Source organism: Pogoniulus pusillus, chromosome Z (genome assembly GCF_015220805.1).
Source record: "Pogoniulus pusillus isolate bPogPus1 chromosome Z, bPogPus1.pri, whole genome shotgun sequence".
Lineage (NCBI taxonomy): Eukaryota > Metazoa > Chordata > Aves > Piciformes > Lybiidae > Pogoniulus > Pogoniulus pusillus.
Window position 1 is genome coordinate 81,654,241 of NC_087309.1, and position 72,089 is coordinate 81,726,329.

At 41.1% G+C, this 72,089-nt stretch overlaps 1 protein-coding gene across 1 annotated transcript; it reads right to left on the reverse strand.

The window, feature by feature from the left end:
• Positions 1-21,913: 21,913 nt before the first annotated feature.
• On the reverse strand, positions 21,914-56,395 carry LOC135173394 (hippocampus abundant transcript-like protein 1). Its single transcript, XM_064140258.1, has 12 exons — positions 56,308-56,395; positions 45,380-45,475; positions 42,041-42,103; positions 41,206-41,333; positions 39,861-39,975; positions 37,666-37,884; positions 34,720-34,833; positions 34,112-34,183; positions 31,593-31,705; positions 30,795-30,892; positions 25,458-25,615; positions 21,914-23,509 (listed from the first exon to the last, which is right to left on the reverse strand). Exons 1-12 carry the CDS (start codon positions 56,389-56,391, stop codon positions 23,306-23,308), a joined length of 1,464 nt encoding a protein of 487 aa, XP_063996328.1. The 5' UTR covers positions 56,392-56,395; the 3' UTR covers positions 21,914-23,305.
• Positions 56,396-72,089: the final 15,694 nt, after the last annotated feature.

A 72,089-nucleotide genomic window follows, 5' to 3' on the forward strand; every position in this document is an offset into this window, starting at 1 on the left:
CAGCTGCCTGCCTGCGGCCCATTCCGACCGATCAGCCTGCCCCAGCATGCTCGCCTGCTTCGGCCTCAGCCCGGCGTAAGACTGCTGACGCCCGATCCTCAGAGGCCGAGGGCCTGCTTGGACCCGATCCTGGCCGGGGAAGAGGGACAATGCCCTAGTGGTGCGCCGAAACCCTGCTAAGCTGCTGACTGTGAGTAGACTGATGAACTCTTAAATTCGAGACTGAACAACTCCAAAGACTCAAAGAACTCCTACAGAAAATCATAGACTCTCTTTTATTTACCATTTTCTGAAATGTTACTCTAGCCTCATCAAAGAATTCATGTGGGTAACTCGGTTTTCGGGAAGGGGATCTTCGCATTTTAGCAATAAATCACTTGGTCTTTGCAAGCCAGCCTCACGTGTTTTCCCCATCAATTTCTTGTGAAACTGCGTTCCACTACAGCAGTCCTTCTCCATCCTTCTTGTAGGATCCCTGCAGGTACGAGAAGGCTGCTATTAGATGTCCCCAGGGCCTCTTCTTCTCCACGCTGAACAAGCCTGGCTTCCTCAGCATGTCTTTGTATCAGAGATACTCCGATCCCCTGACCATTTTCTTGGCCCTCCTCTGGACCCACTCTGTCAGGTCCATGTCCTTCCTGTACCAAGGGCTCCAGGCATGGACACAGTATGCCAAGTGAGATCTCACCAAAGCACAGCAAAGTGGCAGAATCACCTCTCTGGATCTGCTGACAGTGCTTCTTTTGATACATCCCAGGATATGATTAACCTTCTGGGCTGCCAGCTCAGACTCTCTGCTAATGTCCAACTTCTCATCCATCATCGCCCTCAAGGCTTTCTCCATCAGGCTGCTTTCTATCATCTCATCCACCAGTCTGTATTGATAGTGAGGACTGTTCCAGCCCAAGGGCAGGACTCTGCATTTGTTCATGTTCAACCTCATGAGATTCACCTGGGCCCACCTCTCCAGCTTGTCCAAGTTCCTCTGGATGACATCCCATCCCTCTGGTGTACATGACAGTGAATTATTTTTGGCAATTAATGAGACAGGAATTATAAAATATGTAGTTATTTTATTTCCAAAAAGCCCTGTTCACAAACTATATACAAACCAGTAATGCCTTCTCCTGGTAAACTTGAGACACTTAAGTTTCAGAGTAGTTCAAGCCCAAAACATCAGAGCTAAGATGGTCTGAAGCACAAGGCAGAGCACAACATGTTGCCCAAGATGAGCAGTGAGGCAGGGCAGGGCAATGAGGCAAAGGCATCACAACTGCCTGCAACTTAGCTCAATTTATATTATATTATCTCTCTGCTTTGTCCACAGAGATTCACCGATCAGAATGGCATTTGCAAAACTGACCATATTAGGTGAAACCAGGGCTTGTTTACCCTTATTTGCAAGACACTAACAAGTACCTAAACACCTGTGTGTACCATCACTTTGGGAGGGGATGTAATGGCCCAAGTCTTTGTTTTCCTCCTGCCCTTGCTTCTCCCATAAGCAGAAGGGTGGAGCAAACCAGGATATGTTTTAGGCCTATTAGCCTTCATGACAGACAGCAACGCTCAGCTTGGTGTCATTGCAACCTTGTTGATGATGCACTTGATCCCACTGTCTGTATATTGATATAGATCCCAGATATCAGTATGGACCCCTGAGGGACAATGCCTGTCACTGCTCTCCATCTGCACTTCAAGCCATTGAGCACCACACTCTGGATGCAATCATCCAGCCAATTCCTTATCCACTTTACAGTCCACCCATAGAATCCATATCACTTCAGCTTGGCAAAGAGGATGTTGTGGAGAACCATGTCAAAAGCCTTACAGGAGTCCAGATAGATCACATCTGTAGATCGTCCTTTGTCCACTGACATAGCCACTTTATCCTAGAAAGCCACTAGGTTGTTCAGGCAGGATTTGACCCTAGCAAAGCCATCCTGAGTGTCTTGAATCATATTCCTGTCCTCCATGTGCTTTAGCATGGTATCTAGGAGGATCTGTTCCATTATCTTCCCAGGCATGGAGGAGAGGCTAACAGGATGGTTGTTCCAAGGGTCTTCCTTTCAACTCTTTTTAAATAATGGGTATAATATTTCTTTTCTTCCAGGCATGAGGGACTTCACCTGACTGCCAGGACTTTTCAAATATCATGGAGAGTGGCTTGGCAACTACATCAGCTAATTCCTTCAGGATCTGGGATGCATTTCATCAGGTCCTATGGACTTGTACATCTTCGGGTTCCTCAGATGATCAAGCACCTTATTTTCCCGGTCTCCAACTTGTGAGCTATCAACATGAGAGACATGAGGAGAGGGGTTGCCAGTAAAGACCGAGGTAAAAACATTTTTGAGAGTCTCAGCCTTCTCCTTGTCCATTGTTTCTACTTCCCCACTGTTGCTAATCATGGGGGTATCACAGTATCACAGTATCACAGTATCAACAAGGTTGGAAGAGACCTCATAGATCATCAAGTCCAACCCTTTACCACAGAGCTCAAGGCTAGACCATGGCACCAAGTGCCACGTCCAATCTTGGCTTGAACAGCTCCAGGGACGGCGACTCCACCACCTCCCCGGGCAGCCCATTCCAGTGTCCAATGACTCTCTCAGTGAAGAACTTTCTCCTCACCTCCAGCCTAAATTTCCCCTGATATAGCTTGAGGCTGTGTCCTCTTGTTCTGGTGCTGGCCACCTGAGAGAAGAGAGCAATATCCCCCTGGCCACAACCACCCTTCAGGTAGTTGTAGACAGCAATAAGGTCACCCCTGAGCCTCCTCTTCTCCAGGCTGAACAATCCCAGCTCCCTCAACCTCTCCTCGTGGGGCTTGTGCTCAAGGCCTCTCACCAGCCTCGTCGCCCTTCTCTGGACACGCTCAAGCATCTCAATGTCCTTCCTAAACTGGGGGGCCCAGAACTGAACACAGTACTCAAGGTGTGCTCTAACTAGTGCAGAGGTACAGGGGCAGAATGACTTCCCTGCTCCTGCTGACCACACCATTCCTGATGCAGGTCAGGATGCCACTGGCTCTCTTGGCCACCTGGGCACACTGCTGGCTCATGTTCAGGTGGGTATCAATCAGCACCCCCAGATCCCTCTCTGTCTGGCTGCTCTCCAGCCACTCCAACCCCAGCCTGTATCTATGCATGGGGTTGTTGTGGCCAAAGTGCAGCACCCTGCACTTCGAGCTATTGAACCCCATCCCATTGGACTCTGCCCATCTGTCCAGGCGGTCAAGGTCGCACTGCAGAGCCCTTCTGCCCTCCAACCCAGCCACATCTGCCCCCAGCTTAGTGTCATCTGCAAACTTGCTGGTGACTGACTCGATGTCCTCATCCAGATCATCTATGAAGATGTGAAAGAGGATGGGGCCCAGCACTGATCCCTGAGGGACACCACTAGTGACTGGCCACCAGCTGGATGTGGCACCATTCACCACCACTCTCTGGGTCAAGCCCTCCAGCCAGTTCCTAACCCAGCACAGTGTTGCCATCTAAGCCATGGGCTGACAGCTTAGCCAGCACTTTGCTGTGGGGGACAGTGTCAAAGGCCTTGCTGAAGTCCAGATAGACCACATCCACAGGCCTCCCCACATCCACCAAGCGGGTCACCTGATCATAGAAGGAGATCAGGTTGGAGAGGCAGGATCTGCCCTTCCTAAAGCCATGTTGGCCGGACCTGAGCCCTTTGCCATCCCTCAGGTGCACAGTTATTGCCCCCAAGATAACCTGCTCCATCAGTTTCCCTGGCACTGAGGTCAGGCTGACAGGTCTGTAGTTCCCAGGTTCCTCCATCCGACCCTTCTTGTGGATGGGGATCACATTGGCAGTTTCCAGTCTCCTGGGACCTCTCCAGTGAGCCAGGACTGCTGGAAAGTGACGGAGAGTGGCTTGGCCAGCTCAGCTGCCAGCTGTCTCAGCACCCTAGGATGGATCCCATCTGGTCCCACGGACTTGTGGGTGTCCAGGTGGCTCAGCAGGTCCTGAACTAATTCCTCATGAATTTCCAGGGCAACACACCACTCCCTGACTCCATCCCCCAGTTCAAGAGGCCACTTCCCTTGAACTCCTCCCTTCTTGCTGTTGAAAACTGAGGTGAAGAAGGCATTCAGGACCTCAGCTTTTTCCTCATCTTCAGTTTTAATGTTCCCCTCCTGGTCCAGTAAGCAGTGGAGGCTCTTCTTGCCCTTCTTTTTAGCATTGATAAATTTATAAAAGTGCTTTTTATTATCCTTCACAGAGGTGGCAGCCTAAGTTCTAGCTGGACCTTAGCCTCTCTAATTTTTCTCCTGCATAATCTGGCTACCTCCTTAAACACATCAGGAGAAGTCTTCCCCTCCTTCCAAAGGTGATACACTCTCTTTTTTCCCCCCAATTCCTTCAGGAGCTGTTTGCTCATCCACACTTCCTTTAACCTTCCTATTCTGATTTACACACCTGTAGAAGCCTTTCTTATTTTTCTTTACATCCCTTGCCAAGTTCAGTTCCAGCTGCTCCTTGGTCTTCCTGACCTCATCCCTACACAACTGGGCAATGTTCCTATACTCTTCCCAGGATGTCTGTCCTTTCTCCCATTTCCTGTGTAGTCCCAACTTGCCCTTTAGTTTGACCAGCAGGTCTTGACTCTTGTCTTCCTTGCCCGATTTCTTAGACCTGAGGATTGACATCTCTTGTGCTCTGTGGAAGGTATCCTTAGAGATCTGCCAGCTCTGTTCTGCTCCCTTGTCTCTGGGGGCTGTTTCAAATGGGATCCTGTTTACTAACTCCTTGAAGAACTGGAAATTTTCCTTCCTAAAATTCAGAGTACTAACTGTGCTTCACATAGACTTCATACCCCTTAGGACAGTGAACTGCACTAGCTCATGATTGATGCCGCCCAGGTTGACTTTGACATTCCTGATGACTTGACTTGCATTTGTAGAGCTGTTGATTTCTTGTCTTGTGAAGTTGTCATCTAAGCACTCTAGAAGCCTCCTGGATTGCCTACAGCTAGCTGTGATACTTTCCCAACAGATGTTGGAGTAGTTAAAGTTCCCCAGCAGGGTAAGATCCTATGATTGCAATGTCTCCTCAATTTTGAGTAAGAAGCCTTCATCAAAAGGCTCAGCTTGATTGGGCAGCCTGTTGTAGACTCCTGCCACAAGGCTCTCCTTGTCCCAGTCCCTAATACCTACCCACAAGCTTTCACCCTGCTCATTGCTATGGGCATCCTTCTGTGTGAACACAGTTTGAGATCTTTCACCTCAGAAACTAGTCTCACAGCTTGTAAACCTCGAGCAAAATGCATGAGACATGTTTTTTTCTTATCTTGTGTGGGTGTTTGATGACTTCAGACCCCTCACCCTGGTAGCAGTAATATTTCTTTTTTCTTCTAGTTTCTATAAAGTCATATGATTTAAACTACATACTGTATTTTGTATCAATTAACACATGCCATACCCTTGTTTGGCTGTTTCTAAGGCTTTAACACACAGGTTTGCCTAGATCAGGTTGCACAGGAATGTGTCCAGGCACATTCTGAAAGTCTCTACAGAGGTTTAATATTTTTGGTACAAATATCTATACATCTTTTAGATTAATTAGCTTAGTATCTTTCCATCTGTTTCTCAGTAATTTAGCCATCTAACCCCCAGGACACCCAGTTCCTTTTGTGTCTGACTACTTTCATTCACAAATTCATTAACAACAGCTGACTCTTGCCAAAGGTATCCTGCTGTTTGCACATTTAATTACAATAGAAGAACATGTTCTGCTTTTCATCACCTGCTTCTGCAAACACGTTTCTACTGCACGGAAGGTGAGCATTTTTTCAAAATTCATTTTAGTGAAATACAGACTAATATTTACACTGAAGGCATCTATTTAATCATACTAAAATTTTTGCAAGATCTTAACAGACTATGCTGCGTTGTGCATGAGTAAGTGTGGAATTTAGTTCATGCACAGAATGCCTTGATGAAACTGATCTCAGATTTCAGAGCTGGCACTTTCAAAGTGATAGATACAAAGAACCTTTGCACTTTGAGTCTGTCCTTTACTGAGCATTGTTTTATGTAACATTAGAAGCAGTTCATATGAAGTCTGTAAAGTCCTTTATTAAACGTGATGCCAGAAACAATATTTTTAGCTACTTCCATAGCTTTTTGCCATAGTGCACACACTGTGTTTTCTAAAGGAACTGACAGGAAGGTCTCAGACTAACACCTAAGAAATATATGTAATGTTTTACCCAAGAATCTGAAGCTCAGTTTCCTAAGACACCTTTTAACTCAACATGTTGGGTTTTTTTGGATGGATGTGCTGCTTCCTCAACTAAGATTTCCTGATATGACCAACTCAATTTAGGAATAAAGTGGTACAAAGATACTTACACATTAAAGTACTCCTGAGACCCTTATGTGAAGGCTAATACTGTGACAATAAAAGTCAAGTTTTCCTGATGTTTTCATTGCTAACACTAGGTTTTCTAGACAGCTGTTACTACCAGCATCAGGCACTTCCAGTCCATGCTGTCAAAGAGATTAATCATCTGAACCTTGACTAGCAAACAAATTATGCAGTCAAGTCATAAGCGATCAGCACACACAGTCCCTAAATAGCAGTGCTGTGTCATCCTTTCCTTAGACTATTTGTTTGGTTTTATGCAGGACAAAAAAAACACAAGAAAGCATTAAACTAGTTTCCCTCTGACAAGTCTCTGAACACTGATTCAAGCATTTGCTACTAACAACTGACATGTGCTAGAAATCTTCTCAAAAATTGCATGATGAGAAAAGAATTGTCATCTCTGGAAGGAAATGTACTGGAGCATGAACAAATAAGCAATAGATATTTTTACAGCACTGAGGTTAAGGAAGTATATCCTACTGGAATTAGCTGCAAAATGGATGGTCAAGATTGCAGCGGTTGTCATTTCCCAGATTTAAATAACAAGGTACCTGAAGCTGTAAGTGTTCATCCAAGCAGATGGAAAAGCTTGTGGGACCAAGCATATAATGGGAAAATGGCTCTGTAAGATGAGGTTGAAGTCTCTTCTTTGAAAGCCAAATTTTTCACTTTTCAGAGATGAAGTTTGGTATGCAAGTTTCCTACTAGCTTTCGATTCATTGGATTCCTTTTAAGAAATCTAGATATGTTTCATGCATATCTAGATTTTTCGTACATAAGTGTGACCTTATTGCTGTCTACAACTACCTTAGGGGTGGTTGTGGCCAGGAGGATGTTGCTCTCTTCTCTCAGGTGGCCAGTGCCAGAACGAGAGGACACAGCCTCAAGCTATGTCAGGGGAAATTTAGGCTGGAAGTGAGGAGAAAGTTCTTCACTGAGAGAGTCATTGGACACTGGAATGGGCTGCCCGGGGAGGTGGTGGAGTCGCCGTCCCTGGAGCTGTTCAAGCCAAGATTGGACATGGCACTTGGTGCCATGGTCTAGCCTTGAGCTCTGTGGTAAAGGGTTGGACTTGATGATCTATGAGGTCTCTTCCAACCTTGTTGATACTGTGATAATCTTGGCCAAAGACATTGATCAGTGGGATACCAAAAATAATTCATTTCAAACTGTTCCTACAAGCAAGGAACTTCTAAAATAAAAAATTTTAACAAAAGTTTGCAACCAGTACTAATCTTATCAACCTCCAGGTTAAGCCTACTCATATAAATTTTTACTAGCTTTAAAAACTCACTTGGTTAAAGAAGTCAAGCTGCTTTCCATTCTTCTTTTTCTTCAGTAACCCCATGCTATCTCAAATGCACTTTTATTACATTCACTCTAGATTTCTATTAATCACATTAAAAATAGAAGAAATCTAAAATCTCAGGTTGAGTTTGGAGTCTTTGCAACTAATGTGTTTTTTTAATCCATTTTAAAAGAAAATTAAATTTACTTCAAAAATCACAACATGGAATCTTTCTTGTTCTGTCTTTAGTCTCTTTTCCAAATATAACTGCATTCAACTCTGAATAAAAGCACAAATAAAAGCAAATATATTTGCCCTGGACTCCTTCCACAAACTTAGAGATAAGCTTTTACCTTTGTGTATTTCCTAATAAAATAAAAGACCAGGACCTCAACCAGATGCTTGAGGCATCTCTGCAGAACTTTTTTAGTATTACTGCTACATGGTAGCTTGATGTCTCACACACACACCCTGCCCCAAGAGATGAGAGAAATAGGGCAAATGGTTTGTTTTTACTACCTTCAGTTACTGCCTGGAGCCATGAGTTGTTTTTTTTTTTCCTTTTGACAGATGCTGTAATGTGAAGGTACCACCAGCTCACTGTTGGTAAGACTTTACCCTACAAAAGTGTTTTGCTCATAATATGCTGCCTGACAATTTGACCTTTATCTCATTTTTCCTTTCTTTCACTTTCAAGAAGGGCAGCTGGGATGCTGCTGATTCATTTGTCATATGGATTAGTAGTTTCAGAATTATTTTGAAACACTAAAAATTGAACTCTTTGTTTTGATATCGACACATCTTCTGTTTCTATAGAATGTGTTTGTTTTGTTGTTGTTTTGTTTTTTTTTTTTTTTAATCTGGATTTTTAATTATGCAGTCCCATAATCATTAGGAGTTTTCGAGGTCTTTGTCCCAACATGCCTTCATGTTTGAAAAATTAAAGTTAACTCATTGTCAGGGAAAGATTGCTACTTGAGGAAAAATGGAAAGTTATTGTCCAAACACATCAAATCCTTAACCACTCAACTAAGATCAAAACTTATCAGCTCTCAAAAAAAAAAAAAAAAAAAAAAAAAAAAAAAAAAAAAAAAAAAAGCCTGCAGCCTCTTTCTCAGTGGTTAAAATAGGGGCCTGACAAGAACCTGCAGGATACAACTCACTTTAGGTGGCATAGCCCAATGAATACTTTTTTCTCCATTTATTTTTCTTTACTTATTTCTCTCTGAAAACGATCAAAAAACATTAAAATTATAGCTTTTATACACTTTTTAAAATAACATGTTTAAAGCATTCATGTTTAAAACTTTCTGGGATCACCAGCTTCACTGAATTAGAACTTCCAATGCATTTATGCATGAGCATAAAGTGTAAGGGATAGAGGGCTAGCTAGGAAAGCCTGTAGAAGCTTGGTCTTGCAGCTACTTCTAGTTCCAGATGAAGCCAATGATTACAAAATACATTTCAGTTACTATGCAGGTGTAATGAAAATTAAAATATTAAGAAAAAACTCCTTTGGGGCTTCATGCAACATGGAAATATGCTTAGACCTGTATCACTTTTAATTCAAAACTTAACACTTCTATCTGTTGCTAGAACAATTCCACCATGGTTTTTTTTCTTCCAGTATTTTTTACAGCAATCTTTGAATCACTGTTCTGAGAGAAGGCAACTAGTTTTGAAAAGTAGTATCTGCACACCATACAGCAGAGACATATATATATGAGACTAAGTATCTAACGAAATCAAACTCATCACTTTCAGAAAACACTGCAGTCTTTTTCTGCAAAGCATAAAAATACTCTTAAAGATACTCTTTATCAAAACTAGGAGGAGAAGGCAAAGAAAAATACCCACCTGTAAGGCCAAATCTGTCTCTATGACAGATTTTGGGGAGAAAAACAATACCAATCACAGACCAACTTTTAAGAACATCAACACTTTAGATATACATAAAAAAGTCATTTGACCCATTGATGTTGATTGCCTGTTGTTCACTGTCAATCACTAAATAAGGTTTAAAGCGAGACCAGGGTAGATTTAGATTAGACATTTGGAAGAAGTTCTCTACTGTGAGGGTGATGAGATGGGTTTCACGGAGAAGTTGAAGACACCTCATCCCTGGAAGTGTTTTTAAGACTAGGCTGGATGTAGCTTTGTGCAACCTGGTCTAGTGGGAGGTGTCCCTGCTCATGGCAACAGGTTTGGGACTAGATGATCTTCCAACTCAAGCCATTCTACTACTCTAGAATTCCAATGGCATGTTGACTTTGTTCGGATGAAACAGAGTTTGCAGCAGTTTTCTTTAGAGTCTTTATTTTACAGAATTATATTGATATATAAGCATTAAGAGAGACATAAGGTAGCAATTAGTGGACACATCAGACATATTCAACTCTCTGAAATCTGTAAGCCTAAATTCTCACTTAGGTACACAATCAGCAGTGGCCATTGTTTCCTGCCAAGACTATTGTGGGCTGGAAGAAATACTATATCTTCACAATTGTTGGCACCTTATTCAGTCAATTGCATTTACATAACCTAGATGCTCTATACTTCTCAGGAATTCATCAACTGATCCAGCAATTTAAAATTCAGGAAGGATTTTTATACTTTTGCTTTAATGTGCTTAAGCTGAATACACAACACATAAGGCACTTTTCTACCAATACAAAATAGACAAGCTGAGAGGATCAGAGAGTAGGAATGCTAAATCTGGGAGTGTATCTTGAACATTGTCTTCCATCTTCTTCTTATAAAGTGTTCTTTAAGAGAATGAAGCAAGGATGTTTCTCTTTTGATGTCGGGAGAAGACAAAGAGTATCTCCTATATATAACAAGAAAAAAATGTGTAAAAAATAAAATATATTCATATAATTCTTAAATGCATGAGATTCATATCTTTACCTCTTCCTTTGGCTCAAACTCTACACCACGTTCCCAAAACACAAGAAAGAACAGCATGCCAACGGAGGACTATAAATCATGCTTGTTTCCCTCAATCATATAAAAATTTGTGTGTTCTGCTCATCTTCGCATTTTAGCTCCCAAATATATTCAGATTGACTAGGAAGTGTCTGAGTTTAGTGATTTAAGCGTGGATGACCCTGTAAGTATAGGCTTTTGGACCACATCAATAGAAAAGTCTGAGGAGCATATTTTATTTAACACCATTTAAAATCAATTTTCTTCTCATTAAAAGACATTCTGATGCCAGTAATCTGATGCAGATTGGTTAACACACTTCTTCAAATGATCTATATCTTAGTTCAAGCTTTTATTACAATCTCTGGGTAGGCTGAGAGATATACTGGAGAAAAAAAAAAAAAAGTGGCATCATATTCACGTGGTAAGTGCATATATACATCAGCAAAAAAAATCTCTCCACAGGGGAAGAGGAGAAGGAAATAAATAACCTAGGCATATGCTACAGCTTTAAGGCTAAGCCTAGTTTTCCAGAGAAAATTCCAGTCTAGGGATGTGCTGCTTAAGGACAATTGGAATATTTTAATGAGAGAAATTAGAATATAGATTGTGAAAAGGAAACAATGGTGAGGTCTGGTTCACTCATAGGCTTGCTGGGATGTGTAAAAACAAAGACACAAACATAGATAAGAAAATCTCTATCTGTCTGATGGTGCGTGTTTTCTCCCTTGGCCTCTGCTGTTCTGCTTGGATCTGTGTAACCCAACTAATCATTCTGTGTCTAATCCCCCTTGCCGATCCTCACAACTCATCTTGCATGTAAGGTAGACTCTGGGAAAAGGTAGACGGGTGGAAAGAAGATGGAAGGGTGTTTGGGAGCCCCTCCTAGGGACTGATTTCTGGGAGGGGTATTGTGTTTCTGTATTACCTTTAACTTATATATGACTGTATATAGATGTTTTAAATATCTGCATGTATATTGTGCTGAGCTGTGAATATAAAGCTTCATTCCTTAATTTCCAGCCAGCCGAGTCTAGTCTGGGTGATTTCATTGTGTGTAGGAGTGGGTAACTCCCAAACCATCACAACGGGATAAAGAGGTTTAGGGATTGGACACAGAATAATGCAAGGCACATTTATCTTATTCCATTGGATTGCAGAATGTCGTATTTTGCAGCACAGGCCTGTTGCCTGCCTTCTGCTTGTTTCTGGCTTCTCTGCTTTGCCTGTGACCTTGCTTGCTGCCTGACTGATCTTCTCATTTGGGCTTGCAAAGGTGAAAGGTCGGTAAATACATGAGGACTGGCTGTATTATACCCTCTGGGTCCATTGTGTCCAGGGCTATGTGGGTCGTACAGAGAGAACTGAAATATTGTATAATGGTGACTTTGTACTGTTGTTGGACTGTAAATAAATGTAAATCTATTTTGTATACTTTTATTGCCTTTATACTTTTATATTTATTCTACTTTTGTAAACATAACTTCATTGAAAGTCCAAAATTCTAAGTGTGATAACTTTCCTCAATTTGTTGGATTGTAAATGCTCACCTCCACTACTTTAGTGGGGGCAAGTCTGTATCTGATTTCTCCTGAGAAAGAAGAAAGACACATAGTACCACAACAACTAGAACTTTGCTTCTGCAAGTCAGGGAAGCACAGCTCTGCACAAATGAGAACAAAGATACGTCGTAAAACTCCACATTTATTAAGTACCTCCTTGAGGAGGTGAGCTACTGTATCATTGTTATTACACATACTTACACTATGATAAAACATGATTCGGAGCAGTGGTATCCACATCAGGGAGTGAGCACACTGGGAGCATGCAAGGCAACATGCTGGAGTGCAGGCAGAAAAAAAAAAAAACAACTAGAACGTCTGTTTATTTTTTGACTAAAAAAATTAGAAATCAAGCTTTACTAGTATTTTTCTTGACACCAGCACCGTTGTCTGTATGTCAGATGTTCATGTGTCGTGTAAACAGTACAGAAGCTATCCCTGAGGAAGAGTTGGCACGTCACAGTGCAGAGGGAGATTGACAATGCCTGTCTCACTCTCTCATTCACTTAGTGCATTGCAGGGAGAGAACAGTCCTGGAGATTCCTGGAGTATGTGAAAGGTAAGTTCCTGACACAATTAGTGAGAGAGCCACTAGTGGACCTGCCTTCTGTGAACAGGGAAAAAACTTGGGGAAATAAAGGTTGGAGACCATCTAGGGCTCAGTGATCGTGAGATGATGGGTCCTATTCCTGGGGAAACAAGGAGAGGGATTAGTAAAACTGCCACCTTGAACTTCCAGAGGGCAAACTTTGGCCTGTTTAGGAGACTAACAGACAAACTCCCTTGAAAGGCTGCTGTCAAGGTCCAGAAAACAGAGATTAACAGTATGTCTGTCCAGAGGAGCAAGATCTGTTCGTATGGATTTCCGTGTTGTGAAATTAAGGTGCAAACGAGACCAGATATCAACACGAAACTATTTATTGAAGGATAAGGTTGGACTAAACAGAGGGAGAGAGGGGGAAGGGGGAGACAGAGATATAAAGAGAACGACGGAGAGGAGAAGAGGCAAGGAAGGAAAAGAGCTGTGATCAGATTACCCTCAGTCGCAGGTGGAGGGGAGAGAGAGAGAGAGAGAAAGAGAGAGAGAGGTGCGTGGCCCAGGGATGATATTCTGTGGAGTTCGTCGGGGATTCTTCGGGGTGGTGTGCGGCTCCGGTGGTGATCCACCCTTGGTGGTCTGGTAGAGGTGCCAGTGGTTGTCTGCTGGGAGTGCCACACTTTGGCAGGCATCCCTGATGCCTTTTATACAGTTTTCTGCTCAGTGTCCGTCTGCAGCTCCCCAGGAAATCTTCCTGTGTATCCTCATACATTCCCAGGGGTCTGGCGCCACCGGGGAGAGGGCCTCCGCCCCCTCCCTGGCTGTACCTGTCCATACCCTGCATACACATAAGCCTTTTCCCTTGGGGGTAGCTGAGGTAAGATGTAGGCATCCTGAGCATTCCTGCCAGGCTGGGGTCCAGGACTTTCAAAGGCATTATCCGTTGATTTGCATCCCTGAGCTTTGGGCCAAGCCTGAGTCTGACTCCCTGAGGCTGACAAAGGCAATCTTTGTCTTTGTTGATTAGGGAGAGAAGATGCAATCTTTATCGCTGATGAACAAGAGAGAGGATTCAGAACCTCACAGCCACCCTGAAGGATTCAGGAGTCCAGAAAAGCTGGACACACTTCAAGAGACAAGCCTTAACGGCAGAGGAGCAGGCTGTCCCCGTGTGCCAAAAAAACAAGTTGACAGGGAAGGCAACCGGCCTGGCGGAATAGGGACCTTTGGCTGGACCTCAAAAACAAAAGGAGAGCTCACGGCCTTTGGGAAAGGGGATAGGCCTCTCATGGGGACTATAATGATGTACTGAAGCTAGGCAGGGAGAAAATTACGACAGCCAAAGCACAGCTAGAGCTCAAACTAGCTACAACCATTAAGGATAGCAAGAAATGTTTCTATAAATTTATCAACAACAAAAGGAGGACTTGGGAAAATCTCCATCCTTTATTGGATGCAGACAGAAACATAGTGACTAAGAGTGAGGAAAAGGCTGAGGTGCTTAATGCCGACATTGGCTCAGTCCAGCAGTTCACTGAACACCTAGCCTCATGAACTAGGAGTCAGGGAGGAGAACCAGAATGAGGTCATCACAATAAATAAGACAGTGGTCAGTGATCTGCTAAGCCAGTCAAATGCACACAAGTCTATGGGGCAAGATGGGCTACACCCAAGGGTGCTGAAGGAAGTGGCAGATGTGTTTGCCAAGCTGCTCTCCATTATTTACCTGTAGTCCTGGCTAACTGGGGAGGTGCCAATGGACTGGAGGGTAGCAAGTGTGACACCTCTCTACAAGAAAGGAAGAAAGGAGGATTTGGGAAACTATAGACCTGTCAGTCTTATCTTGGTACCAGGGAAGGTCATGGAGCAGGTCATCTCAAGCACCATTTCACAGCATATAGAGAACAACTAGGGTATCAGGCCCAGTCAGCGTGGGTTTCTGAGGGGCAGGTCCTGCCTGACGAGCCTGATCTCCTTCTATGACAAGACAGTCTGGCCACTGGATCAGGAAAAGGCTGTGGATATAGTCTACCTAGCCTTTTGAAAATCCTTTGACACTGCTCCCCACAGAATTTTTTGTGCCAAACTGGCAGCTGATGGCTTGGATGAGCACAGTTCTGCTGGATGAAGCACTGGCTGGACAAAAGGGCCCAACTCAATGGAGTTAAATCCAGCTGACAGCTGGTCATGAGTGTTGTCCCCCAGGGCTCAGTGTTGGGACCACTTTGGTTGACCTCTTGATTACTCTGATGAAGATATAGCGTGTCATCAGTGAGTTTGCAGGTGATGCCAAGTTAGGTGGCAGTGTTGATCTTCATGAGGGTAGGGAGGCTCTACAGAGGGACTTGGATAGATTGGATTGATGGACCAACAATAATGGGATGAGCTTCAACAAGGCCAAATGCCAGGTCCTGCACTTGGGCCACAACAACCCTGAGCAATGCCACAGGCTTGGGGCAGTGTGGCTGGAAAGCTGCCTGGCAGAAAGGGACCTGGGAGCTGTAATCAACAAGCAACCCCATCACAGAACCACAGAATAAACCAAGTTGGAAAAGATCTCTAGATCACCAATTCCAACCTATCACCTAACACTTCTAATTAACTAAACTGTGGCACTAAGTGCCTCATCCAGCCTCCTTTTAAACATCTCCAGGGATAGTGACTCCACCACCTGCCTGGACAGCCCATTCCAATGGCCAATCACTCTTTCCATGAAGAATTCTTCCTAACATCTAGTCTAAACCTGCCCTGGCACAGTTTGAGACTGTGTCCTCTTGTTCTGTCACTGGGTGCCTGGGAGAAGAGAACAACCCCCACCTGGCTACAGCCTCCCTTCAGGTAGTTGTAGAGAGCAATGAGGTTACCCCTGGGCCTCCTCTTCTCCAGGCTAAACAACCCCAGCTCCCTCAGCTGCTCCTTGTAGGGCTGTGCTCCAGCCCCCTTACCAGCCTTCTTGCCCTTCTATGGACATATTCAAGCACCTCAACATCTTTCTATATAAAGGGGTCCAGAACTGGACATAGCACTCAAGGTGTGCCTTAACCAGTGCTGAGTACAGGGGCAGAATGACTTCCCTGGTCCTGCTAGTCACACTATTCCTGATACAGGCCAAGATGCCATTGGCTCTCCTGGCCACCTGGGCACACTGCTGGCTCACGTTCAGTCAGCTGTCAACAGGTAACCCCAGGTCCCTCTCTGCCTAGCTGCTCTCCAGCCACTCTGCACTGCAAGGGGTTGTTGTGGCCAAAGTGCAGAACTCTGCACTTAGACTTGTTAAATCTCGTGGTGTTGGATTGCACTCATCTATCCAACTGTCCGGGTCCCTCTGAAGAGACTTCCTACCCTCTAACAGATTGACACATGCTCCCAATTTGGTGTTATCTGCAAACTTATTGATGGTGGACTCAATCTCCTCATCTAGATCGTCAATGAAGATATTAAACAGAACTGGGCCCAGCACTGATTCTTGGGGCATACCATTAGTGACTGTCTGCCAATTGGATGTGGCACCATTCACCAACATTCTCTGGATCCATTCATCCAGCCAGTTCTTAACCCAACACAGAGTGCCCCTGTCCAAGCCAAGGGCTGCCAGCTTGACCAGCAGTTTGCTCAAAGTCTTTGCTGAAGTCCAGGTAGACTACATCCACAGCCTTCCCCACATCTACCAGGTGAGTCACCTGGTCATAAAAATGAACCAAGTTGGTCAAGCGGACCTGTCCCACCTAAATCCATATTGGATGGGTGCTCTGATGTTGCACTCAGGATGGTCTGTTCTATTATCTTGCATGGCACTGAAGTCAGGCTGACAAGTCTGTAATGTCCTGAGTCCTCCTTCCAACCCTTCTTGTGGATATGAGCAAGCAATGTGCACAGATGGCCAAGAAACCAAATGGCATAATGGCTTGTATTAGAAATGCTGTGGCCAGCAGGGATAGGGACGTGATTGTCTCCTTGTACTCAGCTCTGGTGAGGCACACCTCAAGTGTTGTGTTCAGTTTTCAGCACCTCAAAACTATGAAGATATGTATCTGAAATATTAATTTATGCCCACTAACAATGACCGTCAGTTTAAGTGTACATTGGTGCATTTAGACATCAGCTAAGAATGGTATGAAGCCATCAGGATTAGCAGATTTTAAAACCGAGCATCCAGGACACAAAGACAAATCTTTACAAAAAATGCAGCAGTTTAAAACCATGTTATATTTGCTGCAATATTTCACAAAATTTCATAGGAAACATTGTTGAATATTCAAAACATACACATTCGACCCCTCTCTCTATCCCCACCCAGCCCCCCAACCCCCCACACTCAACAAAGCATTATTGGAACAGATTAGGGGTTGGGGGAGGTTTGATAAAAGTACAGATGTTCCTAATTCATCTCAGTTTATAGTTTTCACCAGACTTTTGAAAACTATGACATACATGAAAAATGACTTGTCGGTCACCATAGAAAATACCTACTCAAGAAGATACATTCTCAACAGAAAACACTTTAGTTCATTAGAATAATGTTTTCCTGGAAAACTGTACAAGCTGTTTTGACTGGAACAAAAAAAAAAACAGAAAAAGGAAACAGAAAAAGGGTCCCACTGGATCATTCACTGGATCACTCCACAGCAGATGAATGCAGCAAATAAATTTGAGCCAGACATGCAGAAAGTGCTACAAGATTTCATCCCTGTAAATATTTTTAAAAAAAATCTTTCAGCACTAAAATCTTCTCAATACTTTGGAAAGAGATGGAAACTGACCATGAAAGTCTTTTGTACCACAGAAGTTCACTGCTTATCTTGCAGCAAAGTGCCTAGAAGAGTTGTCAAAGGTGAGTACATTTTTGTCTCGCAAAAAGACAAACAAGTATTCCAAATGTGCTGACCTTTTCTGTGATGGAAAGGGCCTGTCAGTACTATGCTACCTAGGCTGATATTTTAGAAAAATAAAAACATTTCATCTGTCTCTTCATGATAAGGGTGACATTTTAACAAGGAGTGAGAAAGTAACTGCTTTTAAAAAGAAACTCATTGTATAGACAGAGCACTTTCAAGACAGAAGTTGAGTAATGGAAATGTTTCCAACACCAGCTAATTTTTGCCAAGAAAAATAGTGCAAAGGTGTGATCTATAAAACCTATAATACTTGCACACTGAAATTTGGAAATAATTTGTTAATTTTCTAAACAACTTTAAAATAATCCAAATAAAGGGTTTTAGTGGGTATTCAACCCACTTGTTTAAAATACAGCTAAAACAAAACACAAAATTTCAAGACATTCCAGGTAGCTTGCGAGAATTACTGACTGACATTGCCTGTAACTGGACTCCCCAGAACAACAAAGATATGGACCTGCTGGGATAGGTTCAGAGAAGTGCTACGAAGATGACCAGAAATGGAACACCTCTGCTATGAAGACAGGCTGAGACAACTGGTTTTGTGCAGCCTAGAGAAGGGGTCGTATAATATAGGGCGTGTAATAGCAGGACAAGGAACACGAGCCAGCAGTGTGCCCAGGTGGCCAGGAGAGCCAATGGCATCTTGGCCTGTATCAGGAATAGCGTGACCAGCAGGACCAGGGAAGTATTCTGCCCCTGTACTCAGCACTGGTTAAAGCAAGCCTTGAGTACTGTGTCCAGTTCTGGACCCCTCTATATAAGAAAGATGTTGAGGTGCTTGAACATGTCCAGAGAAGAGCAACGAAGCTGGTGAGAGGCCTGGAACACTAGGCCTGTGAGGAGAGGCTGAGGGAGCTGGGGTTGTTTAGCCTGGAGGAGGCCCAGGGGTAACCTCATTGCTCTCTACAACTACCTGAAGGGAGGCTGTAGCCAGGTGGGGGTTGTTCTCTTCTCCCAGGCACCCAGCAACAGAACAAGGGGACACAATCTCAAGCTGTGCCAGGGGAGGTCTAGGCTGGATGTAAGGAGGAAGTTGTTGCCAGAGAGAGTGATTGGCATTGAAATGAGCTGTCCACAGAGGTGGTGGAGTTGCTGTCCCTGGAGGTGTTCAAGAAAAGACTGGATGAGGCACTTGGTGCCATGGTCTAGTTGACTGGATAGGGTTGAGTGCTAGGTTGGACTGGATGATCTTGGAGGTCTTTTCCAACCTGGTTGTTTCTATAATTCTAAGTTATAAACTGAAAACTGCAAGTTTAGGTTGGATGTGAGGAAGAAATTTTTTATGATGAAGGTGAAGTCTAGAGTCTTGCACCTGGGAACGTATTACCCAGTAATGCCACTGACTGGGAGCCACCTGGCTTGAGAGCAGCACTGTGGAGACAGACCTGGGAGACCCAGTGGACAAGAGGCTCAATATCAGTGAACAGTGTGCTACAGTGGAAAAGAAAGCCAATGGGATACTGAGTTGCATTAATAAGGGTATTACGAGCAGAGATAAAGATGTCATTCTCCCACTCTACTTAGCACTGGTCAGGTTGTACCTTGAGTACTATGTACAGTTTTAGTCCTTACTATACAAAGATGTGGACAGGTTGGAAAGAGTCCACAAGAATGGAGAAGGACCAGAAGAATGGAATCATAAAATCATAGAATCAACCAGGTTGGAAGAGACCTCCAAGATCATCCAGGCCAACCTAGCACCCAAACCTATCCAGTCAACTAGACCATGGCACTAAGTGCCTCATGAAGTCTTTTCTTGAACACCTCCAGGGACGGCGACTCCACCACCTCCGTGGACAGCCCATTCCAATGCCAATCACTCTCTCTGGCAACAACTTCCTCCTAACATCCAGCCTAGACCTCCCCTGGCACAGCTTGAGATTGTGTCCCCTTGTTCTGTTGCTGGGTACGTGGGAGAAGAGAACAACCCCCACCTGGCTACAGCCTCCCTTCAGATATAGAGTGTTTCATCAGTGAGTTTGCAGGTGATGCCAAGTTAGGTGGCAGTGTTGATCTTCATGAGGGTAGGGAGGCTCTACAGAGGGACTTGGATAGATTGGATTGATGGACCAACAATAATGGGATGAGCTTCAACAAGGCCAAATGCCAGGTCCTGCACTTGGGCCACAACAACCCTGAGCAATGCCACAGGCTTGGGGCAGTGTGGCTGGAAAGCTGCCTGGCAGAAAGGGACCTGGGAGCTGTAATCAACAAGCAACCCCATCACAGAACCACAGAATAAACCAAGTTGGAAAAGATCTCTAGATCACCAATTCCAACCTATCACCTAACACTTCTAATTAACTAAACTGTGGCACTAAGTGCCTCATCCAGCCTCCTTTTAAACATCTCCAGGGATAGTGACTCCACCACCTGCCTGGACAGCCCATTCCAATGGCCAATCACTCTTTCCATGAAGAATTCTTCCTAACATCTAGTCTAAACCTGCCCTGGCACAGTTTGAGACTGTGTCCTCTTGTTCTGTCACTGGGTGCCTGGGAGAAGAGAACAACCCCCACCTGGCTACAGCCTCCCTTCAGGTAGTTGTAGAGAGCAATGAGGTTACCCCTGGGCCTCCTCTTCTCCAGGCTAAACAACCCCAGCTCCCTCAGCCTCTCCTCACAGGCCTTGTGTTCCAGGCCTCTCAGAAGGATCGCAAGAATGATCAAAGAATCGCTTTGCTGTCATCATCTTGACTAATTATTTTGAGCCAGCAATGTGCTCTTGTGACCAAGAGGGCCAATGCCATTCTGGTGTGTATTGAAAGGTTCAGTTCTGGGCTCCCTGCTTCAAGAGGGACATAGAGTTGCTTAAGAGAGTCCAGCACAGAGCCACAAATATGATTATGGGAATGGATCATCTCTCTTATGAGGAGAAACTGAGGAAGCTGGGGCTCTTTAGCTTGGAGGGAAACTGCGGGGTGACCTCATCAATGTTTATAAATATGTGAAGAGTGAATGCCAGGAGGATGGAGCCAGGCTCTTCTCAGTGATGCCCAGTGACAGGACAAGGGGCAATGGGTGGAAGCTGAGGCACAGGAAGTTTCATATAAACATGAGGTGGAGTCTTTTTTCACTGTAAAGGTGGCAGAACACTGGATCAGGCTGCCCAGAGGGGCTGTGGAGTGTCTCTCTCTGGAGATATTAAAAACCTGCCTGGACATGTTCCTGTGTGCTCTGGTATAGGTGATCCTGCTCTGGCAGAGGGGTTGGACGAGATGATCTTTCAAGGTCCCTTCCAGCCCCTGACATTCTGTGATTGGAAGACTTGTCATACAAAGGAAGGCTGAAAGAACTGTATTTGTTCAACCTTGGGAAGACAAGACATAGAGACTTTGTAACCATGTATAAGTACATAAAGGTGGGTATCAGGAGGAAGACGACTCCCTTTTTATGAAGAGTCACAAGGTAAAGACAAGGTATGGAGCAGTGGGCACAAGTTGCTACTGGGGAGGTTCAGAGTGAATGGGTTTTTCACTATTTGAACTATCAGACATAGGAATAAACTCCCAAAGGGCAGATGCCTCTACATTAGACAGTTTCAAGGTGCAGCTTAACAGGGTGCTGACCATCTATCTCACCTATGCCTGAAAGGCTAGGCTAGATAATCCTTGAGGTCACTTCCAACCTGGTATTCTATGAATATATGAGTCACTGTCACAGGCTGCCCAGAGAAGTTGTGAATGCCTCCTCTCTGGAAGTGTTAAAGGGCTTTGAGCAACCTCATCTAGTGAAAGATGTCTGTGCCTCTATGAAGTTATCTTCCTATCCCAACCCTTCTGTGATTCTGAGATTGTGCTTTAAAAATCTGAATTTGATTCAGTGGAGGAACACTATTAAGGGGGTTGAATTTGATGACTGTTACTTTTAACAGAATATCACATATAAACTCTTAAAATTTCTTATCAAGTTTAAGACATTCTACACCGAGATCCTACAAAACCTACCTGACCGCAGTCTAGCCTGTAGCAAAAATAAAATATCCATAAAAAATGCCCAGGATGTAATTCCAAATAAACATCTAAGCCTCACCAGCACTGCAGCACTGTTCAGAACAGCAATGACCTTTTCTTTTTTTTTCCTTCAAACTCACTCTCTTCTACGCTTTCTAATTCTCTGCCTAGTGGACACTATGTCAGATACTAAATGGACTTACATGGAAAGCATACTTTCCACCATGCTTGATGACCAACATGACAGTACAACAGGTACAATTCAGGTATTATTATGCAGGATTAGCATTAAAGCACTTCTATTCTGAAGCAGGGAAGCCACGATAGTGAACTTGGAAGAACACACAACACATATTAAACCTAGAAAGCTTAAGATGTGGATTTATTATGTATTAGGAAGCTTATTAACTTAAAAAACAAATTGCATAGTACAAAAGGCCTCTTATCTCTGCTCAGTATGGAACAAGTTTCAAAATATATATATATTTTAAGTTTGTTCAGTCAATACACAATCCTTTTAAAAAATTGTATGTCTGTCAGTACCCCCATTACATTTATAAATACATGATTTACACAGCACCCCATCTGGAAAAATTAGAACTCCTTACAAATATCTACATATATTGCATTCATATAAAACACTCATAGGGATACTTCATTAAAGTTGGGTTTAATAGTCATTTACACTGCAGTAAAATGCAGATAAATCTGTGTATTTTTCATAAAATGTCTTTAAAAATCAGCACATTTGTAGCCATTCATAATGCTTTTAAAGCATCCCCTAGAAAGGATATTTGTTAAAAATATATCCATGAGATTCAGCAGGTAAGACAGTGATATGAAGGCTAAATATGATTAATAATTGGACACTAAGTAGCAGTTAAGGCAGGAGTGAACAGAATTAATAGGAAAGATTATTTCATACAGCAGATAAAGTGACAAAATGCAATAAATATACATATTTACTGATGTGAACTACTCTGGCACCCTTTGTTTTTCCTGCTTCAGAAGTCAGGGCCATCATATTTCTGACATTGCTCATTTTATAGTTAAAATTCTTTTTAATCATTAAAACATTAATGTGACTGGTGCTCTCAGGTGCCTCCTGAGTTTGCTTAAACTACTCAGAAATGATGGTTCTGAAATGTGGAGTTAAGACTTCATTATGATCTTTATTTATGGGTAATGACTGTGTGATCATATACCCTCAGAAGTTGCTTTCTGGCAACTAGTAGACTTCCCATTATTAAATATTTGAGAATGTATCTTTAGGAAATTCATAATTAAATTTACTGATAACCACTACTTCAGATACTAAGACAATAAAGATCAGTCCCGCTCACTTTGTGAGGACTACATGTAGCATACATGTAGACAAGAGGCATACAGAATGCAAAACCTTCAACAGTAGTGGCAGAAAACTCCTGCCTCAAACCTGATTATTTTGTATACAACTTCGGAAACTGAACATTCAAACTTGGAAAAAAAAAAAAAAAAAAGAAGTCTGTATATTTGGGCTGCTACCCAATACTAGGATTTGAGCTAGTATCTGTAGTCCCAATACTGGGTAGAATCACACCTGTGACTTGCCCTGCAAGTACAGTATCAGCCTCAAGTATGGTAGAGCATGTGACCTTCTCTTGCACACAGCTGCCTTCCTTTGAGAGGCCAGGTACTCTGTGCATACCACTGTGCTTCCAGAGACACGGTTTAGTACATTAATTCATTCCATAGCCTCCTCAGAAGTTAGCCTTCATACACTGCTATCTTGCAACAATGGTTCAATGTCCTCTTCATTACTTTGGTCTAGATTATTACTCAGAGTACTGCTGATGTTGTTGCTGTGTCTTCTGGTACTGCTAGCTTTGCTGTGCTCTGGAATAAATAAGGCAACTAGAAAAGCCAGAAGAACAATGCATGCTCCAACCAGGAAGGGTGGACCAGGAATGATTGCTCTCTGTAGGGAAAAAAGCACAGAAAAGGATTCATGAAGTTGCAGACAATGAGAAGTGTACCATTAAGGCAGGAGATAACAGAATCTACAGCGACTGTAAAGTTTAGGAAATAAAGTTCACACATGCACTGAAATATGCATTTTCTGCATCTAAAGTCTCTAAGAATTCCTCACCTGATCAAGACACTGATCTAAACAACAGAAACATGCACAAAATTAGCAGTGAGACAGGGTGATTAATGTTGCCTTTTTACGACTCCTCTGAAAATTAAGAGAACACAGTTTCAATATCTGGAAGTACAAACACTCATTAAATCTTTAACTTCTCTTTTTCCACTTGCTTCCACAGCTGACATACTTTAGAATTTCTGAGTAAACAGACAGCCACAAAAACTAATACATGAGTGAGGATTGTAATGGCAGGCTATGCAGTACATCTACTCAGAGCAGAGAGAGGTTGTTGGCATGTATAATAGCTTTATAATTGGAGTTATTTTGTCTTGAATCTAAGTGGTTTATTTTACAATCTAACTTATCCAACCTTCGGAACAACTGAAAACAAGGACTAGAAAGGTCATAAGCCTAATTTTAAACTAGTTATATTTGAAACAAAACTCTACAAAGTGTCAGTAATCCTTTTTTTTTTCAACCTAATACCAACTTTCTGTATGTTTGTCAACTCAAAAAAAAAGGAAGATGAAAAGATTATAGTCTCTTGGAAAAGTTGTTTCTTAGTATATTGAAAAAGCCATGAAATTGTAGCTTAAGAAGTCAGAGCAATCAAGTTAGAATGGAAAAAGAGTCCATAAGATTCTTGAAACTCCAGCAGGCAGATATTTGATGTTCTGAAAGACAAGTAAGAAAGAACAAAGCACACAAAAATGCAGACCTGAAACAAAGATAGAAAAGATAAAAGACAGAAAGGAGATCCAAAGAAATGTTGTACAGGACTGATGCACTCAAAGAGCTGCAATCAGTGGTTCACTGTCCAAAGGGAGAGCTGTGATGAGTGGAGTCCCTCAGAGATCAGTACTGGGACTGGTGCTGTTTAATGCCTATGAGGGCAGACTGAAGGAGCTGCATCTGCTCAGCCTGGAAAAGACAAGTCACTAGAAAGACTTTATAGTGGCCTTCCACTACCTGAAGGGGCCTTCCCGGAAAGCTGGAGATAGACTTTTCACAATGCATGTGGTGATAGGAAAAGTCACAATGGTTTTAACCTAGATCAGAGAGGATTTAGATTATAGATTAGGAAGAACTTCTCTACAATGAGGGAAACAAGATATCCAGTTCTCTATTGAAACAGGATGCCTACAGAAGTTGTAGATGCCTCACCTCTGGAAGCACGTAAGACCAGGCTGGATGACACTTTGATCAGCCTGATCTAGTGGGAGATGTCCCTGCCAGCAGCAGGGAAACTGGAACTACATCCTTCTCGACCCAATCCAATCCAACCCAACACAATCCCTTCTATCACTTCAGTGCTCCTCCCACATTTTCACACAAGTAAGGAAAGGGGATGAACAGCATTGCTACTGCCACAGAAAACAAATAAATAAACAAAATGAAAGAAAAATGTATCTCAACTCTTTAATTATTCGTGTAGGCACTAATTCTGTAACCTATCAAAGATGACCTGGTTAAGACTTCCAGAGTTAACAGAAATTGTGTTCTTAGTATCAAAATGCCATGCTGTAATTCAGGATTACATCTGGTTTGAGTATATTTACATCACAGAAAGTTAACTTGTTTCATTACAACACTGAAACTAATGCTCCTACTACTGCAAATCTGAATAATTACTATCTTAATAATTCCGTAAAACTGGCAAGTGAGAATTATGTAGTTCACAAATTAGATATCAATATCTTAAATCAATCAAAAATGGAGTTTTACGCCTATTAGTTATACACTGTGAAATTAGTTATACACTGTGAAAGCTTAAACTTACCTCATCACTGGCATCTTGCTCTGCTTTTTTTCCAGAAGTCTGATCAAGTGGCAATTCATTGAGCTCCACGTGAAAGAGAAAGAAAATGAAGCCATAGAGTGCTGGTCCCAAGCCATTGCACAGACCTCTTATTCCAGTTATTATTCCTTGGACAACACCTAATCACAGAATCAAAAAATCACACAACATCAGAGGTTGGAAGGGACCTTCAGAAATCACTGAGTCCAATTGTCCTGCCAAAAGCAGGATCACCTAGGGTAATCTGCACAGGAATGCATCCAATGGGGGGTTTTGAAAGTCTTCAGGAGACTCCACAACCTCCCTGGGCAGCCTATTCCAGTGCTCTGTCATCCTCACTGTAAAGACACTTCTCCTTATGTTCAAGTTTGTATCCATTGTTCCTTATTACTGTGTACCATCAAAAAGAGATTGGTCCGCTCCACTTGACATCAACCCCTCAGATATTTATCACTGATCAGATCCCCTCTCAGTCTTCTCAAGACTATACAACATCAGGACTCAGTCTTCCTTCATAGAGCAGATGCTCAAGCTCCCTAATGGTCCTCGTGGCACTCTGTTGGACTCTCTCCAGCAGATTCCTCTTTCTCTTGAATTGAGGAGCCAAAAACTGGACACAATACTCCAGGTATGATCTCACCAGCACAGAGTAGAGGGGAAAGAGAACCATCTCAAACCTGCTGGACACACTTTTCTTGGCGCATTCTGGGATCCCATTGTCTCTCTTGGCCACTAAGGCACCTTGCTGTCCCATGGAGAACTCATTATCCACCAGGAGTCCGAGGTCTTTTCTCCATGGAGCTTCTCTCCAACAGGGCTGCCCTTAATCTGTATTGATACCCACTGTTATTCCTCCCCAGATGCAGGACCCTGTACTTATCCTTATTGAACTTCATGAGGTTGGCCTTCACTCAGCTTTCCAGCATGTCCAGATCTCATTGGATGCAGCACAGCCTGACAGGCTGTCAGCCACCCACCCCAGTTTTGTATCATCAGTGAACTTGCTGAGGGCACACAATGCCCTCACCCAGGTCATTGATAACGATATTGAACAGAACTAGACCCAGTACTGATCCCTGGGGAACACCACTGGCCACAGGCCTCCAAGTTGACTCTGTGCTACTGATGACAACTCTCTGAACTCTGTTGTCGAGCCAGTTTTTGATCCACCTCACAGACCAATTAAGTATGCCACATCTCCTGAGCTTTTCTATGAGGATGTTACGGGAGACAGTATCAAAAGCTGTACTGCAGTCAAGTTATATGACATCCACAGCTCTTCCTTTGTCTACCCAATTGGTCATGGTTTCACAAAAGGCTCAGTTTAGTCAAGCAAGATGTCTCCTTGGTAAATCCATGTTGGCTACTCCTGATAACCCTTGTTTCTTCCATGTGGTTAGAGATCACCTCTAGAACGAGCTGCTCCATCACCAGTCCAAGGATAGAAGTGAGGTTGACTGGTCTGTGGTTGCCTGACTCTCTTCTTGCCTTTTTTGAAAACTGGACTGACATTCGCTTTCTTCCAGTTGTCAGGCACCTCTCCTGCTCTCCAGGACTTTTCAAAAATGATGGGGAGAGGCTCAGCAACAGTATCAGCCAGTTCTCTCAGCACTTGTGGATGCACCCCACTGGGGCCCGTGGATCTGTGTGTCTTCAGTTGGTAAAAGATATCTCTAACCGAGTCCTCTTCCTTCCACTTATGCTCCCTTACTTTCAGAGACTGAGGTTCCTAAGGGCTGGTCATAGGAGTAGACTGAGGCAAAGAAGGAATTCAGTAACTCTGCTATCTCTGCATCTTCAGTTACCATATCTCCCACATCATTCAGTAGTGGACCCTTTTTCTCATAGATATTCCTTTTGTTATTGATGCCTTGGCTTTTCTTGTTGCTTCTCTACATTCTCTGGTAATATTTCTATAATCCTACCAACTGAACAGACCTTTTTCCCACATATTGTAAACCTCCTTTTAATTTTCAAGGGACTACATTCTTCTTGACCTTGGAGGATTTGAATATTACCCAGGTCTCTTGGGCCCCTCCTTCCTTCTAGAGCCCTAGACCACTCGGTACTTCTAAGTAGTGTTTTAGAGAGGGCAGTTAGCTGTCTCAAAGTCCAGGGTTGAAATTTTACTTATCACCCTGCTTCTTTGTCTAGTGATATTGAACTCAAACATGTCATGGACAGCTTCTTTCTGGTTTAGTGGTAGCCTGTAGTAAATGCCGACAGTCATATCACTCATGTTTGTGTGTCCCTTGACTCTTATCCATGAGCTTTCAACACTTTCATCATCTTCCCTAAACATTCTAGTTGCTTGCTCGCAGAAAGCAACTCTATCACCTTGCCTTGTCAGTCTATCCTTTCTGACAGGTATACAGATGTCCGTTACCGCATTCCAGTCATGGAAACTGTCTCACCATGGCTCTATAATCACACTGAGATCGTGGCCCCATGACTACACCCAGATCTCAGTTCATCGCTTGTTCCCCCTACTTCTTGTGTTGGTGTACAGACACTTCATAGACTTAGTAGAGGAGCATCTGTTACTGTTGTGGGTATCACATAACCCAACCATCTCCTACAACCCCTGGAACAGCAGTGGAGTTGGTACACTGACTCAAATGTCCCAGGCTTGTCTTCAGTAAGCCTGGTTTTCTCCTCTTCCCCCTTCAAAATTAAAGACTCAACAACCTAACAGTCCTGGTATGTAGTGTTTTGGGTGTTCCCCGCCCCCTTACACTTTGGAAATCACCCAGACTAGACTTAGATGGCTCTGGAAATTGAATGAAGCTTATTATTTACAGCTTAGCACAATGTACAAGCAGATATTTACAATATATACAGTTATACACAGAAATATGCAAGGTAAAAGGTAATACAAAAACACAACATCCCTCCCAGAAACCTGAGTCCCCAGGAGGGGCTCCCAACTGCGCTTCCACCCTCTCCCACACCCTAGACATTGCTTTGTGCCCCAAGGAAGAATGGAGGGTTGGCCAGGGGGGGTTTGGAAGCAGGTGGATTAATTAGAGAGATGGTAGGTGAGGTTAGAGATAAATGTAGCCCAGAGCCCAGGTAGTGCCCCAATGCATAATCATGTTTATACTCTTGCTCTTATACATCTCAGCAAGCCTATGAGTGAAGTAGACATCACCGTCATTTCCCTTTCACAGCCTGTGATCTAATCCTTCTCACCAAAACAGTCTAGCTAGCTTCAAACTAGCACATGGTAGTTCTTGCCCCAGGACTGTTTTTCCTCTTTGAAACATGCTTTTCCTATTAATAGTTAGCAGCTGCGGGATTGTGTAAACTACACCACAACCAAAGAACTCAAAATCCTGCTGTTGGCCCAGTCCCACAGCCAGGAATTAATATGCTGGCTTTTCATGTTCATGCCCTCATCATAATTAACGAGGAGACAGAAAGAAATACTGCTTGTCCTCCTGACCCCTTCATCATTAATCCCAGGGCTCTGAAGTCTGTCTTCATTGCTCTCAAATGTCTTTTTGTTTCATCATTGCCTATCTGCAAACTATCAATGGGTAGCAGTCAGTTGGATGGATTAGGGTAAGTTCTCTCACTACATCCTTAACCTTGGCCCCAGGAAAGCAATACACTTCCCTAAGGAGTGGATCAGGCCTGCATATAGGACCCTCAACACCCTTCAAAAGTAAGTCCCTGATGACAGGAAAAAAAATAAAGAAAAAAAAAAAAAGAGTAAGAAGGGAAAAAATAGTTGGATTTTTAAAGTTTTTAATCAATAATCAAGTACTTAGAACCAACAGGTCTGAGTGAATTAGAGTGGCTGTCCAAAAGTAACGCATCCCATATTATTACTATGATTTTTAAGATCACATTGAAGACAACTTCACTGGATTAAAATAACTGTCTGCATGACCACAGCTCTGTCACTGTACTTGCATGCTACTGGAAGCAATAGAGATTTTGGATGTAAGACACTAAATTTACATGCAAGTCTAATTTTCTGTGTAGAGTTCACCCAAAGCCTGCAATGAAGAAAGCAGAAGTTAAGTGTGACACTTGCTCAATTCATTTTCAAGGGAAATTCAGAGTAATGTATCTATGTGTTAAGTGCTGTTATTGGAAAAATACACACAAACTGTAAAATTTCTTTAACACTTTAAAACCAGGATTTACTTAAGTATGAAGTAAACTACTTGGTAAACCCACTAGATTGCTCTGTTTCAACTTCATCAAGTGATCGGGACAACAGTGTAAAAAGTCTGACAAACTGACAGCTTAAGATTCTATAGGATGCTACTTTTCACAAGACCAGTAGTCTGCATACTCCCTTTCCTCTTAAGGCAGTAACTTATAAAATAGAAGGAAAGAAAACATGCCAAAAGGAGAACTGTCCACACTTTTTGTTCATAGCTTGACATGTATGCATAAAAACTTCATGCCACTAGGTGGCCAAACTTGACTCTAGAAACAGTTTCATGTGAGCTATTAACAGCAGTTTCCTGTCAAAGAGTTCCATCAACTTAGCAAAACTATTCATTTCATGACATAAATAGAAAATAATTCTTTTAAAACTTCTTTGACTGTATCTACTAAAAACAAAAATGGGGAGAAGGGAATGATAAAAAACCCAAGTAAAATGCTACCTTTTGCATTTTGAACCACCATGTTAACTGCACTTATCTAACTTGAAGCTGTCCAACCTTAAAGCAAGACTAGTAGTTGTGATTCAAATGTATGAGGATTTTTCTTAAGAGAACACTAAATTCAGCTATACATCACTGTTATATTTTGTGATTACACTTCCCTAACTTCATTTTAAATAGTTCTTTTGGATTGCTCAATCTCCTTTACATCAAAATCAATGAACTTCTCTCTTCTCAACTCCTTACTTAAGCTTCTTTTTCCATTGCTGGTAAAACTGAAGCAATTGAGGCCAGCTTCTCCACACAGAATAGAGTTTTTTGTATACACTTCTTTTAATCTGCTACAATGTGCTTTTAGTTTACGTCGAGAAGATGGTATTGTTACATTAACCCACCCTCATTGTTGACTTGGAGACTACCACTTTTATTTAAAAAAGAGAAAGGAAAAAAACATGAAAAGTTACCACATCTGCTTTTGTTGCCTTTGTAATAACTTTACAGGAAGGTATTAAGTAGACGGTCAGGCTCTTTCCTCTCTACATAGATTGGCCAATCTCCACATCTACCGTCAAAGAAACTCATTATTGATCAAGTAATTTGAAAAGTACACCTAGAAAAGTATTCCTCTCATTAAACAGAAGAGTCTTTCAAGAAAGCAGTCTGATGCTGAAGGAGAAATTAATTCAGTACTCACCTTGTTGATCTGACTCTGCATTTCTTGAAACCAGAGCACTGATTGCTGGGAATGTAATGCTTGACATTGCTGCTACAGCTCCTGCTGCCCACATCATCCTATATTAAATACATAACTTGATTTTAAAAATACACTGCACATATAATTACCCCCCACTACTCCAAAAAGGGCCATAAGGACATCCTTTTTTAAGGCTTAATGCCCTTTCAAAACAACTCCTATTAAACATCTAAAGACAGGAAAGTGTTTAGCCTAGGCCTTCTTCCTGCTCCACTCTCACAAACTACCCTGTCCTTGCTGGAACAGAAGCACATTCGATTACAGAGGAAAAGGGAGGAGTGTGAATGAAGTGATGCATGGGTTTTCCCTCTCCAAAGGGAGGGCTGTACTAAGGAACAATTTCCAAGGTGCCCCAGTGAGACAGTTCTTCAATATGCATAACTCACTAGGAAGTGCTCTAATTAAAAATACAAGCATTCATCACTGTTGATGGGACTAACTTTGTCAAGAAAAAGCTGTTCTGGCTTATGGTTCTAGTTCACTTTATTTACAGACACTCTACTTACAAAATGGTGCAAAAACTCTGTTTTCAAATGGGCTGCTAGTCTACAACCCGGAAAATTCTATCATTCCTACATGTGCAAAATACAGACCAAAGTTTGGTAGTGTAGTACAAATGAGAACACTTAACTCACAGAATATTTAAACACTTATGGCAACATAACTAAATGGTAGAAATTCTTGGATAAAACATTTTCAATTCCTTAAAAGTATGCACCTAAGAAAATGTGTACTTACCAAGGCTGAGATCCAAAACCATACCAAGCCAACTGAAGGATTTGAAAGCCAAGGCCAAGGAGAACTGTATTTTTATTTCCTATAGACCTCATCAAGATACTGAGAAACACAGTCTGAAAGAGAAATTGGTTTATCCATAAGTTATTTTAAAAAGACAGATTGCTAAAATAATTTATCTTCCTACACAAAGTAACTCTGAAGATCTTTCAACTCCAAGGAAATTCACACTATTTTTGCTCTTAACCTCCCCTGTATCAAATCAAAAATGTGAAACAATCCTATCAACTTCTGAAATAAAGATACTCTTAACTATTAAAGGTTGCTACTTCAGGAAAACTGAGAAGAGAATACATTGCTATTTCTGTGGACATTAGATCTGTTTCTATTGTATAAGCGGGGTATGGTTTAAATTCACCAGTCTCTACAACTATAAGAATAAAAAAAGACTGCTAGCTCAGGGAAAAAGTCATCTCTCCAGGTCAGATGAGTTGCTATCCAAATTTACAATTAAAGCCATGTAAATCTTGCTGTTCTTCCAGTTTCACCACATGTACAGAGATGTGCTCAAGGTCAGTTCGTTGCCATCTTTAATTACTCTTTATATCACTGATATGACGTTTTTATTTGCAAATGGAAACCAATCCTAAAGAAAGACCACTGTTCCCCATCTCTTAATACATAACTGCTCAGAAAGAAAGAAGTCACAATTCAGACAGAATAGCAATACAGTCATGACAAGAAGCAGACCGTTCCTAGTAAGGTAAAGTCCATATAGACAACTTCACTCAACACAACATGTGTTTTTCTTTAACATGAGAAACTAAGCAATGCAAGCCAGAGAAAAGGAATTAGGACTGCAGAGAAAAGGACTCTTCCTTTCTCGTGTCATGTATGTGTTGCTCAAACTAGATTTCTTGATTCTCATTCTTTGACAAAACTAGCTTGAAAAATAAACAATTCTATCCACATGTGACAGTTCTTTCCGTTAGATATTAATCATGCAGGCACAGATCTGTATTTATGAAGCAAAGCTTATTTCAGTAAGCTACACTCCTCAAAGACTTAAAAATATCAGTGCAGAGTTTCCTCCTTTTAACACTGAAAATTATAAATTAGAAGGACAGCCATTTTAGAGACTTTTCGCAAAAACACTGGTCTGAATAATTATGATTGGCAAATATAAGCGCACATAGCAGCATTACAACAAATCACAGAGCAAGGATTAAGGTAATGACATGGAATGACACAATGATAATGAAGCTTACAACTGACACTGGTAAAACTGGTAAATAGTGAAGAATGTGTTGTTTACATCAAACTACTAAGACTTCTATTCTACTAAGGATGTAACAAGTGCCATTCCTCTTCACGTCACCCCAACCAGAAGACAAACTGTACATATGAGGATACAAAAGACCATCATAAAAACTTTGATTTCTTAAAATGTGTAAAGGTCCTGTCCAAAAACCATCCCACTGTTTTAAATTAAAACGTGTGAAAGCAATATATCTAGGCCTAACAGTTCCTTAGCCTCCATGCTGAGTCTAAGTAACTGTGCTAGTTTGAAGCAGGCTAGAATGTTTTGGTGAGAAAAAGTAGATCATAGGCTGTGAAAGGAAAACAATGGTGATGTCTACTCCCCTCAGAGTCTTGCAGAAGAAGAAATGTAAACATTAGATAACACTCTCGCCGCTTTTTGACTCATTCTCTGGCTGGGCTCTGACTGAGATGCATCTCCCTAACCTCACTTTCCATTTGGACTAACCCATCTTTGCTTCATAACCTCTTGGCTGAGCCTCTATTTTTCTTTAGGACTGGGGTAAGGTTGAGAGGGGCAGGGGGAAGGTGAGGGGTGGTTCAGAGCCCCTCCTGGGGACTCAGGTTTCTGGGAAGGGAGTTGTGTTTCTGTATTACCTTTTACCTTGTATATTTCTGTATATAACTGTATATATTGTAAATATCTGCTTGTATATTGTGCTGGCTGTAAATAAATAGCTTCATTTATAGTCTCAGAGCCGTCTGAAACTAGTCTGGGTGAGTTCTAAAGTGTGGGGGGGCGGGTAAACCCAAACCATCACAGTAACCCTGCACAGAACATGCCAACACCTGCCCTGCTTGTACACAAGTTTGATACCATAAGCTGATTGAATAGATGCAAACAGCATGACTTTTGCTTAAAACAGATACCAGATTTCCCTTTCAGAAGGTCTTGTATTAAGTGACAAATTTTCTACACCACTGTAACCACTTAAAGCCAGAGTTCTGATAAATCTACTGATGGAAGCTTAGCAAATTTTAAGTTTCATTTTCCGATGTCCAGGTCCAGTATTTCCAAGGAATGCAGATTTAAAGGCTAGACATTTACACAAACTATATATGAATGTAGTATTTAGTCAACGCAAGACACAATGGCATTTTACAGCACATAAGAACTTCATACAAGCTTAAGAATCAGAAAAGTGTGCCTTGTCATTTCAGTTTGTACTATTTAAGAAAATGCTAGAAAGAACAAAGCTTACCTGAGCTATTATAGACAGAATGCCTACCACAGCTATAAATGCTGCAATGCTAGCAGATCCAAAACCTATAATCTGAAGAGAGGCAGAAAACACATAAAACAAATACCAAACACAATCCAGGATGATGACTAACAAAGAGATAGTTTCTTGAAACAAAACACTGATGCTTGTTTATAATCTGAATCCACACAGGAAGAATGCACTTTCAACAATAATTCTTAACTGCTTGCAAAAAAATCCACCCAAGACAAATACTTCCCTTAAAAAAAAAAGAGAACACAGAGAAAGTAGCATATCTGGAAACTGAGATTCTGATCCCTCTTGCAGACATAACAGCTCTTCAATAGGTGATATCTCACCTCAAGATATACACTGCTACACTGAACAGGAAGGTGTGCTTAACTTTGTGCATATGTCCTTAAGCAGGGTTTATAAACCAGGAGCCAAATGTTACTCAGTTCTTGGCTTATCAAAGTACTCTGTCTTTATTTTTTAAAGCTACATTATGCCAGAAAAGAGTTTTCTGAGCAAAGTCTTGAAGAAGAAACAGGTCATAAGGAGTATTTACTTAAATATCCTTAGTAAGATATGAAGATACCAACATTTACCTGTCTCAAGTACAGAAAAAAGCTAGAATACTGGCCAGCCTCAGGTAGATAGGAGAGAAAAACTGTAATGCAGATTGGAAGGACTGTAGTATCTTTTCTGACTTTCTTCAGAGACTGTAAAACAAAGAAATCAAACAAGCATTAGAACATTTACACAAAGTCTAATGGAAACAAAGAAAGTAGAAAGTGGATTTACTTTTAATAAAACAAATTTTATTCACCTATATGAGCCAAAATGAAAAAAATCACACACACAAGAATGAAGCTGAAGCCAGAAATCTCCCTGTTATGTTAGGTTTGTGGTATCTAATTCTTCTGCAAATTTTCCACTTGATCTTTGAAGCTGCTGTTCAGTGTAAAATTTTAAGTATACAATGAAAACACCATCATAAAATATTTAGGAAAACACATACTTGTGTTAGATCTTCATTATCACAGAATCACAGAATTAACCAGATCGTGTCCAACTTGTCACCTGGCCCTTCTAATTAACTAAACCATGGCACTAAATGCCTCGTCCATCCTCCTTTTAAACACCTCCAGAGATGGTGACTTCACTACCTCCTAGGCAGCCCATTTACTCTTTCTCTGAAGAATTTCTTCCTGTGTCCAACCTAAACCTGAGACTATGTCCTCTAGTTCTGTTATTGGGTGCCTGGGAGAAGAGACCAACCCCCACCTGGCTACAATCTCCTTAGTTGCAGAAACTGTAAGTTGCTCAGAAAAATAGTCTCATTACAAACACTCCTTTGCTCAAACTTTGATTTTTTAAACTTGTACCATTTCCTATACACATTAACTCTAATATAAATCACTTTTACGTAACAAGTTGTGGAAAACACATTTATAAAAGAAACACAAAACGATAGAGGTTTAAAGAAATCACCAAATCCAACCCCATATCAAAGCATGTTTGTCTAGATCAAGTTACACAGGAATAAATCCAGGCAGACGTTTAGATGGAGACTCCACAACCTCTCATAGAACCACAGAATGTCAGGGGCTGGAAGGAAACTTGAAAGATCATCTAATACAACTCTCCTGCCAGAGCAGAATCACCTAGATCAGGTCACACAAAAATCCATCCAGTTGGCATTTGAATGTCTCTAGAGAAAGAGACTCCACAATCTCTCTGGGCGGCCTATTCCAGTGCTCTACCACTCTCACAGTGAAAATGTTTTTCCTTACAGTTACATTGCACTTCCTACGCTCCATCTTGCGTGCATTGCCTCTTGTCCTATCATCTGACTAAGAGCCTGGCTCTGTCCTCCCAACATTTGCCCTTCACATACTTATAAGTATTAATGAGGTCACCTCTCAGTGTCCTCTTCTCCAGGCTACTGAGGTCCAGCTCCCTCTGCCTTTCTTCATAAGGTAAATATTCCACCCCCTTAATCATCTTCATGGCTCTGTGCCGGACTCTTTCAAGAAGCCTTCTCCAGTGCTCCATCACTCTCAAAGTAAAAAGTCTTTCCTTCTGTTTAAGTGAAACCTCTCGTGTTCTACAACCTGTTGCCCCTTGTCCTATCACTGAAAAGACCTCACCGCCATCCTCTCAACCTTCACCGTTCCGATCTTTATACACATCGGTAAGATCTTCTCCCAGGGTCCTCTTTCCCAACTAAAAAGCTTCAGGTCTCTCAGTTTCTTTTCCTAACATTTCCCACTTTCACTGGACTCTCTCCAGAAATTCTGTGCCTCTCTTGAACTTGGGAGACCAAAAATGACACAATACTTCAGATGTGGCCTTACAAGAGCAGAGTAGAGAGAGAAGAGAACAAATTAGATTGGTAAATACGAATAAGTTACTAGAAAGACTGCATAATGTGTTTTAACTCTTCCTATACATGCTCGTAGAAAAATCAGTTTATAGATCCATTTTGTATTAAACAGAAACCACATAGAAGCAAAAGGACCATTAAAGAGTGAGAAGATACCTTGCCAACCAAAGTACAAAACATAAAATTAACACAGGAAAAGTTTTATGATTTTTTTAGGGTCTGTAACATTTCTTACAAGAGAATAGAGTGAGTGTGATGGTTTGGGAGTTACCAGCCTCCCCCACTCTTATGAAATCGCCCTGACTAGAGTCAGCCATCTAGAAGTTAAGGAATGAAGCTTTATGTTCATATCTTAGCACAATATACAAGCAGATAATTACAATTTATTACAAATACATACACAGCTATATACAGAAATATACAAGTTAAAGGTAATACAGAAACACAACAACCCTCCCAGAAATCAGAGTCTCCAGGAAGGGCTCCCGACCACCCTTCCACCTTCTTTCCACCCCTCTACCTTATCCAAGACTTTGCGTTACGTTCAAGGTGAGTTTGAAGGATCAGCAAAGGGGTTAGAAGCAGGATTAGTTACACAGATCCAAGCAGAAACACACACTGAGACAGAGAGATGCATACTGTCTTATTTATGTTTGTGTTCTTGTTTTCATACATCTCAGCAAACCTATGAGTGAAGTAGACATCACCATTGTTTCCTTTTCACAGTCTGTAATCTAATTTCTCTCATTAAAATATTCCAATTAGTCTCAAACTAGGACAATCACAAAAGTAAAGCATCCTCCCTTTTGACTTTGCATGAAAAATTATTTCCTAGAATCATATTTGTGCTAGTTTGAAGCTAGCTAGAATGTTTTGCTGAGAAGAACTAGATTACAGGCTGCAAAAGGGAAACAATGGTGATGTTTACTCCACACCCAAACCATCACAATATTTAATCATATTTCAAGAATCACTTAATCCACAAAGTTTGGTGAAGTTCTGTTTTTTAAATGTAGCTAGGTTGTTCTGTGTAAGAGAAGAGTACCGAGATTAAGGAACGCTGAAGCCAAGCAAGCAATACAATTAAAGATTTGTCAAACTTTAAAAACACAGTTAATTACTATTAACTAATCATTTATTAATTACTTATTGATATGTATCTTACTGCAAAAGGGTCTGCTTGTTCCCATGATATAGGAGCTCCCCATGAAGTAGATCTCATTTTTTCTGGCAGAGACTCTGGTACAGCTATCACAATGAAGCAGATGTCCACAACAGCCACCAACGTTGCCACTAGCACAACAAGGTTATCTCCATAGCTGGCAGACAGGTATGCACCAATAGCAGGACTTGTTACCAAACTTGCTGCAAAGGTGGCAGAAACCTATGCATGAGAAGAGTTTACAAACTAAGTGAAGTGATTATTCTGCCATTGCAGAAAAATGAAGTAAGTTGATCACCACCACCACTGCTCCATAGAAGTGCACTGTAAAAAAAATTTAGAAGTAACAAAAAACCCTCAAGTCAATAAAAATCAAACCAAACAACAAAAACACCAAAACAAAAAGGAACAACAGAAAAAAACCAACAGAATATCACTTATGACAGTACAACATAGGTTGAAATAAAATTTATCCAACCTCCTCCACACGAGACAGGATCTGCAGTCAAAGAGCAAGTCTGGCTTAATGGAAGACATTTTTTTTTTCCAGTTAAGAATTTGACAAAATTTCACTGAAGTTATCAGCACATTTAAATGCCTGCTTAAGTGAACCTGAGCCTCAGCATGTTAGGTAATACAGACAACAACATATAATACCTGTCTGAACCGTCAGCATTTTAAATACATAGCTACCAAGGGGTAGCACAGCAAACTAGAAAATCAATGGCTGTGACAAGTTCCAATAATGGTATTGCTTTATACTGTGTTGTAGTGACATGCAGCTACTAAGAGGTCACCTACTGTTTTCACACACAGCAGAACATGAAGAGAATCAACTGCTGTAGTTAAATTCTATTATAATCAGAAAAAGCTAAAACTAATTTTTTAAATTACTACTCTTTTCCAATCCTCAAAACAAAACCACCATGCACTACTATTTAACAGAAAAAGTAAAACACAAGCTAAACATTTAGCTTTATGCCAAGCTAGAAAAAAAAACCCTAAGTACAAGTAGACTGATTAGAAATAAACCACTAAAACAACAGCATTTTTGTTTATAACTTTTCAGAATTTCAGATCGAGATGGTTTTGTTAACAAAAAACTCCTTGAATGCAGGCAAATCTGTGCCCCAATATATTAATGAACCCCTTTATAGTCAGGAAAAATTAAAGTGCAAATTCCAGAACTTTAACATCTGTCTTGTGCTCTGATACAAGAATGCACTGAAGTTTTATTCAAGAAAATGAAGTCCTTATTTTTTCTTAACTGTTAAATCAACATGTGAGGAATCACATAGCTAAAAAATAAAGGGAAGCCTTAACAGCTTGAAGTACAGTACAATCAGCCAAAAACCGAGTCCACTAATATCTGTAGAGTGAAAACAGATGTACAGAGGATGAAGGGATCACAGGATCACAGAATCAATCACTTTGGAAGAGACCTCCAAGATCATCCAGCCCAACCTAGCACCCAGCCTTGTCCAATCAACAAGACCATGGCACTAAGTGCCTCATCCAGACTTTTCTTGAACACCTCCAGAGACGGTGACTCTACCACCTCCCTGGGAAGCCTATTCCAATGGCTCTGTGAAAAACTTCCCCTTAACATCCAGTCTATACCACCCCTGGCATATTCAAAGGTCATGGGCGTCTATCAATGGGCCTCTAAATCCTAACCCAATATAGGTATTCAGGAAGCCAGAATTATATTACTGGAAAGGTTAGTTTGTACTGCACTGCTAATTAAGGAAGTTCATAGTTAAGTTACTAAAATTACCCACACTATGCTTTCCTGCCTGTTTTGACTATAGAAAAAAAGACATCCTATACTAAAAGGAAAGCACACAAACTAAAAGTGCAATTTACAAGTGAGTGTCAGAAATTGCCAAATATAGTACAAAATAACTTGCACTGCCTTTAACAGCATTTTCTGTTCTGCCTGTGAAGTTCAAAATACATTTTGTTACAGATGTCCTAGGTGCAGCTAAAGTTGGCAAATTCTTATTCTGATACTCTGAGCACTAAGCAGCCTGTGCAGCAATAAAAAAAGTAAATTACATTTCCCAAACTTTGATGCACAGTTCATTCTTTTCTCTATCAACCTCATTACATTAGTCAGTAAGTAATATGTTCATTAAAACACAAGATCAATATTAAGGTCATAATCTGCCCTTTTTAGCTAGTTTATTATATCTTACCAGTCCATAGGCTGCAATTCTTTCATGTTCTTGTGTTACATCAGCTACATAGGCAAATATTACCGAAAAGGTAACAGAAAAGATTCCAGACACCGAAATCATAGCGAAGTACCACCTAATGACATAAAAGCAACAATTAGAAAGTTTAAGGTAAGACTCCTTGATGTTCCCTTACTAAATCAAGGAGTCTGTCCTTATGATATGAAAATCGTTCCACAAGAACTAGCATTGAACTCCACTGGAAATGTTTAATTGTGCAGCCTCACTTAAACAGAAAAGAGTATTTTATATTTATATGTTACTGCATAATTCATATTACCCTAGAAGTAGTAGCCCCTTCAGATGAGGGTGCCTATTTATTTTCACACTCTAAACGCTGAAGTTTAAGTTATGAAAACAAAACTACTTTAGAACTCAGTTTCTCAACCAGTTAATAAATAAACTATCACATATTATGCTTTGGAAGACTAACTCTAATTGCACTCAAAGCTCTTTTGTAATCTCCTAAGTTTCACAACAAAAATAAATGAAACAGAAATCAAGTCAATTCCACTCAGCTACGATTCCAACACTGCCTAGTTGAAAGATGGACAGGGCTATCAAACCATTTCAACTGCTCCTTTACTTGTGTGAATACAGTAAATAAACTACATTCCATTATTTCTTCTTATAAGAGATGCAGTTTTAACACCTGTGCTAGTTTGAAGCTAGCTAAAATGATTTGGTGAGAACTAGATTACAGGCTGTGAAAGGGAAACAACAGTGATGTCTACTTCACTCATAGGCTCGCTGAGATGTATAAGAACTAGAGTGTAAATATAGATAGGGGAGATGCTATCTGTCCGAGCTGTGGGCTACATTTCTCTCTCTAACCTTACCTGCCGTCTCTTTGATTAATCCACCTACTTCCTAACTCCCCTGGCCAACCCTCCACTCTTCCTTGGGCATAAGGCAACATATGGAGTAAGGCTGAGAGGGGTGGGAGAAGGTGGAAGGGCAGTTGAGAGTCCCTCCTGAGGACTCAGGTTTCTGGGAGGGGTGTTGTGTTTCTGTATTACCTTTTAACTTGTATATTTCTGTACGTAACTGTATATATTGTAAATATCTGCTTGTATATTGTGCTAAGCTGTAAATAATAAGCTTCATTCAATTTCCAGAGGCAGCTGAGACTAGTCTGGGTGATTTCCAAAGTGTGGGGGGTGGGGGCAGGTTAACATCCAAACCATCACACACCTCTTAAAAATGCTCCACGAATAACATAATCATGTCTTGAAAGCAAATTGACTTTACTCTTTTCTTCTTCTGCTGTACTAACAATCTTGCTACCACAGTCTGTATGACTTACCATGGACTTATTCTCATTAATGGAATTGGAGCACAGGTGAAAAAAACTGTAAGAAGAAGAAATGATTTTCTTCCCCATGCATCTGACAGAGCACCTATTAGGGGTGCACTCAGAAAGGACAAAAAACCCTGTGACAGAAGAAGGACAATTAGTATGCCTACATTCACATTTCAACAAAGGCAAAGGCAATATAGAAAAGGCCTAAAATTCAAGATATAACTTAAACTCAATGCAATTTCTTCTACAGTCTACTGTGATTCTGATAGTTTGAACTATCAAAAAATAGTTCTAGTTATGCTGGTGAAATTTTGAATTCTTTTTTTCCTGTGGCAGAAATCCAATGCGATCATTGTGTGCATGCAGTGGTGTGTGTATAAGCTGCCCTGAATATCCTGACCATCACAAGACACTCAAAAAACGTTGTACTTACCAGGACAAAAATAATAAACAACTCCATTGTAAAATAGCTTTGATACTACATCTTGGGAAAAAATCAGCACTTTAATTTTTATCTGAATGCATCATCATGGTTGTATGAATCTGCTTTGGTATGAATCATCTAACACTAAGAAGCAGAAAAAATCCTAGCTCCATTCTCAGATCTTTGTCAAGATTACAATCGCTACAACTGGCACTGATTTAGTTCAGCATGATACCATTTAGCAGTTAAAGTTAAACTGAGATGAACACAATCATTACAATGAAAAAATATTCTAAGAATTAACTACATCCTCTGTGTTTTGTATGTTCTTACGGTGAACACAGCAGAGACAAATTTCAATACAGCAACACACAGACTACTAAGGTCAGAGGTTAAAAAAATAAAACATCTTACCTTAACACCTTGAATAAGACCATTCATTAAAAACGTATGATGGGAAAACGTTTCATGTAAGACCTGGCAGCAACAAAAAGCATTATTTGAATCATCAGAGAAAGAAGAAAACTGACTCAAAGTTTAAATTTTATTTTTAAAACAGCATAGCTCTATCGGTACTTGGTAAACAAGCATCTCAGTTCAAAATTATACTCTATTTGTCTTCAAGAGAAAATACTGACAAGGCTTAAAATCAGTTTGTTGGCATAAATTCTTCTGCTGGCACAGATGACACTGTACTTCAGAGACATCTTGGTTTGGGGTACTTTGTTTGGAAAGAGTATCAGCGTAAGCAAAAAGTATCTCCATGTGGTACAAATAACAAATTTTTTCAGATAGATAGGATTGACTTAATCATTGTTCCCAAGCAATTAAGAGGGAAGATGAAATTCAGCTAACTTATTCTATCAAGAAAAACACAGAGCCATATTCACAGCTGCCCAAAAAGGCAGTGTGCAATCTATCTGAACAAACTGCAGATATCCAACAGCAATACAGTCAGAAACACTTTTGACAAACAAGCAGACACTAATAAATACTAGCAGTAGTTCTGTTTCATGTGTCCTTTAAGTAGAGCTATGAATGAATTTAAGTTGCTTTGCCAGCAGTCTTAATTCAAGGGCCAGCATGTGAATCAATACACATGCAAAAGAGTTCAAAGGCTTCAAACTTGTGACTACATCAATTAAAAAACCATTGCAACAATCAACGTGTGTATGCACACACAGTCTAAATTCCTTTTCTACCTAAATCTCAACAATTACAAAAAATACTTATATTTATAATAAGTCACTGGCCTGAAGAATCATACTACTTTAGTGTCACTGAAAAGCACCAGTATCATTTTTAAAGATGATTGAGATTCTCGACTTAATGGGTTTAATCAAGGTGGTTTACATTCCTTTTTCCTTCTGGTCTCATTTTTCTATTCAGATATTTACAATAATTTTGCATCTGTTTGACCATGGATCTTTGACAGACGAAAAAAAAAAGTCAGAGAACTAAAGTAGGCATCTTCTAAGGCAGGAAAAAAAAAATCAAATCAAGCAGTAAGCTCACAGAGTCATATCTCATTATCTATTTGTAAAGCATTTTCCAATTATTTCCCCGGGAGGCAACCACTGCTTTTAATTTCAGTTAGTTTATAGACAAGAGAAATGCAAGTTGACAAATTTGTAACTGGAACTCCTTTACTCAAATTCTACTGATAGACATAGTCATATATTCAAATAAAGATGCTACTGAAAACAACATATGCCATTAAGTTAATAATATTACTTACGGTGATTTACTTATATTAGCTTATAAGCTCATAAGAGTGATGAGCACAAGCTTTGGACAGTGTGAGCAGAAAAGGCTTTGTAAGAGCATTTGAGTTTTTAGATCTTTCCTAACCAAGCAGAGTGTCACACAACAAACACCACAGCTCCAGTGATGTGTCAAATTAATCGAAAAAGTAACCTTAAAAAATATTTTTACATAGTATTAGTTTTCATTTAATATATATGATTATTTTCTATAATAACACAACAGAACATTTTAATCTGACTGAATGCTGGAGAATCTCAACACAACCACAAAAAAATTAAAAATTCTTATGAGCTTTGATCAACTGACCATATATTTGCATTTCTGCTTTTCCTACTAGACAAATCGAATTAAGCAGAAGTGGGCAGCTGGCATCTCAAAGGTTTCACCTCATATAAGTAAGCCCTACATGACTTCTAGTACTGCTGGCTGATAAGCGGGTCAAGGTAAGCTACCACAAGTATATTACAAGACAGAAGGGTACAAAGTATGAACCAGATTTGAAATTATGTAAAACAAACTGCAAGTTTCCAGTGTGTGGAAAGACAAATACAAAATTATCACCCCCATAAACACAGAAATCATTTACACCTCTGCAAGGTTAAGTTACACCATTATATGCAACTCAGTATGTTAAGTTATATTTTTAATTCAATGCAAAATCTTCAAAATATTCAAGATCATGTAGGACAGAAACACGACATGCAAAATATGAGTCATTCAAGACCACAACTCTACTGAAACCCATATACTTCGGTCAAAATAAGAATTTAGCTTAGAAGATTTTCCTAACACTCTCAGTAGACACAGTGTAATGATTAATACTTACTTCAAGAATTAACATTTCATCTGCTTGTGGCTAATAGTAGAATACAGAAATATTACAACTGGAGTACACTATTTAGGAACTACTGAAGAACCCACTGCACAGAGAGTTTTATTAAACCAGATGGTTTTTTGAAGACTGCGTTAAGAATCAGTATTTGCACATTATCCTTTTAGATGAGAAGTATCAAGCTTGGGCAACTTGATCATTTTAGTTAAGAAAAAGAGGTGATTAAAAAAAAAAATAAGAAAGAGCATCTATTAAGTGTCCTCGTATTTTGACAATGCCCTGCCAGGACAGACAATGTGACAGGTCATTTTTTGAGAAATTTACTTTATGTAAATCTGTTATCTTAATAATAAAAAAGGTCATCTAAACAGTTACATTAAAAAGATCAGTGACTGTCATTATGAAGATCACTCAAACAGCTTTTGAGAGTTACGCAGATGATTTTCTTTAGTTTGTGGAATGAAAATTATTAACTTCAAGGTCTTCCGACACCCTAAAACCTTGCTTATGAAATATTCAAAGTGCTCTCAGTACCTGATAAAAAAAACTGACTAGTAGACTTTTGAAGACTTCTCTCAGACAGGCCTGATTTGGCCCACGTCTTTAGATGGAAAGTTTCATATCTTATTACCAAACACCCAAATTATCTATTCATCTGGAAACTAACTGCATTCTAGAACCGATTAAATACTTATAAAAATCAATTTTCTACATGGAAGCTTTTACATTTTACTTCAAGATACATGCTGGTAAAACAACCAGCCCACCGTAGCATATGAAGTAATTATGGGATATGGAGTTTGAACTGTTGTGACTGGAAGATTAACTGAACTCTGAAGAATTAAAAATAACCACTTTCCAGAGATACTTTCATCAAGACAATAAATTGATGTTACTCTAAAAGTCAAATAAAAGATGAAGACTAGTACAGTGATTTGCTCATTTATTTGTCACTACCTTTTAGCTTTTCAGCAATCTGGACATAACACGTACCATACACTATACAACTGTGCAGTATTGCATGTTAAACAACCCTGGATTTAATTAACATGGGAAGCAGGAATTATAAAACAAATTAAACCATTCATCCTTAGGAATTAGCAAATTACCTCTTGTCATTATGGCCAAGATAACACCTGATCAGTGATACTTACTGTTAGCATTGGAGTTGTCAAGAGCCCCCAGGCAAAGAATTCCAGAAATATGACCACCACTGCATGGTATACACTTGGCTGACCAATACCCTGTTGCTAAGAAAGAAAAACACATGCAGTGATTGCACACATCTAGTTCATTCCATGTGCAAAAATCTCATGCAAATATGATAACCTGCTTTCAGGTTAGGAACAATAAAACAACAAACAAGGGTAGAGAACAAACATGTATTACAACTAAAAACTGCAAAGAACTTGGGAAAGTTTGCTTCTTCAAACTCTTGCTGACCAAAGAGAACTACTTTGTCCGTTCTTGACACTCTCCTGTACTACACTCACCTCCAGTGTGCCTTTAGGCTTCCTCCACCTTGAGTACTGTTGGCAACTCTTCCATGGCAGTGTAACAAATGGTCTAACTCTCCCTGCTACATCCACAGGTGACAACAAAACAGAACTATTTTATGAAAACCACATCACCAATAAAACAAATCTATGGTAATGCACTTGTGCAAAAGGGTACTAACTTTTTTATTTCTAACTACCAAGTATGAGAAAAGAAGAGACAGCTCATGTAGTATACAACTTGACTGCTGCTAACCAATTTCATGCTTCTATCTGCAACAAGTAATCCCATGAAGAATCAGAGAACTATGGTAGTGCCCATGATACTGTAAAACCAATACCACCCAAGAGCCAAGGGTTGGACACTGGATGAGCTACCTAGAATAATTTATTTATACTGGCCAGGTAGAATCCGTGGGCAAAACAGATTCAACCAGGACTATTGCTTCCTTTCTTTTCTATGTGGTACTTGCTAGAGTAAGTGTTCTACAAGTTCTTGGTTCTTGAATTACTCCTTCCCTTTCTCCTATCTGTCCTGTAAAGACTGTTTTTCAGTGTTTCTAAAAAATTCAAAGCCAGAACTCTCCCACAGGATAGTCAGCTCTTAGAAAGGAGCAGTACAGCACTCTCAGTTGGTACTCCCACACACACCTGAAGTGAATTCTTTTAAAGAGACATCATCCAGTGACAAGTTATCAAACTGACTGCGTAACTTCAGCAGTGTTGAGTAGAGCAAACATGAAATGCAGGGTCTCCCACTGAACCAAAAAATGAATATCAAGACAGACTATGATGAAGGTAATGCAGAGACACATTTTTGTTCCTCCCCTGCTCTGTAGCCTTTATCTACAGATTTAGAAAATACTTGTATAACAAAATTAATTTAAGCTAACCACATAGAGTTAATTTTTTAAAGAAATCTGTACTTCCTGGACAATCTAAGTCCTTAGATTTGTAATAATTTTTAGATCCAAGAGTACCAAAAACCCATATGAGGAAACTACAACAGACAGCATTTTTTCTAGTTAATAAGATAAAAATTAATTTCTACATTGCAGCTTCCTTCAAAGCTTCAGGATTTGAAGTACTTCTTTCTTCTGGGAAATAAGAAGATAATATCATAGACCAAAGATTATCTCTGTGAGGCTGAAAACTTTTAAGCATTATTAACATTTCCCTGTAGGTTATGATCCAATTTTTAATCTCTAAATAGCAAAGGTTCTGAAGATTAGCAAGTGATGGGGGTGTGGTGGTGAGGGGAGGTTTCTTCACATAAGGTTTCAAGTACTTCAATATAATATAGCAGGAAAACAATTTCAAGAGGTTTTTTTTAACAAGATGTATGTCAGTTGGACTAGCACTTGGCACAAAGTCTGAAGAACCCCTCACTTTTGCACCACTAAGGATTATGTTGTTTCATAAACCTCTGGTTTGTGTTCAGTTCCAGTGCCACTAAAAATGCAGTTTGGGAGTGTCTGTGCTTTTTTCTAATGATGTTTTTATTACATAGAAATTTGATGTGAGTCAAATAATTTACTAGAAAGACAATGTACACATATACTCTAACAGACACATACAGTTTTCTCTGCAGAAGTCAATTTAAAACTTCTCTGGAAGTATTTTTGCTGTACTTAGCCTAAATGGGTAATTCCTGGAGATTGTTAAACAGTCTGCAAATCATGCTGGGCAATATCATACAGCTTAGATAGTTGCACTAAACTGGAAAAAAACAAACAAACACAAACAAACAAAACCCCCAGAAATCTCTATAGCCTTTTAGGTTCAAGACATAACCTGGAAAAAGGCAATTTAAATCCTGAAAGGCACATTCACCTGTCAAATTTAAGCCAAGCATCCCACAATGGATTACTAACAGCAACCAACCTATGACCTACAAAGCCGGCAGTTTTCAGTTTCTAACACAGAGCTCTAAGCAATTACCTTACTCCAAGAACATTTCTGCAAATGGCTATATCAAGAAGCAAAAATCATGCAAACAGGAAAATTCACTGGCATTGTCAAATGGACAAGTGCAGACGGTTACTACTGAACATCCACCTTTTTCTGCAGGTTTTAAAAACTAGCACAAACACTTTCCATTTTTAATCAAGTATGAGATTTTCAAGAAATCAGATTATGACTGATCATGTACACACCCAGAAACACTGACAAATGCAACAAAAAGATCTTTACTTGTTTTGAAATCAAAGAACTTTCTAATAACAATTTACACTAGCTTTCAAGATGAAGCTAACCCAGAAATAATGACCATGGCTAATTTCTATTTTGAACAAATACCTTTAAAATGGAATACAAATGCAAGCTACTTAAAGAACGAAGATAAGACATATGCAAACATTGGTTATAAACTTGAAGTACTAACAGTTTTAGACTTCTTCAACAAGGCATTATGGGGACAACCTCAATTCCTTATGATTAAAGACATTCAAACAGAGTTTTAGAAATAGCATAGCTACAGTCAACATAGAAGTTGCTTTCATCATCCCTTAACCTCAAATTTTTATGTGTAATTTAGTGCCATGAGGAATTTCTTAGGGACTTATTTTCTATTCACAAAGGTCATCTACAACTGATAGCTCAGTGCAAAGGTGGAGGACCTCTGCATGCATGCTAGGATTGGTTTTAAATGCAGCTGATGGTCAAATTATTACTTTCGCATAATCAATAATGAGCAAAGCATTACATAATATCAAATGCTTAACAACAGAAGCATAAGGCCATCATCACAAAATCCGAAGATGTGAGAAAATATCTAGTATTTCTCACATTTTAAACTGCTTCTATGATTCTTTTCACTCATACTCAATTCTGAAGTAATTATATACACCCAAAATTTAACTTTAAGACAACAATAGAGACCTATTGAAATGCAACACATGCTTTTTATTTGTCTTTGGGTTTGGTATTTTTTTGTTTTTTATAGAAGAACACAGCTGTTGAACATTAATAAACCCATGAGAACATCTCAAGATCAGAAATCCAGCTGGCAAGGAATTGTTCACAGAATAATAGGAAAAAATGCAACATAGTATCAGTAAGAATAGCTTATCTTCGACAATTTGAAAGAATGCTAGTACAATTCACCCTAAAATCACAAGTTTTCTTCTGAGCAAAGGCAGAATTGACACTGTTTTTTCATGAAACTGCCAGGTAGCTATTTATCTGTTAACTCATATTCTAACCAGTTCAAATAAAAATTAACAATTAAAGTTGTCTGAATGGTTGCAAATTTACCTTAACTGTCAATTTCGCACATGCTCAACTGTTTCTTACTCTTAAGCAGCGTACTTATTTCAGAACAAAACAACTTCGTGCTGTTCATATTCCGAAGTCCTCCAGAACACCTTTTCAAACTTTTCACGTTTAGAGAGGGCCATATGGTCCTGCTAGACAGATAAAAAAACCAGACTGGACTGGAAAAATACAGTATGCTTTTTTCCTCTCAAAGTGGTGAAGCAGCACAGCCTACAGCCCAGATCTAGACAGCCCTGTCCTCTAAGGGTTTCAATACCTAACTGGAAAAGCCCTAGGCAACCTGCTTAGACCTCACAGCTGATCCCGGCCTGAGGAAGAAGAGATGTCCTGAAACTCTTTTCAAATAATCGAATGGTCAAATAATCCTGTTATCCTTCAAACAGGTAACAACCCAGCTCAACACGAAACTTCTGAGCAGACAATCACTGGAACTGGTCTTTCCCATGCCTTCTCAAGACCAGGATGGTTTTTTAACCATCACACACCAGGGTCTCTCAGGATACCCTGCTAGTTGCTTGTTCTACTTCCAGCAGGGAGACTACTTTTCAAATATCACTGCCCTGTACAATGTAAATCAACATTCAAGTGCACTAGTACGAAGAGTTTTCTTTTATTTAAGCAGTCTACAAAAATATTCCCGTGCCACAAAAATTATGTCATACTTTTTTTTTAAAGACAACCAACTGCAGAGCAGGCCATTACGTCAATTCTCATAGAATCATAGAATCAACCAGGTTGGAAGAGACCTCCAAGATCATCCAGTCCAACCTATCACCCTGCCCTATCCAATCAACTAGACCATGGCACTAAGTGCCTCATCCACTCTTTTCTTGAAGACCCCCAGGGACGGTGCCTCCACCACCTCCCTGGGCAGTCCATTCCAATGGGAAATCATGTTTTTAAGAAAACAAAGAACAGCAGTAAAACATCCTGAGAAACACATTTTCATGTACAGATCATTCAGATCTTAAAGTTCATGCCACTTTGTAAAGCACATCTCCTTTCCTCATCAGCATTTTTACAGGACTCCACTCAAAATTCAATCAATATAAACTTTTCCTAGTATGCTTCCCTACCTCACTATTTAATCATTTTAGCTTAGTGTAGCACAATTATGCTATCAATATATCTGTACCATAGATGTTCTTTCCTCCATATGTATTGCCAAACAGCTCTCCAGCCATAATACATGTTTACTTCTTTCTAGTGCCTGTTGTCTTTGATTTTCAAATAGGTGTATTTAGGAGCCACCCTAACTCAAACTGTTTCCCCTAAATGTCCCATTTGTTTGAACTAGCAAGAATTCATTTAAGTGCAGAATGCACCCTGAAGACATCAGCTGCCGCCATCCCATAAAGCAATCACCAAGCGGTTATGTGAACAAACCTCAGTCAAATACACATAACCTGTATGTAGTGCAAAAATACCCAGGACACATATGAAAATACTTTCCAATCACAGATTTCAGCATTTTATAAGTATCTTCTGAGCTGGCATGTAAATCATAACTAACTCAGCTTGTACGCTGTCCAAAGTTGTGTTTTGATTGCAAAAGAAATACCTGAAGCAGATCCATATCCAGACAGTAACATCATGCGCACTCTCTCTGAAAAAAGCTAGCCAAACCATATTTCACAAGTCTAGAGTATCAAAGCCACAACTTGTGCAAAACGGAAAAGGCTTCTCTCTAAAGAGAAACTGTGACTAAAAAAACATTCATGAAAAGAATATGTATAGATAAGGGATATGGTGTTGAACAGCCTTCAAAAAACCCAAGTATGCATACTCCAAGACCCTCATTGAAAGCTTTTCTTAAGCAAGAAGACAAAGATGTAAACTCTTCACAGTAACTAAAAACAACAAACAAAATAAAAACACCCAAATAGGATAATTTCTTAAAACTTTTAAAACCCCAGACCCACAGACTGTTTTCACAAAAGTTACCAGATGAGTCCCACTGCTCTGTCCTAGGGCCTGTGTAGTTCAATACATTCATAACTAAGCTGTAAAAAGGGCAAAAGTGACAAAGTTCACTGATGACAAAATGCAGTTTGCATTATAAAAGTTAAGGGCCAGTGGTGAAGAACATCAGAAGCTGACGAAATGAGTAACAGAATTAATGGCAGATTAATTTTAATGTAGATAAATTTAACCAATTCAAACTTTTTTTTTTTAAAGCAGTAATTTCAAAAGTAGTAATATAGGATGACTACTGCTTCAGAATGTGATCCTGGAGAAAAGAGTACCGAAGACCATAGTTTAGTATTCAGCAGTGGTGTATGTAAAGATTTTTTTTTCCTGTTAGGAAAAGGATTATCGTTCTATTACTGCATAAACATGTCATGTGCATGCGGTGCTAAATCTCTGCTTCTGATGTTCAGCCATTCTTATGAGATCTGCCTAAAGATCCTACTCTGATCCGGTGACTACTTGTTTTGCTCAGAAACTTTAAGCAATAAACGTTGTTGAATAGCCTATTTTACAATGAAAGAGGCCTACAGAAGGACAAAGAACACTGCCAGCATACAGAGAAATGCTGAAATGGGCTCCTCCAAGCTGCAGTCAAAACATTTCCAGAAAGATACAGCTGGGATTTATTGAACTGGCAATCACATGAAGGGTGTGGGGAAAAAAAAAAAAATCAACTGCTACTTACTTCTTGCAACAAAAGAAAATAAGTAAAGCAGGACCTGAATTGCTTGGCACTTTCACACAATTTATTCCTAGGGTTTAAAATGCTTCACCCTATCTTTTTGCCTGCTTGGAACACATTCCAGTTTAAGTTAAGACTGGGAAAGTTTACAAAGTAGAAATCTTCTGAGCGGTATAAAACACAAAACCACCATTTCTGGCTCAGTCTTTGAGCTTCAAGCTTTAGCACTTCATTGCCAAATTTATATATGATCAGCATAATACACTACAGCCAGTTGAAAGGTGATCTATCCATTGCTGAAGTTTTCTTCCTAAAATATAGCAAGATACATGACACTGAAAATTCCTCTAAAAAACACAAACTGCTTAGTTAATGCACTTACTTCTCCGCAAGATACAGAACTGCTTAAATTCACTGCCATGTGGTTAAGTTTCTTTGGTGTTAAAAAGTCCAGTCTTATCTGTATATTTTAGCCTAGCACAGTTCTCTCTGGATACAAAACCTTCCAGATTGCTAGAACGTGAAGTATTAGTAACAGCAAACAAACAGCAGAAGTGCCCTCTCAGCATGAACACAGGTGAGAGTGATTCATTTTTAAAGACAGCAGCTAACCACATGATTCAGAGTTCAGACTTAGTTTAATGTGACAGGAAGATTCAGAAAAACGTTGACAACCTTGTGAATGCAACATTGGTAATCTCAAATTATTCAGATTTAACAGAAAAAAAAATTTTTCTTGTGGAAGAAAATAGTGTTCCACAAATTAATAAATACGCAAATTGCGAATTTGCACAATGTGCTCACTACTAACAACTAAATTTAAATTCTACCAGGAAGATAATAAACCATCTTTCTGGAGTGAAAAGTGTTTCAGCAAAGTTGCCCAACATTTAACCACGTGGCTTCAGTTTTTACAACGCTGTATTTCTATAAAATATAGAAAAGTGCCACTAGAAAGGGTAAAAACCTGTAATTTTTCAAGTATACACCAGTTGTGATTTGTTGGGTAAAATAATTTAATGAATAAAGCCTGGCAGACTTCTGAGGTGTAGAGATTTAACCTTCAGAATGCTTTCATTGTGCTTCTAAAAAGCACAGAGGTCATGGGCATTGTAATAGCTGAGGCATTTTCCAACAGCCCAGAACATGAAAGTACTGTGTGATTAACTCTCAAAGTGGTACATAACTGTGTTCTCTCTTTAGCTGTCCCATCTGAGGGTTTATCCCATAAAAGCACTTTATTTACACAGTACAGTACTGTATTTTGCTAAAAAAAGTTCTTTGCATGGCACTAGCCAACAATAGGTTATACAGAAATTGTGTGGTAGGTGAATGTCATGTTGTTCTATACTTTCAGTGTTCATGAATCAGATGGAGCAGGACTGTGTTACCACTAACATACGGATGTCATCATTTACTTCATTTTCTGAGGCTCACTGGAAACAGAGCAGCACAGCCAAGAGAAATTTATTTCATTCAAATTTAATTTATTTAAGCATACTGTTGTTCTTATTAGCTCTGAGCAAGAAACTCAATCTATTAAAAAGTCATTTTGTCCAGTATTGTATTTTAGTTCTTCAACTCAGTAAAACCAATGCATTCAACAGGTGAATTTAATCATAGACCAATCAAAAAACAGAAGCTTGCTAGTCCCAAGCTGGAGCAGTAAATAAAGAACTGTAGAAACTAACAGACTAAGTTATACTCCTCCACCGTTTTACCAATCTGATGTGACCAATTAATCATAATAAAAATTTAAACATCTTTCAGCCAAAGAAGTGGCTCATCAAAATTGTATACATGCATTTACTTCTTCAGCAGCAGCCCAAAGGGCAACCCTCCACTTTCAAATGCCACAGATGCTTTCCCACTCATATCAGAGAGATCTCTAAAACTGTGATCTAATCACTCATTTTCAGTCTGAATGAGTTTCTTCAATAACGTTTAGGTAGAGACAGTTCTAGCAATATGATAGCCACATGACAATCACACAGATGTTTATGAACTGCAGTAGCAAAGCAGAAAACAGACAAAACAGTCAAGAATTGTGAATTGCACCCTAATCTGACTTTAAGTGTAGCTATGTTACTGCTCAGCAATGTACAAAAGATTAAGTCTTGAGCTGCCCATCTTTCTTGTACAATATGCTTTACAGGAATATAAAATCCCTTATGGGCAAAAAAAATAACCACTGAGGAAGTAAGCCCTGAAGTCATTCAGAAGCCAAAGTTTCAAAGTGGTAAAACAGCATATATTAAGCGTTCGAAAGCATTATTTTAACTCTTTATCCAACTTCAAGAAAGATTCCATACAGTAATAAAACACCAGGTTAGCATTCTTGTCAATTATGGGGTTACTTTCCATTTGAGCTTTAGAATTCTTCAAGGTTAGTCAAAAGAAATCAAAGTTCTTTTGAGTTTAATTTCTCTATCTGTACCCTCCATTCCATATCTTCTGTTCCTATTTAAATCATATGACCTTACCCTTTATTTTTGCCACATTATCCCTGCTGACAGAACTAAAGGTTTAAAGGCCCTGTCACAATGACTTTCCCACTCTTACTCTAAATTGGGTTAGTGCATCTGTTATATACATATAGTTCTAAATGGGAGGTGCTGTACATAAACGTAGAATGGCAAACACAGCAAACAGCAGACCTAGGCTGCGTTTTGTGAATGAGTCTATCTTATGTCTTTGAAAATGTAATTATTTCTAAAAGAGAACTTAAAGACTCAAAAATAGAACTGCTTGTTTACAAGAAGTGTGAGGCAGTCACCTTGGAATTAATTACCATAACTTATCTAATGAATTATATAGAAGAATTTTTTTTTTACATCTTCTCTCGGTTAGATGCATACTAAAAGTACCTTAACACCTTCATCAGAGGGACAGAGAATCTACTAATAGTGAACAGATGGTTCCAAGATTTTTTTTTATATGCTTGCGTTCTACCCATGATATCATATTAATGCTGGCAGGATTAAAACTAAGCTAAAGATCTAACAGTTGCATTCACTTCACATTAACATAAAACAGTAAACTATCCCCTCTCCAATAGCAGAAATGCTTTTCTGTGGGAAGGTAGGTGACACATGTAGCAAATGCCGGCTCTCTGACGCTATTTTAAAAATTCTAGCACAAGCAATCCCCTCTGCATATCTGATTTTCTGAGTAAATATTAAATGCATTACAGGAGTATCTAAACATGAATATAGTCTAAAGAACTATAAACAGGAAGTCAGGTTGCAAATAAAATTTGACTTCAACTCAGCCAACAAGATTTATCATGGTATGATTTCGCCTAGCTTTGTACCTGTACCCCTCCGAGGCCCGTTAATGACCAGATCACCTGGTTTTACTTTGTGTATTTCCCTGGGTTCCTCTACTACCATCTTAGGCTCTGGGCTGATTCTTAACAAAACAGGACGACCCCTATCGCCTTAGCCAGGCACATCCTGTCTGAAACAAGCCAGCCGTCCTTGCTTAATGCACAAGCTCCTGTGTCATCTCAGATTTGTTTCTAGGGCAACTTTTAAGCATGCACGTACAAAAAAAGAGGGTCGAGACACTCAAAAGATGTTTCTGCTGAGAATTATTCACAGAATCACAGAACATTAGAGGTCTGAAGGGATCTCGAAATCTAGTCAAAGCCCACTCCCAGAGTAGGATCACCCACACCTGATCACACAGACACACCCCGGTAGGTTTTGACAACTTCCAGAGAGGGAGACTCCAGAACACCCCTGGGCAGCCTGTTCCAGTGTTCTGTCACCCTCAGTCATAGTAAAATAAAATTCGTTCATTTCCCATTGTCACATTTACAACTTTTGAGACATTTCCATGAGCCCAAAGGCCACTCCTTTCCAGTTACTTTTGTCTGCACAAAGACATCATTAATAGTTAATGTACTGGGAAGAAACAAAACCGAAAGAGGTGTAGGTTATTAGAACTGCATGGTAGCACTACGAATTTGGTTTACAAGTGAGTACTTCCCAGAACTCCACAGAAGAACTTAAGACTTACGTCCTGGGACCTAGGATTTATTTATTTTTAAAGAAAGTTTATTTACAACCATCTGCTTACAGGCGTCGTCTCTGCTCAGGATAAAGCAGTAACGAAGGCCCCTGGGTTGGCAGGACGAGGCGGCGGGGCCGGAGGGACACTCTGGCCAAGTCAGATAGAGATGCAGCCAGATAAGGCCGGCGGGAGCCCCGCACCCCGTCGCCTCCCAACTTCCAGAAAGCTTCTGTGACCGCGAGGGCACCCAGAGGACGCTCCAGAGGGTAGCTTCCCGCCCACGGGCAGTAAGTCGGATCAAGCGATTGCACGCACCCGAGCCCCAGCCCGTACCGCAGCAGCACCCGCAGCGTCGGCGCCGCCCTTGCAACCCGACTCAACTCAATCCCGCCCTGCACTCACTGCGCCGCCGCCGCCCGCCTTCAAGCCGACCCTCTTCACCAGCATGATGCAGCCGCCCTCCCTGGCGCTGCCGCCCTCCCTCGGCGGCAGTGGCAGCTGTGGTGGTGCTGCTGCCGCCGCCTCCTCCTGCTCCTCCTCCTCCTCTCCTTCCCGGGCCGGGGCTGGCGGCGGCTCCGGCTCGGGATTCATCTCACTTCCACCATCCTTCCAGAAAGGCAGAGCGTAAGAGCACACCTACCGAAGCGGGCCAGGGGCAGTCGCCCCCGCCCGCAGCGGCCGCCTCCGCCGCGCCGCCTGGGCGGGGCACTGCTGCCAGATCCATAAGACCGCCGGATCCTCCCCATCCCCCAGCGGAACTGCTCCGAGCTGGGCGGAAGGTTTACCCTCGATCCTCTAGTAGGTCAGCGTGAGAGTGTAGTGGCAATGGCCCTGGTCCCGGCCTGTCTGTGCTCGCAGAGGTGTGTCCAGCTCTGGCTCCCGCTTTCTCTCCACAGCAGCAAACATCTCCCGGACCAGCGTCCTGTTTGCTTTCGTTAAGCCTTGTTGGGCCCTTTGACCCCCTGCCCCCGGACAGGTGTGCTTCCAAGATCTACTTCTTCACACTTTACTACGAGGCCAATCAGGTACTGTAAGAGCTATCAGCAGTTATAACGAGTAGAGATGCTTACTTCTTAGGTTACTGAATGTCTGGAAATGAAATTATCTGAGGTAATACAGTGACCTGTGGAATGAACCTCACAACTTTGAGAGAGTTATGAAGCAAGTATGTGTGAGAAACGAACTCACTCTAAAATTTAAGTATAACAGGTTTATTATAAAATGAAGGCAAACAGCATTAAGTGCACAGCAAATAACAAAATTGCTAGAGGCACACCCTAACAAAGGTTAATACTGATGATATAAGATAAGGACTAGATAACATTGTATTAGCTTTATACATATTCATGAATATTCTTTTACATGTTCTAAGCACTACCCCTAACCCTCTTAACCTCCACCCTTGAGTCCCTTTGATAAAAGTGGCAGCTGGCCTTCTTTACAAAATGAACTTGCCCTCTTGTCTTTTCTTTGAACAAATCAGAGGGGCCTCCTGGGTCCTCCTGGCTTCGCTGCATCACCTTATCTTTAGTCAAGGACACCTCTGGCAACTCCCAATACCATCGGTTACCTTGTTATTTTTCTGACTCTTATGAATACTTCATTGTGTGAAAGGCAGATCTCCATATATCACAGTTCTCCCTTGAGCCATAGATACCGTTTCATAGTTTGGCTATTCTCTCAAATTTTTCTAAAATAATTCTGGCCTCATCATCTCCCTTTTCCACCTTACACAGTTTGGTTTTTGCTTCAGAAGCTGATTCTTTAAAATCTCCAATTCCCGTCTTTCCACATTTTTCTTGATTAGGTCTATTAACAATGGCAATAAACAGGGAATTATTAACAATATTAAAATAATTAATCAAATGCCTGTTAATAACTTTATTAACCCCCCAAGGCTCCACCAGTTTGGTGACCACCATTTCTCAAAATCCCCTGTCAACCCATTCCAAGTTTGGACTGTGACATGGGCCACTTATTTCAGTGACTATCTGCTCTATCGCTTTTCCTTCATCATCAATATGCAAGCAGCAATTTGATAAGTTAAATTTTCCACACACCCTTCCTTCTCAGGGGCCAATCCAGGGCAAATCAATTCTGGTAGACTGCAGTTCTGATCTTGCTGTTTTTTTTGGCCAAGAGAGTCAAAGTATCGCTTGTTTTGTTAGTAATTATTTCAAGAACTGCTTGAAGTTGGATGATGCAATTCAGCATATAAACAGGAGTATGGTAACTCCAGGACCCATCCTCAGCCCAAGTGGCAGGGCCATAGGATTGGACTGTCATCTCTGGGGGCCATTGATCATCCTTGAAATCCCCAATTTGGAAATCTCTTTTTTGTCTCTCTAGTTCAGAATAGAGAGGGATGTCCAGCTTTTCACCCTTTCTCAAATGTAAGAGGAAAAAGCTAGGGTGTATATTTCCTAAAGCACAGGTTCCAGTCCAGTTGGAGGGTAATTCTGAATAAGCAAAATTTCCAAATATCCAGCACAATCCCTCAGGTGCTGGCCAGTTGTCAGCATGTCTCCTGAGTAGGGTCAATTCTTTTCCAGCCTGGCTTAGAGTACCTGGTTTGGAGGAGGAACCCCACCATGTCCAGTTATCCTAGCTTTCATTCCAAATCCACATCCTGGTGCACATCCAACTTACTACCTCCACTCCCCTCCCTGATCTTAATTTCCTGTGCCAGCAAGATTCTCCAACAATACTGGTTTATAATACCCCATGTTTTGCCTTCTTTATCCTACTGTAATTCCATATATCAGGCCTGCTAACATTAGTTTCTCTAGATTGTTAGGGCCATTGTTCTCCTGTTAGTGCCCCCCCCCCAAAACAAAACAATTAGTTCTATTCAAACCTTTAGCTATATTTCCTGCTAGGTTAGTAACCAAATTCTTGGCTACTATAGGTATCTCAAATTTAGCCCATTTCTATTTCCTACTAAAAGGAATTCAAGAGTATGTGATGTGCTTTTGTCACCTGGCCTTCCTCCCAGGTTAGGACATGCACCACAGGTACTGGATCCCATCCTTTCCCTTCAGTTGCTAATCCAGATCTTCAACTAAGCTGCTCAAGATTCTGTTTGTGTTTGTCATTCCATTTGTCTGGTTCCAGGATAGTCAGGTTCACGGGATTACATTGAGTCCTAATACAATTAGGAGGAGCAATTTCACAGCTCAGCCAACCAGGAAGGTTGAGTTTTCCATGTTCTCCATTTTACAAAACCCCATCCCGGCCTTCTTCCCCCACATGTCCCCAACATGCATAAACTTGTTGGATGGCACAGGACACCACCCAGCAGCCTGAGGACATGTGTATTTGCTTTGAGTGCGGTAATATCTCACCCAGACCATGGACCAACATCCACCATACAGATCTACAACTTGAGAAGTGTCAAAGCTCACACTAGCAGGCCTATCCAGTGTCACAAGTTCCTTTTCTGTGATGAGTTTCCCATCCTGGTCCCAAAATCTAAATTCTAAAAATCCTCTCCTTACTTTATCCTTTGGGTTGTAACAAGTCACTTTGTTTCCTTCTGCCGTGGTATGCCTGATGGGCCCAAAATAAGCCTATACATGACCTGGTTTGCCCAGGCATGTTTTTCTGCTCCATGGGAGAAGCAGCCACAGAAAGTAGTCAAAAGAACGTGGAGCCACTAGGTCTAAGGACTCTGGCCTGCCCAGACTTGTCTTGATCCTGTGGTAAACAAGGTACACACGCTTAGATTGTGCTTGCCTTGTGCAAGGCCTATGCATTTCCCAAATTTGGGTAAAGAAAGCCTGACTTCGCCTAATATGGTGAAGCCTGGCAAAGTGCCATTCTGATTGTCTAATCTATGTCCAATGTCCCATTAGTCTTGGGCTGGACATTGATAAAAGGGATAAGCAGGTAGCATGAGGCTGCTTCTGCCTCATTTTTGCATCCTGAATTTGCCTGGAGAGCTTACCAGAACACAATCTGCCTGCATAGCCAGCATGACATCGTGCTGAGACTGCATATCGCAAGACATCCTGCCCACACCTGAAAGTATCCTGCTAAGACTAGAAGTCTTGGAGATAGACAGATCATCCAGAGGAGTCAGGAGACAAGATCAGAGATTGTCTGTCTCCTTTCCCCAGAAGTCTGGGAAGAATCAGCAGTCGACAAGACCGAGTTCCCTGAAAGTGTTTGGGTACTGTCTGGGACTGTGGCTAGCCCTGTGAGTCGTGTAATAATAATTTTTTGAGTAAATATTTAAAATTCTCTTCCAGTATAATATTTGTATTTGCCACTTTAAGAAATAAGTGATCTAATTTTGCCTGTTCCCTGCATGTATAAATTTCCAAGCTGTGCATTTTTGAGCCTGTGAATAAGTTTTCTGGCAAATTTTAATGTGAGAATCAGTTTTCATTGTTACTAACAATCATTGCCTGGATATCAAAATTAATACAGATTGTTAATTTTGCATAATTCTTCACACCTTCCCAATACACTCCATGAATTCTAGAGTTGTTCTCGCAGGTTTCTTGGGTTCGATTAGTACATTGGTAATGTATGTAGTAAATAAGAGTCTAAATTACCAAATTATCCATCCGTGTGGTTTTTAGGCATTCATTACACTTGTTTTGCTGTTTCGCCATCAGAGAGGGGATAAATAAGATCCCATGGTATAGGAGTCCAGTTTGACATGTACCTCCACTCACATAGCCTATGAGGTTGCAGATCACAGCCATGGTTATTAATCTTTGTGGCAGCTACAGAGGTTTACTTGGCCTTGCTTCTGGTTCCTCACCACTCAGGCCTCTCTTATAGCCTTAGGGTGCACCACCACCTTCAGGTCGACACTGGAACCTGCCTCAAGGTAAGTTTTAATCCTTCAGTGTGGGGTGGGGCCATCTACTCTGCTGGGGGGGATCCACTAGTCTCTTGATCCTAGTAGCATCCACCCTTGTTCAGCCGTATGGACTGCAGCCTCTGTGGTGAGGAGAACCTGAAAAGAACCTTCCCATTGAGGAGTTGTGGTGGAGAGCCATATAGGCCCAAATAGGCTTACATATTCCTTGCCTTGCCTGGACATGTTTTCCTGCCCAAACCAGAGGTAAACACATTAAACGGACAAAAGGAGCACAATAGGCCTGGTGCCACAAAGTCTGGCCTGCCCAGGGCCCAGGTTGTATAACACGGTTGCATAAGCCCACGCGCTTAGCGTATGGCCCACCAGGTGTAGGGCCCATGCTCTTCGCATATTTGGGGGTACTAGACTTGTGGACCCTTCCTAATTTGGTGTGTTTCGGCTGACTGCCAGAAGCCTATTGGACAATATTGTGGCCAAAGGGCCATTAGTCTCGGCCCACATCTGATAAATAGGGCAATCCAGATAAACAAGATACTCTTGCCACTCTCTTCACTCACCTCTCTCTGCCTGGTGCCGGGGGCCACTACCTTTATTGTCTTTGTGTGATCCTTTGTTCCACAACACTCTGTACCGATCCAGTGGATGATCAAATGAGGTGTTTCCAGCCAGCCGCCGCTCCAGCCCAGCTTACCAGTCTGATCGTGTCCGTGGAATCTTCTCAGACAGTGTGTCCCAATTCTAATTGAACTATTAGCTCCATGTGAAACAACCATGTGGCTTTTCATATATATTTTTTTTGGGCCCACAGATACTGAGACTTGCAACTAGTGAGTATTTGAACTCTCTTGATTCAAGTTGCTAAGAAATTTTGTTAACTTCACCAGCAGCACTTTATGCCTCAAGACTCTCTGACCAGAACATTTCTAAAACCCCTATCAAGTTGTTTAATTTGGCTGCAAATAGACATTCTGTAAAATGGTTTCACCAACCATATACAAAGGATTTGTGTGGATTAGCTGTATATAAGTTTGGGGGAAATTCTCTGTGTATATATTAATAAATTATTCAATAACCTTCAAATCGGCCTCATATCTCACCCAAAAATCAGACTGAAACCCATCTGTAACAGGAGTGAGTGACCTTCTCGGTTTGGTAGAATAATAAATGTTAATTTAAAATGCCATTTGCTGTTTGCTGTTTATCCGTTTTGTCTGTGAGTAACAAGCTATATATAGTACACTGTGAAATTTATTTCCCACAGTACACAGCAATTTAATGTTCAGCAAAATAGCACATGTTGAATTAAAAGCATTTGTCTATATGACCTTTTTTTGAAGTTCTTTTTGGTTTGAAGTAGACATCAGTGTATTAAGATGAACGTCGGATACTGCGAACTAAGTACATCAGCTTTTGTAGTTAAACAGGTCCCTGGCTACTACATCAAGATTGCAGTATTTCAAATACTGAAATGCTAAAATATTTACAACACATGTCACTGAAGTGGTTCATCCAGTTCGTATGCAAATCAATACACAGTCTTCTGTCCCCTTCCATGGCTGCAGATTCAGGTTGTGTCATTATGCCCTTGTCCTGTACAAAATCTGAGTCTTGTTCACATGCTGGTAGGTATATAATATTTACTAAGCACTGGTTAACTATGGTATTTAGAATGTTTTTAAGCAATATTTTTGATCTGTCTGGACGGATGAGTAATAATGAAGATACACAGTTTATTACAGAATGCTATTCAGCATTGTAGCAGTTTAAGAACTAACACTCTATTTTGATTCTAAATTAAAAACAAGAGAGGAACTTCCTGGACATCCTTTTGAATATAGAATTAATGAGCAGGTCATTGATTGTAAAACGAATAATAATTATATAGTCTGTCATTCATTGGTTTGCTAACAGGGATAGAACAACAGTGTATAAACAATTTCTCACTCTATTCCTTTGCCTCTGCTTTCCACCTCCTCCACTGCTCCTCTGTGCATTGCTCAATACTAAGCTTGAAAGAACTGATAACATGTGAGCCTTGTGTTGTGGAGGGCCTGTAGGCCCCAAAACAGGCTTGTTTACGCCTTGCCCTGCCTGGACATGTTTTTCTGCCTAAATCAGAGGTAAGCACATTAAATGGATAAAAGAGGCACAATAGGCCTGGTGTCATAAAGTCTGGTCTGCCAGGACCCCTGATTGTAAACATGTTGTGTAAGCCCCCACACACCCAGCTCGTGCTTCCCTAGTGTAGGCCCATGTGATTCCTATATTTGGGGAAAGTCCAAGCCTGTGACTTTTGCCTATTACTGTATTGTTTGGCTGACTGCCAACCTGATTGGTCATTCTAGTGGCCAACATTCAATAAATAGGGGTACACAGGTAAACAACATGCTTGGACTCCATTGCCCCCAGTGGCTCAGACTCTCTCTGCATAGCTCAGACTCTCCCAATCGTTTGGACTCCCCTACCTGCGTACTTGCTTGCTGAGCTCACTTAAGCCTGCCTATATATATGTGGAGCCCATAGTCTCCCAGCCAGGTGTGCACACTTGCATACCACTGTGGTGAGTTATCAGGACCAGATCCTGTATTGCCTACCTTTACCTACAGAGCGCAGACCCCCGAACAGCCGTGCACACCTTGTATGCCTGCTGCCTAGCATTGCCTGGTGGCGCCAATTCTGCCAAGTTACCAGGAAGCAGACTCTGAATCATCTGCATGCGATTGGCCTATGTAGCCAGCTTTAGACTGTGCTGAGACAGCATGACATCCTACCTCTGCACCTGAGGTGCTGCCTAAGAATCCCTGGACAGAGCATCCAGAAGAAGCCAGCAGCACAAGTTCAGAGACTGTCATTTCCCCTGAAGCCAGGAAGAATTTCCTTTCCCCTGAAGCCAGGAGGATTCCAGCCTCAAAGTCCATGGGCAAACACTCCCCTGAAGCTTGAACACTTGATGTAGCCCTGGAGGATGATTGATAATAAGAGTTGTGAGTAAATGCTTTAATGCCTCTGTAATAATCTATTGTCTCTGCCATAGAGCAGGAAGAGTTTTCAGCCCACTCTGCTGGGCAAATAGTATATAGACCCCAAGCGGCACTAAGCCGCGGGGAAAAATCCTCTCTCTGTTTATAGTTTGAATGTTTTCTAGTTATTAACAAGTTACTGTAGATATTAGTCCTAGAATGTTTATATTACCATGTAGAATCCTTTTAATATTAATATGCAGTGGTTGGGGATGGCGAGAGTTCAGAATATTGAGTTTAATAAATATATATTTTTATAGAATATTATCTCACCTCAATTAATTTCTCCCCTCCGCCAAAAACCAGCATAGGCAGCAGAATACCCCTCCGTGACACCTTGCTGGTTTTCTGTCTAGGGTGAGAGAAGAAGGTGGCATTGTCTGCTTCTGGGCTTCCTTTGTCCAGGGGTGAGGGGAGGGGAAAGGAATATTGGATTTCTGTATTATTTCTAAATTATATATGATTGTAAGTACGTATATTTTGTATATATGCTTGTAAATTTACCTTGCTGTAAAATACAGCTATATCTTACTTACAAGCCATCTGAGTTGGTCTGGTAAATTTTATCTGGGGGATAATTTTCTCAACTCACCACAAGCATCATCAAAAACAGTAGAGCTGGAAAAGAATATAATCAACGTCAGTGAATGCTAAATAATCATCTGAAAGTGTTAATGAATGACAATAGATCACTTAGGGGAACAGGGTTGCTATTAGTCATTTGGTTTATAGATCTCCTAAACAGCTATTTTTATTTAGGAAAGATATTAGAAATGGTATCAGTTTTCTGAGTGCTCAGAAGTGAAAAAGGAGAGCATGAGTTTAAAAAATATTACAAGAAAAAAGTAGAAAATACTCTGGCAACTTATCACAATTCTGTGAAGTCTCTAAACTATTCTCATCTCCATCTCAGAAAGTAATTAACCAGCCAAATTAACAAAAAGCAGTTGAATTGGCTACTCATGGGTACTCACAGCTTGGATGAGCACACTGACTGCTGAATAAAGCCCTGGTTGGACAGGAGGGCCTAGAGAGTGGGGGTCAATGGAGTTAAATCCAGTTGTCAGCTGGTCAGTAGTGGTGTTCTTCAGGGGTCTGTTCTGGACCACTTCTTTTAATGTCTTTATTGATGACCTTGATTCAGGTATAGAGAGTGTCATCAGTAAGTTTGCAGATGACAGCAAGTTAGGTGACAGCGTTGATTTAAATGAGAGTAGAGAGGCTCTTCAGAGGGACTTTGTGCTAGTTTGAAGCAGGCTAGAATGTTTTGGTAAAAAGAACTAGATAATTGGCTGAAAAAGGACAACAATGATTGTGTCTCCTTCTCTCACAGTCTCGCTGAGATGTATGGGAACAAGAAGGGTAAACACTAGATAACATTCGCCATTTTTTCTCACTCTGCTTCTGGCTTTAGACGAAGCTACATCTCCTTAACTTCACTGCCACTAACCTTGCTCCTTAACCTCTCGGCTGAACCTCTATTCTTTCTCAGGATTGGGGTAAGGTTGAGAGGGGCAGGGGGAGGTGCAGGGGTGGTTGAGAGCCCCTCCTGGGGACTCAAGTTTCTGGGAAGGGAGTTGTGTTTCTGTATTACTTTTAACTTGTATATTTCTGTATATAAGTGTATATATTGTACATATCTGCTTGTATATTGTGCCAGCTGTAAATAAATAGCTTCATTTATATTCCCAGAGCCCGTCTGAGTTAGCTGGGACATTTCAAAAGTATGTGGGGGCGGGATAGAAGCCAAACCACCACAGACTTGGATAGGCTAGAACAATGGGCCAACATTAATGGGATGAGTTATAAAAAGGCCAAATGTCAGGTCCTGCACTTGGGTCACACCAACCCTGAGCAACACTATAGACCTGGGGCAGTGTGGCTGGAGAGCTGCCTGGCAGAAAGGGATTTGGGAGTTGTAATTGATAGGCAGCTGCATATGAGCCAGCAGTCTGCCCAGGTGGCCAAGAAGGCTAATGGCATCCTGAGTTGTATTAAAAATGCTGTGAGCAGCAGGAGTAGGGAGGTGATTGTCTCCTTGTACTCAGCTATAGTGAGGTCACACTTTGAGTATTGTGTTCAGTTTTGGGCACCACAAGTACAAGAGAGATGTGAAGGAGTTGGAGCGGGTCCAGAGGAGGGCAACAAAGTTGGTGAAGGGCTTAAGCAGGAGTCCTCAAACTTTTTAAACGGGGGCCAGTTCACTGTCCCTCAGACACTGTTGGGTACCGTACTATAGTTCGTCAGGGGCCAGACTATAGTTTGGTTCCAGCCCAGTCCTGGTGGGTGCCTGTGGGCTGCGGAGGCTGGCAATCGGATTAAGTGGCAGAAAGTGGCTGCTTGGTTTCCCCCCAACACCCAGCGAGGGGGGCAGGGGGTTCTATAAATACCAGCGGGCCAGATTGAGGACCCTGGGAGGCCATATCTGGCCCACAGGCCATAGTTTGAGGACCTCTGGCTTAGAGAATAATTCTTATGAGGAGTGACTGAGGGGGCTGGGGCTGTTCAGTTTGAAAAGAGGAATCTGAGGGGAGATCTTATTGGTGTTTACAGATACCTGAAGGGACATTATGGAGAGGCTGGTGCTGGTCTCTTCTCATTGGTAATTTGAGACAGAACAAGGGGGAATGGCCTCAAGCTGAAACTGGATAGGTTTAGATTAGATATTAGGAAAAAGTTTTTCACAGAGAGAGTGGTCAGGCACTGGAATGATCTGCCCAGAGAGGTGGTTGAGTCACTGCCTCTGGATGTGTTTCAAGGTTGTTTGGATGTGGTGCTTAGGGATATGGTTTAAAGTGAATCTTGTAGAATAGGGTTATAGGTTGGACTTGGTGATCCTGAAGGTCTTTTTCAACCTGGATGTTTCTGTGATTCTGTGGAGACCGGGATGTGAAGAGCCATGGAATAGCTTCAATATGTGAGGGAGAACTGAGGGAAGGGAGCAGTGTGACAGCAAGTGTAGAATCCAGACTGATACAGAGAAAGTTCCTATCATTATTGCTTCATATCCTCTAACACAGGGAGACAGTAGGTGGAATGATGAGGTAGTGGCCTGGGGTAGGGTGGATCCCTCCTCCAGTAGAATAAACTCACCACAACATGAATTTTTTTGGAAAGTCAGGAAAAGATGAAATTGTATTTCTTATAGTTTAACAGTATAAAGAGAAATAAACTACTAGAGAAAAAAATATAGTAACCTTAAGGAAGATGGGGAAGGGGTCAAGCGGCAGCAAAGCAGCAAAAGTAGCAGCAGCCAAAACAGCAGCGGGGGGCAAGATAGCAGGCAAGCACAGCTCAAGCAGCAGAAGCCAGCAAGGGGAAAGAACAAGCTGTGCTTCTAGACATAAAGCTCTTGATGCTCCAATGAAATTATATTAACTTATCCATTGTTGCCATTATATGATCTATCCCTGGAATGTTCACCTCTCCCCTGTGTCTGCGCTGGAAAATCAATTCAAACGGCCACAGGTAGCAAGTTTGTCATTAAATCATGGAACTAATTTCCACAGGATATTTTAGTTCAAAAGTACGAATTATTTAGAAGAAAGTTACATAAATATGTGAAATAAAATTCCATTAAAAGGTATTAAGCAATAGAAACCCACAAAGCTGCTAGGTGCATGAAAGTGGGTCAGTTAGAATATCAATTTACTGTTGTTTATATGCTTATTCTTTCCATTGGCATTGTCGTGGTGGGCTTGTAGGCCCAATAAGAAGCTTGCTTATGCCTTGCCTTGCCTGGACATGTTTTTCTGCCAGGACACCTGGTTGTAAACAGGCTGTGTAAGTCCCCACACACCCAGCTCGTGACTCCCTGGGGCAAATCCATGTGATCCCCATATTTGAGGAAGTCCAGGCAAGTAGCTTCTGCCTATTATGGTAAGGTTTGGCTTACTGCCAACCTGATTGGTCACTCTAGTGGCCAAAAAGGCCATTAATCTCGGCCCACATTCAGTAAATAGGGGTGCACAGGTAAACAACGTGCTCTGACCCTATCCGCAGCTCAGACACAGCTCTGACTCTCACTTGCAGCGCTCGGTCGCACAGACCTCCGCACTCGGACACCATTGCATAGCTCCAATGCTTAGAGGCTCAGACCTCATGCTTTGATTCAATCACAGCTTACCTGTCTGCGTACCTTTCTTGCAGAGCTAATTTAAGCCTGCACATAATAAGGAACCTATAGCCTCCTAAGCCAGCTGTGCACATCTGTACGCCAGTGCTATCAAGACCAGATCCTGCACTGCCTTTACCTACGGAGCTCAGACTCCCGCTGCCTAACATTGCCTGGTAAAGGCCACTGCCACTGAGATAACCAGGAAGCAGACTGGATTATCTACACACACACGCGGCCAGAAGCCATGAAGAACCATGCCAGAGACAGCACCGATATTCTTCTCCTGCTCCTGAAATCCTGCCGAGCTCAGAATCCCTGGACAAAGCATCCAGAAGAAGCCAGGAGCACCAAGGCAGAGATCATCCCTCGTCAGGAGAACAAAAGGTTAGAGAAAACCAATATTTCCCCAGAAACTGGGAAGATAAATCCTTTCCCCTCAAGCTGGGAAGATCCCAGCCTCCAAGTCCACCGGCAGAGACCCTGAAGAATTGGACATTAGGCACAGGCTGTGATGCAGCCCCGGAGGGTGATTAATAACTGATAAGAGCTGTGAGTAAAAGCTTTAGTACCTCTGTAATCTAAGTTGCCTCTGCCATAGAGCAGAAAGAGTTTCATCCCACTCTGCTGGGCAAATAGCATAAAGATCCCCAGCGGCATTAAGCTGCGGGGAAAACTCTCTCTGTTTATAGTTTAAATATTTGCTAGTTGATTGAGAAATCGCCTGTACATATTTTATGCTAAATTGTTTTCATAACTGTGTACAAACTTTAATATTAATATACAGTGGTTGGGGGTGGCTAGAGTTCAAAATATTGAATGTAATAAATCTATATTCTTATATAAAATTTTATATCGCCTCAGTTAATTTCTCTCCTCCACCAAATAGGCATAGGTACTGAGAAACCCCCCTTCGCAACATCTGGTGCAGCGAGCAGGGTACACAATGTTGAAAACATTTCATAATTTAGGATATAAAATTACAGGACCTGGTCTTGAATGCACTGCAAAAAATTGCCGTCCGCACAAATTTTTATTTCAAACACTAGCAGACAATGCTCAGGAAAATCGCACTTTAATCCTAGCCACATGTCTAGCGCAAACGCTGACAGAGCTGAAAATTGCTGATGAAAATATTCTGAGCTTAGAGAGAGAGAATGAAAAATTGCAATTTCAAAATCAGAGGTTTTTTGATCTGTTGTCTGTTTGCCTTATCAGAGAGGCAAAGACAGATCCATTTTCCTTCTCCAAAGCGCAGAGAAGTGTGAGGCACTTAATTGCCCATTAAGTCAGATAATGCCTGAGACAAAAGATGTGGCCAAGCAATCAGCCCTCTGTAGAAATTCTCAGGTAGAGACATTAAGCTTCAATTCAGAGCCAAGGCGAGGCCCAGCTTTCTATTCAGCCTCAGCTAAGGCAAGCCCAAACTTTGTAAACAACCGGGCATGGGACAGCCCCCAAATTCCAGTTGCCAAGGCAACCCCAGCCGCTCCTGCCAGTGCCGCACCAAAGCCGCACCATTTCAAAGCAGAACTCAAAGGCAAAAAGCCGAAAGACAAATGGCACAAAGAAGAAGGACTTCAGCTCTTCGAAGCACACAGACAACCACAGCGTCAGCCTACGCATGCATAAGGCAAGCGCCTGTACTGCACAGTAGCCATGCGTGATCAACCGTCACCTGGGTACCACCCAGCCGCAAAAGACAAACAGAGAGCTGGCAAACCACAGCTTCAAAGGCACACCGCAGGAGCAGCCTCACTGTGATTCAGCACATGAATCCAGCCCATCTACCAGCTGATGGTCCTTGGACGGACATGCCGCGCCACTGCCCAGCGGCAGAGCCATGCTGCCAAGCCGCAAACCCAAGCCAAAGGCAGATAAGAGTCACGAAGTGCCCCCTCATAATCCAAAGAGAGAATCCCGGGGAAAAGCCATGAATCTTGAGCAGCAGAAAGAAGCCAGATCATTTGGCATTGCCTGGGGTGGTCGCAGGCGGAGAAGGAGAAGCTGCCTTGCTTCAACAATGGGAGTGACATCCAATGTGGTTCCATCCACCCCTGGCATGTCACCCACCCCCAATCTCAGATCACTGTCATGGAAGGTAGCAGAGCCCTCTTGCAGGCCCCACTTGTACACAGGGTCGTGGCTCACATGGGTACAAGCCATCAAAAAACCAAAACAATATTTCTAACTGCTGTCCTAGCAGCTATAGAGCCTCTGAGAAGATTCCTCCTTCAGAGGGGTAAAAGGTAAACATTGGCTATGTTTTGAAACAGGGACCTTGGTTCCCATAGCCCGCTGAACACCTGTTGGGGGCTGACCTCTGGGTGGTCCTACAGGTTGTTATGAGTAATAATTGTCCAATTGTATGAATTGATTATAATTTTGTACCAATCTGTAAAATTAACGTAAAATCGCCTGAACTGGCTAAACACACCTCTTTTGAACATTATAAAAATGCTGTATTTGCCTTAATTGGGAGTTCTTCGCCCTCTTGCTCTCAACCCTGCTCTCCTTCTGAATGTCGCCCTGCCTGCACACGCATCGCTCGGCAGCATTAAAAATTGCGGCCAGCTCGGCACGAACTTGACACGAACTCGGCACGAACTCATCAGCCTCGGAGGCCGGGGCCCAGCTCAGCCCGGACCTGCAGGAGGCTCGGACAACATGCCTGAAATTCATAATACTTTGAAACTCTGCTGAACTGCATTTGGACAGTGAGTAACTGACAAACTCTTTACTTAGAGACTGAATAATCTCTCAAGACTCAAAGAACTCTCTTAAAAATCACAGACTCTCTCTATTTTAGCCATTCTGCATTTTTGATCTTCAACCGCGAACCAAGAGCTTGCGTGGGAGAGTTATAAATAAGTTTGGGGAAGGGGATTTCTAGTGATTTAGTAATAAACCTTTTATCCTTCTTTATAAATCGGCCTCGCATGTTATTCCCTATAAATTCCCCTAAACTCCGTTCCTCAACAATCACATCACAGAATTCGCTGATAAAGACTCAAAAGCTTTGAAAAAAAAATCACTGTAACTGCCTGTTTGTCTGTTTCTGAAGAAGCTGATTCTCTATTTAGTTTTTTTGTCAGTTTGCAACCCAGTGCAGCTTGTCCCTCCCATCGCCCAGCACCTCACCCCCACCCCATGCTGGCGTGTCAGGGCCCACTCCCCCTCCCTTTTTTCTTGCAATTTACTTACTACAAGAAGTGCTTCACTATTAAAAGTGGCACTGTTGCATTTGTGGTAGTATTTTGCAAATTAAAATCTTGATAATGTCTTTAGCTTGTATTGTAATAGATATTAGAGTTTAAAAGTTAATGGATAAGATGTTAAGTAGTTGTAAATTGTAATAGAATATTATAATTGGAACAATTTTGGAATAATTTTAACAGGGTAATCATAATAAGGCTTAAGTAATTAAAATAGAGTATGTTAAGTAATTGGTAGTTGAATAAGTGGGTAATATAATGGAATAATGATAATAAGTTGTTTGTAAGTGTGTAAGTTAATGATTCTCTTTTATGTTGACTGATTTAAGGCCTTTTTCTGTATATCATGGATCTGCATGTAACACTTCTTTTTCTCCTTTGGGTTTGTTTTGGTTTTTTTTGTATACAGAATCAATTCAAAGGTTTAACTTTTTAGCCTATAGATTTCTAGCATTAGTATAGTTAAGGGTAAGAGTTTGGAGATATTATAGAATATTGGTTTAGGGTTTTTTCTTTATATCAAAGGTAGCACTATAGGATAGGGCTCATGTCAAAAAAAAAAGGGGGGGAGGGGGAAATTCTCCAGATACATCATGCAGAGAAATTCACCCTAGAGAAGGGCAATAGATTTGTTAGTGTAGGGAAGGAATGTGTTTGTATTTGTTTATGTTGCTTACAAGTCTTTGGTGGATGCTAGCTTGTTATGTCTGGTCTGCTTTTGGCAGTAAGCAGAAGTCTTGCTCAGATGGCTGTGCAGATACCGTAGCAAGAAATTGAAATGTGTACAGGGATATGGCTGTTATTAACATTATTGACATCAAGTATGCTTATGATTGTAACCTATGAGCATGAACGAACAACAGGAGGTGTGCATGCATGGGATGATAGCTGCATTATCCTGACACTATGCTAGGAGTTAGGCCTGCACAGGCTTTAGCCATGCTTGATGGCTAGCTTTAATCAGCTTAATGAATTAGGTATTTCACAAGCTTTCAGCAATTCTCTTCAATGAGACAGGCAACCGCAAAGTAGAGCTGCAATAGATTTTTGCTTTTGGCTCAAGGCCACAGTTGTGAAGATTTTGAAGGTATGTGTTTTATGAACCTGTTGGACCATCCTGTATCCATCCACAAACAGTTGCAATCCTTGACAGCATGACCAATTTTACTATTTTAAAAACAGGGTTGGACGGATGGCTGCAGGGGCTAGGATTGATGGGTTGGATCTGTGGTTTGATTA

What these genes read in the sequence shown, in the direction of transcription:
- LOC135173394 (XM_064140258.1), bottom strand. Translation starts at nt 56,391, where the DNA reads ATGGATCTGGCAGCAGTGCCCCGCCCAGGCGGCGCGGCGGAGGCGGCC. An exon ending in ACTGCCCCTGGCCCGCTTCG is followed by an intron (nt 45,476 to 56,307) that starts GTAGGTGTGCTC and finishes TTTCTTTCTTAG; the next exon opens with CAACAGGGTATTGGTCAGCC. An exon ending in TGCAGAGTCAGATCAACAAG is followed by an intron (nt 25,616 to 30,794) that starts GTGAGTACTGAA and finishes TTCTGTGATTAG; the next exon opens with GTGTTGTCCAAGGAATAATA.